This window comes from Ostrea edulis, chromosome 8 (assembly GCF_947568905.1).
Source record: "Ostrea edulis chromosome 8, xbOstEdul1.1, whole genome shotgun sequence".
NCBI classification, from domain to species: domain Eukaryota; kingdom Metazoa; phylum Mollusca; class Bivalvia; order Ostreida; family Ostreidae; genus Ostrea; species Ostrea edulis.
Genome location: NC_079171.1, coordinates 48,760,302 through 48,821,249, shown reverse-complemented (window position 1 = coordinate 48,821,249; position 60,948 = coordinate 48,760,302). Strand labels below are relative to the sequence as shown.

Genomic DNA, 60,948 nt, shown 5'->3' with positions numbered 1-60,948 from the left:
GTATTATAATAGCGACACCACAATTTACTAGATCGTTATAGTGACATCACAATACCACTAAATCGTTATAGTGACACCAGAATTTACTGTATTATAATAGCGACACAACAAAACTACTAAATAATTATAATGACACCACAATTTATTGTATTATAATAGTGACACCGCAATACTACTAAATCGATATAGGGACACTGCAATACTACTAAATCGTTATAGTGACACCACAAGTTACTAAATCCTTATAGCGACACCACAATTTACTAAATTCTTATAGTGACACCACAATTTACTAGATCGTTATAGTGACATCACAATACCACTAAATCGTTATAGTGACACCTCAATACTACTAAATCGTTATAGTGACACCACAATACTACTAAATCCTTATAGCAAAACCACAATTCACTGTATTATAATAGCAACACCACAATTTACTAAATCCTTATAGCGACACCACAATACTATTAAATCGTTATAATGACACCACAAGTTACTAAATCGTTATAGTGACATCACCATTTATTGAATTGTTATAGTGACACCACAATTTACTAAATCGTTATAGTGACACCACAATTTACTAAAACATTATAGTGACACCGCAATTTACTGTATTATAATAGTGACACCACAATTTACTAAATCGTTATAGTGACACAACCATGTATAACTTTTATACCAAAATAAATCTACGTTATTACATGCCTGGAAAATTACTATGAACGACACCAAAGATGATCACGTGTGCATTGCTCTCAAAAATGCAAAACATACTGAGATGCACCTTACTATGAACATCAAACATACTCAGAGGCACCTTACTATGAACATCAAACATACTCAGAGGCACCTTACTATGAACATCAAACATACTCAGAGGCACCTTACTATGAACATCAAACATACTCAGAGGCACTTTATTATGAACATCAAACATACTCAGAGGCACCTTACTATGAACATCAAACATACTCAGAGGCACCTTACTATGAACATCAAACATACTCAGAGGCACCTTACTATGAACATCAAACATACTCACGTGAACATCACTCTGTGAAACATCAGACATACTCACGTGAACATCACTCCAAGAAAAGTCAAAAATACTCTGAACAACACCAAATATACTCGCGTACCAATTACTCTGAACGATACCAAATATGCCCCTATGCATAATACTCTGAACAACATCAAACACACTGACGCTATTCTGATCTATATATTTTGGATACTTCTGATATTTTACAATTTCTCTACACTTAGTCAGGATCTATACAGGGGTTCAATATTTCAACTCTTCATTTGGTGTAGAAAACGTTCTGAATAATATAAAGATAAGTAGCGAATTTGTTATGGAAACGAACACTTTAATATACTCTTGCATGTATGCAAGTTTAAGTATATACAAACTATTTCTGCAGTGTGACTATTGTATATCAGAATACCTTCATATCATTGATTTTAACCATTCAGTCTTGCTTCCTTTGCATTCCTTTATAAAAACAAAATAACAACTACACCATCCCTAACAACATGAACAAAACAACCAAAAGGCAAATAAAACAATGTAAAATCAAAGAGTGTGTAATGTGTCATCATAGTTAATACATATATATCAAGAAATATAGTTACTGTTGGCTCATTTTTAATGATGAAGATTTATAGATGACCATGGGTTTTCGACATCATTGCTTCGTTATATCACCTCTCTCTATAGATTTATCTCCATTGCAGACCACCAATGACAATGATTGGTGTCTGGACTCTTCTGTTCCTTCTGGTTGTGCGTAACACAAAACAGGTAGCGAATGAAGACACTGAGTTCACGCAGCAGAGAAACGATTCAGATTTTGACAGTACACACGTATTATTCCAGAGCATTCTGTTTTGTGGAACAGATATAATCTGCAACAAGTCTTTGCTGACACTGTTCGACATCCCGGACCAAATGGAATCTGGTACAACAAAATGTGGGGTGTGCTCTTGCAGTGAACATTGTTTTAAATCGTCTATTAGGAACTGTTGCCCCGATATTTTTTTCCGATATGGTCTTTTAGAATGTAGAGATGTACACCTTTTGTCCAATGTAACACATGCGCAGGAGGTGGTAGCCTCCTGTCCAAAAGGAACAGGTCTGCACCTATCAATGGAATGTACAAAGGAACGATCTAAAGCAGGCATCCTACGTAATCCACCAGTGACTAGTTCAATGACAAATATATCATATATGAATAAATATTGTGCAAAATGCAATACGGCAAGTAATCTCAAGGAATGGAGTGTGATGTTTGGATGTCCAAAGCCAGTGGATTTGAATTACCTTTCATCCTACCAAGATATAATCGATCATGCAATTGTTCAATCATGCAACATATTGTTCAGTTCTCCCAATTCATCTCGAAATTGTTCGATTCTTTCATCTGAAATTGTTGCATCGTGCAATGTATCGGGATCATGGGTTAATTATGACAAACATATGGATCAAGCATGTCATAGCTCATACTATGCTCCAATGGGTATCTTCAAGAACATATTCTGTGCCATATGTAATCCGCCTGAATTTCAAGACAATTTGATGATTGAAAAATGTGAAAATTCTACAACCACATACAAGGAGGCGTGCTCTTTTCTACCGCTCCAAGAAGCCTCATTTCCATACAAAAATTACTTTTGTTCTGCCTGCAACAACCACTATAACCACACTCCATATTACACAGATGTCAAACTTGGGTCCGTCAATGAATTCTATGAAAAGGATGGACATCACCCCTTTCAGTTTACAATTGAATTTACTTATAATACTGGCAATGTAAACCAGTACATCAAAGAAGTCCTGAAAACGCCAAATGTAGAACACAATGATCCATCACCATCAGGAGATGAACACAGACACAGGAAACAAGATCAAGCACAACGTCTACTGGAAGCCCCAAATATGCCAACCTCAAAGGACTCGACTTCAACTGTACAAGTTCCTACTATCAACATTACCAATCTTATTCGAAAAAGTTTTGCGTTCTCGGGTCATGGTACTTGTGCACCCGGATTATTGCCAAACTACACCATACCCCTACAGAAACCCTGCTCATGTACCGTCGGATGTATATTCGATTGCTGTGACGATTTTGCTTTAAGACAACCATGGACTTGCATCGATGATCGTTACAACAGAGATGGGACAGACAAAGATTATCTCGCCATAGGCGGATGTACCGTGAATAGTAATATGGCGCATCTATGCACCGGTGGTAATATTTCGCAGATTTATCAGGCATTTCCGGTTACTTCTATAAATAAATACAAAGTAACGTATGCCAATATATTCTGTTATTTCTGCAACCAAATCGTTAGCGATGAATATGATGCCAACATTGCTGAAAACGCTCTACATGATCTATATATTTGGCCGTTGAATGTGAAATGCAGCACATACGTGAATTATAGAAACTTTGGATCATTGTTAAGTCTAATGAATTATATTAACCGGACTTCGTGCACAATAGGATTTGTACCAATCGTCAATGCTTCAAAATGCACTGATGCCGGTGTTACAGACGGTACTATCAATGCATGCGATCTGTTTACAGCTTGGTTGCCAATTGACGAAGACATTCGTGCTGCATGTGAATATTCAGAAATATTCAGATTCCCCCAGATAAAAATGGATGATATCATTTACAAAAATAAATTTTGTACCATTTGTAATGCCATAGGTATTACTGAAAATTCATGCAGTGATTTCCCAGAAAAGTCTAGTATTGTGAAAGCCTGCAAGGAATTTCCAGACATCAACGTTTGCAGTCCGTACAAGAACATGTTCTGTGAAATCTGCATAAATAATGGCACAGATTCCCCATGTTATGAAGTCTTAGAAATTGAATCATCTGACGGTGATGGCCGCACAATCCCCACCACTTCTCCAGATCCGCCCCCAGATTTTGGGACTTTTAGATCAACATTCACACTGGCAGACTATGACAGATATAGTACAGTTATCAAAAAGAACAAAAAAGTGAAGTGTCACCATAGTCAGATATTTGATGATTTTCAGGTAAGTGTTTTTGTTTACTTCTGCAAGATGTGCTAATCTTTATTACATATATAGGGCTCACGGCGGGCGTGACTGGTCGACAGAGGGTGTTTACTCCTCTTGGGCACCTGATCCCACTTCTGGTATATCCAGGGGTCCATGTTTGACCAACTATTTAATTTGTATTGCTTATAGGAGTTATGAGATTGATCACTGTTCATTATCTTCGCCTTTCACATAGTTTATTCGATCGCTACAACAACGAAATATAAACTAACTCCACAGCATTAGCGTTTAGAAATGGAATTTGATTAACAATTTCCGAGATAATTGTCCGACAGCTATTTCATTTTTGAACTCCTCCATATAATGAAACGCAAACATCACTACATATTGCCTTAAAGAAGAACAAAACATCAAAGCTAAATCGCGTGACAGTGCAATGATGAGGATAGTATCACACTGCTAAGTAAATAATTCGTCGTAAATCTAATATAATTGAAATTAAACGTCTATTCTTCAATGGACAGAACACCGCGGTTGAGCAGTCGAAAAGAGGTATGTAAATACAAATAGGTTACGGTTGTATCTTCATAAAGCACCCGGCATTTAAACAACTTTGGTTTTTTTGGGGGGGATGAAAAACGAATTGAGGTTCCGTACGATGGTAGGTGACGTCAATACAAAGACCCTTCATTGGTCTATTGTCCAGAGTGTCAATCCTTTGGTCCTCAAATAAAGATTGGGATGGCGTTGAATAAAGGAATGGAAAGTGATAGAGCATTTCTTCAAGAAATCAAGAAGTGTGGAATAGAAATGCATTTTCATAGTAGTAGGTGTTTCCCCTCAAGGTATGATGATGATAATGGTGGTAATGATGCGCCGATAATGATGACGATGGGGCAAAAATAAACTAATGTAAAGTTCGCTAGAATACATTTTTAAACAAAAAATAAAAAAAATGAAATCATCTAGGTTTATCAATGAAAATCACTGAATCATACTGATGCAAAGTGAAGATAACGAACAGTGATGAATCTCATAACTCCTATAAGCAATACAAAGTAGATAGTTGGGCAAACACGGACCCCTGGACACACCAGATATGTGATCAGGTGCCTAGGAGGAGTATGCATCCCCTGTCCACCGGTTACACCCGCCGTGAGCTCTAGATCTTGATAAGGTAAACGGAGTTATCCATAGTCAGAATCAATGTGTCAAGAACAGTCTAACAATCGGTATGAAACACGCCAGACAGCATTCGACCCAATGATAGGTTGTATTGGCAAATTAAATCGTTAAAACGACCATAGAATTCATGAAATGTTGACTTTAAACGAGACTGTTGAAACCCCTGTACCCCTGTACCATGAACTTGTAGCTTGCCTCAATTTACAAAAAATGATATTGATTATCTAATTGTGATTATATTTCTGATTTTGTTTTGTTATAGCATACCTGCATAAACATAACGTGTTTTCCTGGTAAGCTGCACAGAAACGAAATATGTGTCTCTTTATTGGTGGATACATCTAACTTGCGTTATACTATAGCTCTGAAGATTGAGTTTTCTGCGTCTCTTACAATAAATGCAACAGTTAAAGAATTCATAAAAAGTCTTGGGAAATGCGTCACACAAAAGGTTGTTACTCTGATAAACACTGCGGTTATAGTAGAAGAAGCTATATCAATGAGCCCAGGAAGTTGTGACGGGGACTTAACGGAGCTCAGCGAGGTGTTTCTGTACTTAAAGATGTTCGTTAATGAGACTGTCAATAGAGATAGGATAGAACAAAAATTGATTGATTTTATTGGATACTCTGCTGACTGGAGTCTTTTAAATGTGTCTGAAGAAGTTCAAGATCTATCCTTCATGAACATGATAGTTTCAAGAAGTCAACAATCCCTCCATTTGCCCTCGTTTATGGAAAACTTTGACATGAATTCCAACTGCCTCGTTCTGACAAGACATGAGAGTCAAGGGCCTGTGTTATATAGGAATGTATTGGTAAGTCCTTTGTTAACATGCCCACATGTTCTCCTGGAAGGCAATGAATTTGGGGTCGACTGGACAAAAGTTCGATCAGACGATTCTTTCCTGGGATTTTCTAATTTTTCAGACAGAAGTGCAGTTCGAGTATGCACTAAAGATATACCTTTCTACGTGGCGTCACTAAAAGAAAGGGAATCAGACAATAACTTGTCACTTCTCACAATTCTAAATCTAGTCTGCATTACCGCCTCTTTGCTTTGCTTGATTTTAACATTCATAACGTATTGTGTTTTTCCAAATCTTAGAACTCTTCCTGGAATTAACAATATGTTTCTTGTGGTGTCTTTGTTCTTATCACAGTTGCTCATGGTAGTAAGACCACTCTTTCGTTCCTCGGGCCTTCCTATAGTTTCTGCGCTGTCGCATTTCTCGTGGCTCTCAACCTTTTCCTGGCTCCAAGTATGTTCTTTTCACGTATTTCGCGTCTTCAATGCAAATGGCAAACCTAGGTTTGGGGGTAGCAAAATGAGAAAGACCATATACCAATATAATATATACGCTTATGGAAGTTCATTAATCATAGTCCTATCTAATATTGGCGTGTCCTTGATAGTCACTGGTGGATCTAATACGGGATATGATAAAACAAACACTTTAATGACGTACAAAACTGCCTTTGTTACTACGCTGATAGCACCCTTGGCCCTTATTTGTCTAACAAACGTCATATTTTATGTTTTCACTGCCTACAGAATATGCTCGACACCAAAGATTGAAAAACAATCGGGCAATAGGGTTCACTTTACTGTGTATGTTCGATTATTTTGTCTGACCGGATTGTCCTGGATCTTACAGATAATGGATACGTTTTTGGAGCTTTCCGTTTTAACGTACATCGTCACTTTTCTGAACGGTTCACAGGGAGTGTTTATCTTCGTGAGTTATGTTTGTAACGAACGAGGACGAAAGCTGTATCGGAAGGTATGTTGCAATATTTCTGTTTTTCAACGCTCTGTTACTACCAGTACCGAAGCAGATACAGCACTATAGGAGTATTTCCAAGGTATATTTTCAGCCGTCATGTTTGATTTTAATCATTATATTGACGTAAAGTAACTAGTTGTAATAAAAAGAAGGGAATGCACGGTGAAAGGAGTGCAAAGGAGAAGTAAATGGACCTAAATATGCGGAATTTGTGCAATATATATAGATGATCCTAATGCCCCTGGGCTAATCGTAGATTTCCTTAGATGTGTGTTTTAGTATCATTATCATTGTATTTGTGTTATATTGACATATAAATATTACTGTACACAATAAGTACTGAAACATATCACAGTCGATGTTGTTCTGTATGTTTCTTCGTACATTTTCCCTCATCATTTTTATACATGGTAATAAACAGGGACTCGTGCTTGCCTTACTGTAAGTTTTGTATTGTTTATAGGATTTATGAAGTTTAGCTTTTCATAGACATGGTTTGTTTATTCCACACATGAATTTATATGACAATTTAGAAGTAAATATGAAAAACAAAATACGAATGTTATTCTTGCGAAGAATACGTCTTTAAGTTTATTTATGTATCTAAAATCCATCTCGCACAAAAATGTCAAAAAGTAATACACTCAAAGTTCTCTATGTATTTTACAAGCCAAGTTACTGGATAAAAATCATACAGCTCAATAAATCAACTTCCCTATCACAAACAATAACATGTCATGATGTAGTGTAAGATGTTCGTGTATAATGCTGTTTGTAAACAAAGAGTGGGATCAGATGCACAGGACCTGTTATACAAACATGCAGAATTTCTAAATGGAAGAATAGCCCTTCGAGAATGAATACGGGATTGAAGAGCCCCCAACGGTTACGCGAGTATCATGCAACAAGTCATCACTATCGAGTAAGTGGAAAATTCTCATCCCAACACCAAAACTCCTGACCTACGACCATCAACTTCCTCCATTGCATCAGGTCCCTTGACCCAGGGACCATCAATTTCACATGCAGTTTTATTATTAATTACATGTAGTACTTCTTTTACTTTCTTGATGTCTTCACGCCATGCAGAGTATATTTGTAAAGGAATAACACTTTTACCTCCATAGAACCCAATTCTCAGAAATAAAGCCAGGGATCATGGATTCTAAAGCATTGGTAAAGACGCCTATTCTAAGTATTGCTAGGCATTCAGCTTTGTTGCACTCGAGAGTTAATAATTATTTTTTCAGATATAACGCATCAGAAAGTCCCTCTCTAGAATTAAATCCCGTGACCCGGGGTCATGACGTTTGCGATTTTAGTAAAATTTCTTGTGATTAATATGTACTCAGTTTCACAGCTTAATGTTAACGAGATAGGAAGTGGGGTTTTGTTATGGAAAATGACATATTTTGACCTTGTAATTAGTAAAATATCGACTACTTTAATATCACGTAACTGTCTTTAAAATTATATTTTGTGTGTGCTATCCACCAAAAAACGTGAATCTGTTCTGTAACGGGACTTCAAACTCTTCTTTCAGAAAATCCATTAAGTATTAAGAGGAGAATTTTAGGGGCATCTCTCAAAATTGTTTACACAGGCATGTGCTAATGGTATTCTTTTGTTTCATTGTTTATAATGATCATTGTGTATGTTATTTCCCGTTCCATTGTTTATAATGATCATTGTGTATGTTATTTCCTGTTCCATTGTTTATAATGATCATTGTGTATCTTATTTCCCGTCCCATTGTTTATAATGATCATTGTGTATGTTATTTCCCGTTCCACTCAGAAGTAACTAGCTGCAGAGAAGTCTCATAATTCTAATAGAAATAACAAACCTAGATTAAGTTTCTAATAATTCAAGTTTAATAGACTAGTATAAGTTACAGCGGAGATCATTTGTCTGGGGGACAAAACCCTTTTAAAACCCTTTTGATAAATGTTGCAATTTTTCAATTATCAACCTAAGATTTATTATTTGCGATGCTTTTCCGTAAGAAGTGCTTTCCCTATTTTAGCATCGATTATGACATGAAGTTTGGTTGTGAAGTCCTTCAGGGCAGATCTAATGATAAGTTGCAATGAAAAGGTGAAAATAACAGTGATCAATCGCATAACTCCTTCAAGGAAAACTAATTAAGATTTGCACAAACATGGACCCTGGATATACCACCGTAGGTACATAGGAGGAGTAAGCAATCCCTATCGACCGGTCACACCAACCCTGATCCCTAACTCCCGATCAATGTGTAAAGGATGACCAGTGATACACCTTTGTAAGATTTTGTGATGGGAGTCTAAATATCGTCAGTGTGTATGGCGGAGAAAAAATTGGGAAGATTAGCAATTTTGAGCTATCCCGGTTAATTTTGACGCCTTTAAAAACAGGCAGAAAAATCGTGGAGTACAACAAATGAAACAAAGAACCCCTACTGCTGACTCTGAAAGCCAGTCGTATGTTGTAGTATAGTGACAACGCTGTCAAAAATCTCCATTTAATGAACCAATCTACCATACCGCTAAATTATACCATTTCGGTCAGATATGCAGCTTTATTATATACCCATCAATGTATCGTTCTTTGATACTGTGGATTTCACAGCGTGTGATCCGGTTTTCCGGATCACCACACTGTGGTTTTCTGATTCCGTATCAGTATCCTCTGAAACTGATGCCGTCACAATGACGTCACAATGCAACAACGCAACGTTATTTGTGGAAAATGTTGACCGCGTCACAAACGAACCTGCGTATACAAAACATAATATCATGGTATGTCTGTGTTTTTGATCATTTGGATTACATTTATTATCTTATAAATGTGGATTTAAAATGCACAAGGGGGTATATAATAAATTTATCATTACTACAGTAACTTGATCCGAAGAGTTGGATCACGTCTCGTTGACAGGCGCGGATCATCAGATCAAACTCGACGCTTCGCGTCTCGTGTGATCTGATGATCCGCGCCTGTCAACTCGACGTGATCCGACTTTTCGGATCAAGTTACTGTAGTAATAAAATATATATGTATATTGAAACAATAATAGTCATCCGATCGTAGAAAATTCTGCTGTCAAAATTAAAAATGATCGGAGGTCAATATTGATAAATAATTTCTTAATGACTAAATGAATGAACCGAGTGAAATTACATGAAGATTTTCAATTTCGCTGGTTTAATATCTTACATCGTTACATTGGTCCGTCAATGCACATTGACTATAGTATTTATTTTTTAGATTAGAGATGTTTAGAAAATACTCTAAACTTAATATTTACAGAAAAAGAGTGGGAAATTCTTTCTATCTCATTACCCATGACCTGTTGAAAATATTTCCACACTTACTGAAAAATCCTCGCACACTCCAATATCTTAAATGAAATAATCGTCAATAAATATATGAAATATCAATAAATTATCGCTTGATCCATTGACTTACAAGGTCAAAATGATTATAAATGCATGTAACGGACATTTTAAGAAATATTAATTGCGATCGAAGCGACGCAATGGGCTTGCTCCAATGATTACGCAATTGAGTCACTTGATTTGCTCTTCATCAGCTGAAAAATGATGGGGACTACCCATACTGCTTCCGGAAAAAAGTCACCGTCACTGCGGTATACTTTATTGACAAACCCGTACATAAAACAAATAAATAGTACTGTTTGGAAAGTACCACAAGTGATTTTAAATTCCAGACAAATTTTTCCATACCTCCGTACGTTTTGTTGTGGATAATTGCTTGATTTGAATGAAAAACAATCTAATGATGACGTCACAATGCCCTATTTACCTCAACCGCGTCATATTTCCCGCGTTAAATAAATTGGCTCAAGTCTTGTTGTAACATGTTATGGGTCTTCGCTCGTCTCAATGGTCACACCGTAAACATATTAGGTAATATGCAAGGTGAAGATAACGAACAGTGATAAATCTCATAACTCCTACAAGCAATACAAAATAGATAGTTGGGCAAACACGGACCCCTGGACACACCAGAGGTGGGATCAGGTGCCTAGGGGGAGTAAGCATCCCCTGCTGACCGGTCACACCCGCCGTGAGCCCCATATCCTGATCAAATAAACGGAGTTATCCGCAGTCAAAATCAGTGTGCCAAGAACGGCTTAACAATCGGTATGAAACACGTCAGACAGCATTTGACCCAATACGAGGTTGTATTGACGAACTAGATCGTGATAACGACCATAGAATTTGAGAAATGCTGACTTCAATCGACACTGTTGAAATCCCTGTACCATCAACTTGATTGTCAGTAGCTTACTTCGATTTAAAATCTGACTATACCCAGAACAAGCTCTTGCATATCGAATCAGTTGAGATATATAAACACCATATGCAGGTGATAATGGAATATTGCTACATAAATGTGGGAAGTTGACGATGGAGAAGCTGAAATCATCCCGTTTGTCCTACAGTTGAGTTGTTAGTTTGCCGTTAATGTCTATTTTCAATAAAATATCTAAGTATGAAGCAGAAGTGGACGACTCTGTGGTGTCCTTTATTTCGAGCTCACAGGGATATATCAAATCGACATATGAATGGAAGCTATCATTGTTAATAGACAAAACGTCATCGATATATCTAAAAGTCGAATTGAAGGTTACAGCGAGAGATTTTTTCTTCTCACGTAGAAGTTTTTGAATAAATTCTGCTTCATATGAATATAAGACCTACTTCTTTATATGATATAATGAATACGTATCAAACGAGAAAGTAAAATATTCCAATCAATTATGATGAATTCAATAAATTTGCTTAGGACATGTGCACTTTCCAACAAATAAAAGGATGTGCTACGAGCGTGTCAAGGTTAGTATCACTTAATAATGAAAGAGAGATTTTGTGCATCATTAGCAATTAATTAATGACTTCTCGTGATCTCATGAATAAAAAACATTGGATGGTAATTCTAATGTCATGTTTTGTTGAAGTTTATTGTAATTTAATCTTTTATACTTTGAATATTTTTGAAGCGTGAAATAAGTTTACTCATTTTGCATGAATACTCCTTTTCAGTCATACGTCGATTCGATATATTCCAGTGAACTTGAAATAAAAAACATCACAGGGTCTTCTACATCTACTTCATATCTAAATAGCTCATTGAACATAAATGCCGTATAGCGGCTTCTTTCCGCGCGGTGATGGATTTGACTTAATTTAGCGGTTAGATAGCTTACCGCCAAAATTTCACTCGTCAAATATGTACCCAATGGTGACCTCAGTATTTGCAAGAGAGATAAATCTTCCTTGTCCGCCAAAATTTATTCCGCTAAAACTGTTAACATACCATTGAGCCAGCAAATCGTTAAGTTTTACACCCACGAAAAAAAACCCCGCATGTATGGTATTAACAGCAAACTAGCGATTCAACTTTTGTTGTTACGATCTAGTTTACCAATATAACCTGGCATTGGGTAAACTGCAGTCTGATGTGTTTCAAATAAATTGTTACCAATTGTTATGTCATAAAGTATAGTTAAAGCTTTGGGGTTAATATCTACGTCCAGTAAATGTTATTTTTTTCGGTTTCTATCATTTCAAATTTACAAGAATTTATGAATAAAAGTGAACATTGTTCATTAGTTGAAACTTTGTTGCTATTTTTAAATGTTCTGTTGAATTTTCCGTGTGAATAAAGCTTCTGGATGAATTCTGCTTCATAAGAATACAAAAAAAAACAAAACAGGTAAACTAATTAAAAAAGTACAATTGGTGCTGATGAGTACATTGTAAGAAGACCTGATCATCAAAGATTAGGAACTCCACCATGCTTATTATAGCGATTGTAGAGTACTTCCGCATGGAAACAGAATGACGTTAACATTTATACACTGATGGAAAACTAGATAATGAACAGTGATCAATCTCATAAAGAATGTAAAAATATTATAGAGGTACAATGACAGATTCTTGGTAATTCCAGAGATAGAATCAGTAATAATGCCCTGTTTACTACGCAAAACTACCGTGTGTCCTATATCTTAATTATGTAGAAATTAAAAGAACGGCACAGCCAATGGTTTGTATTCACCTAATGTCAGATTGCTTTTGCAAATTACATCACTACAACGATAACAGAATTTTGCGAACTGCTGATCCCTGGAACATCAGTAGCCTGCCCCGATCTAAAAATTAAAACCGAGTCAATTCGGTATGTCACAATCTGTAATATCGCCACCCCGCATGCCACAATCGAAATGTGCTTGACAGATTTCCATACAAGTTAAAACAATTTTACGGCAAAGTCACCTACCGTAATCCGCCACCCTCCAACTCGTAGCTTGAATATAATTCATTTTAAAATCATAAATCGTCTTTGAAATTATTCAGTAGAATAACTACGCCTTAAGAACAGCGAAGCTAGAATTTCGTCGTTCATGTATATGAAATCACTACCAGTTTCTGTTCAGTTGGATGCATTTATGTGCGACATCATATTTTTGAAAAGGGTACAGCCAATACATGTGTTTGTTAACCACTCAACATATTCAGTCCTCGTAAAACCTACCACGGCACAAATGAAACGGCTGTACAAACGGTTATGTGTTTTACTAAATAAATGAAAAAGCACAGAACATCGCACTTTTTAAACGAATGTCAAGAAAACAATATAATGTCATGTATTCACATATCTTTCCAGGGAGAATAAAACGACAATGATTTATCAATTTCAAAAGGATGAATTTTAATGGTCAAACCTGTAATATACAATCTTTAATTATATTACACATGTAAACAATGCCTTATGTTGGCACGCAATATCACTGGGATATATCAACACGATATATGAAGGAGACTGAGAATAGAATTGGACATACCGACATATTTACCAGGTCAGATTTACTTGAGAAAAATGTGACAAATTGAGAATGCATAGGTAGATAGTGTTTTACACACGCATTTTTTTAGAACGAAGTACACAAGCAAACAATTCATTTTCTATACTAACTGGGTCCGCTTAGGTTTACTTTCTAAGAATGAAGTTAAAACAAGTTAAATCGCAACAAAATGTACGATTTCTCTCGGCAGATGCCACTGGATAAATGATAACAAATATAATTTTAAAAAAGCCTCAACCGGGTAACTAAGATTCCATATATACGTAGATCGTTTTCCTCGGTCGATTCAAGAACTAATCAATGATGATCAACAAAATCCAATATGAGATCACTAACACAATATAGAGTATATCTTATAATAAACTACTGCTTCAATAAAAGCAGACTGAGTGGTCAGGTAACAATCCTGCTGTTCATCGACACAGACCGCAATTACTGAATCTTAGCCACCACGATTCCCTAATCATATGCAAAAGTCACCAAGACACCATTGTTTACAAAAGACACAAAATGTAAAACCTAGTCGCACAGACACAGAACCTAGCCCTATAACTGAGTGGATAGCTGAGTAATTTCGTTGCTTTCCACCACAGTCCCTAGACCTGTTTCGCCGTTATGTTCATTCTCAAAGAATAAAGTGAACAGAGTAAGTGAATGATGATGGGATAGATTGATAGTTCGGACTGCCCAGTAGGCACCCTGCTACACTAGGGTAACTGAATAAGGTAACGCGGCTATATTTATTCCCCTTACCCCAAGTTGTTTGTCTGATACAATTACACCTGATTCGTTATAATTACTGTTCTATGATTGGCTAATGATTGGGGGCATTTCAATTCACCTTCTCACATTACATTTTCTCGAAACATTCAAAATTTGGTAAATACAAATACATGGTCAATGTACAATATGATTATGTAGATACTAATAAAAAGGAAATAAAACACAACACATTTAAAATTAGACGAAAATAAAACTAACTAATTTAATTAAACATGAAAATAATTATATTTGACAGCTATATATTTGTTCTTAAAACTCTCGGAGTTGTGATGGTTTCTAAAGCACTCTATGAAGAAAAAACCCCACTGTGATAGCGATGATGCTGTAAACTGATCCATTGGCGCCACTTGCTTCTGCAACAAAGGAGAAAAACAACTGTACACTCCAGTAAACTCTATATATTTCTGAACACTTATTTTGTAGTACTTGTAAACATTACACTCAAGATGATGACTCAATATTTATTTTTCTAATTCAAATATCTGTGTAGCATAATACACATGTGATGAATTTCATCACGTATCTTTTTGTCTTCTTTCGGAGTGTTATTAAATTTCTACATCCTTATATTTTGAAGATACTTGGTGTACTACAGGCCCCGAAAAGTTCTACTTTCCCACTTGAACGGTAAACGCAAGGTGAGCGAACGGTGAACGTGCGGTAAGCGAACGGTGAACGCACGGTAAGCAAACGGTGAACATACGGTGAGCGAACGGTGAACGCACGGTGAGCAAGCAGCAAACGCACTGTAAGCAAACGGTGAACGCATGGTAAGCGAACGGTGAACGCACGGTGAGCAAACGGTAAACGCAAGGTGAGTGAACTGTGAACGCACGGTAAGCGAACGGTGAAAGCACGGTGAGCTAACGGTGGAGGCACGGTGAGCTAACGGTGAACGCACGCAACGCTCACGGTGAACGCACGCAACGCTCACGGTGAACGCAGTTTGGTAAACGGTGAGCGCACAGTGAACGCAAAATCGTCTACTCATTCGGTTAATGATAATCAGGTAAGGAGTACAAGCATATATATGAATACATGTTTGTTCATTTTTGTGTTAGTACTGGATGTATATTTCCCATGAAGTGATCGTAAATTTCACATCAATGTACATCATGCACAAACAAAAGAAAATTTCTTGTGTACATTGTTACAGAATTACATGTACAGATGCATGTATATATGGAAAGTAGAAAATAATATTCTATAGCATTTAGAATTCTTGACGTTTTGATCAATCATGAATATTGGTGTGCCATTTCGGTATACTGCATGTACATGTATTACATTTTGACTTAAGATACATAGTAATTGTTTTCTTAATATATGGATATATACAGTGTATGTGAGATAAAAATAGTGTAGTAATTAGCACTGTCGCGACATCAAGAAATTACAGGTGAACATGCATGACCTCAAAATTTAGGAGCGTGGCCGCTTGAGTTACCTGCAATAAAAAAATTCCCGAAAGGAGTCAATATAAATAGAGGATATCTATATTGCATATTTTAATATTTGGTTTATCCAACGAGTTGATATGGTGTATTTTTCTTTATATTACAAATGGCATTTTTATAAAAGAAACCATGGATGCAAATTGTTTTAGAAGGGATTATAGTTTATAAATAATAATAGATTTGCATTCCAACAAAATAACAAATGTTCACCGAGTATTTATTTTTTGACGTAGGCTTCACCTTCTGATAAAAGTTTTATGTCGCCGTCGTTTTGAAATAAACATGTGTAACAGTGATCAATGAAAGTAATATTTGAATGCAGCGTTATTAGAATTTTCAACAGTTTACAATGAAAAGTAGAAGCGTTTGTGTATTTAGATTTTATTCACGTGCTTTTTTCGATCTGAGGGCGAGAGGAAATCCTGAGGCACTTAAACAGGTAAAGATGTTGAGATTTATTACATTCAATATGGCTCCAAAGAAAAACCACAAAATTAAATTTTTAATATAATAAGAAACTTTACTTACACTCTCACGCACAACTTCCTTCTTTATTTTTGCATTGATATGAAGATCGATCCTTTCAAACTGGTGTTCCGAATGACAATGAACGGTGAACGATTTGTGAGTAAGTGAATGTTGTTTTGTGTCTCTCTTGAGAATATTTCACTCATATCGAGACGTCACCACTTCCGGTGAAGGGCTGCAAAATCTAGGCCTATGCTTCGCGCTTATAGCCATTTAGCAGAGATGGATCTGCATCGTGCCACACCTACTGTGACACTTGACCTCGCTTTTTACGCAAAACCGTAAACGGAGAGTGCATGGTGAACGAGCGATGAACGCAGAGTGAGCGAAGGGACAAATGGTACAGTGGTAATGTAGAACATTTTCGGGACTATATGTGTAGTACATGCTAACGATTCGGAAGGTTAAAAGTAACTTACCACATCCGGCTTTATTCAGTTGTTGTTTGGCAGCGGTGATTAAGTTGCTTACATAGGAGTTACTGCCGGGATAATGAATGCAATCAGCAACATATTTATCCAAACAATTCAGATAGGAATGGGCGGCACTATATGTAAGAATGACATAAACTATTTTAGTTTGATGAAAGTAGGATAAAATATCGATGTGGTTGTTTCTATACAATATGTTTTACAAAAGTCATCTACAGTATATCATGTCTCTGGTTATGGAGAACTATCTTTCCTGAAACGTGTTGAATGCATTGAGGTCCAGTATGCTCATCGTCAAATCTGATAGACAACGGAATTTAGGTAATACATATATTCCCATTATTCCTGAGAATTGTTTTCAGTAGGAATAATTAAAGTATCAATAATTTCTTATTGATTTATAAAATTAAATACACTGTACCCTTTATTTCCCTCGTATAAAGAAATATTTTGGACTATTTTATGCAGACAATGAAAGGAATAACTCAATATTTATTTTCATCAAGCTATTCTCTCTGGATATATGCCTTCTGAGATGAGATCACAATTGCAAAATAATTTCATAATTTTCATAACTTTCTTTAAAAAGACTGTTAACGCCCCATCGTGAATTTGCCACTCGTTTTGAGACGTCACGAACTGTAGGCGAAGCACAACTTTAGACATATGCTTAGCGCCCAGGGTCGTAGAGATGAGAGCTTTTCATCATATCAACGACATTAGACACCCGCTTTAAGATCGTATCAGAAAGGTCCATGCTTCTTACTTCCAAATTCCGAGTTTGGCAAAGAGCCAATCATTACAGACCCTGAACCATACTTCTACACAAGTTGAATGGTAATCAAATGCTGAACGGTTTGGGAACGACCGATTCTGTTTAGCGAACGAACGATGAACGGCTTCAATGGAACGCTCCTCAGAGAAAGAACGAAACGGTTCTTGTCGGTAACGGAACGCTTTGAGATTGGGAACGAACGGCTGTCATCGACAACGGAACGCTTTATGCCAAGATCAGAACGAATAGCGTGACCTCGATTTCAAATTCTGCATTTCGGATACGTTGGATACTTTTGATTCATACATAAACATCGCGGAAAGAGAGAAATTACTTGCCGAAATAAAATTCTGAATTTCATTAGCATTATGGATATTTTTAGATGGAAGGAAGGGTGAGAAAGTTACTTAATAATCCCAGTTATATTCACCTTAAATTGCACATGGGGATATTTCCATATATGTAATGTAATCAACAGAAAACAACTTTATTTAAAAATTGCCAACCTAAACAAAAAAATGTTATGACTTTTCTATGGATTACTTACAGCGGAGAAATACAATTAGCACATTTATTTTTTTGTAAACTTTAAACAAGGACTCATAACAGTACGAATGTATATTGCAATGTATATGTATGAAAGGTTAAGATAACGAACATTGATCAATCTCATAACTCCTATTTAAGCAATACAAAATAGAGAGCTGGGATAACACGGGTCCCTGAATATGCCAAATATGGAATCAGACGCCTATATGTGTAGGTGCCCAGTAGGAGTAAGCATCCCCTGTTGGCCGGTTACATATCGCGATAAACCCTTTCAATTTTTTTACCATGTGACTATTCATAAATGTAACCAAAATGAAGAGGTCAATACCTGTGCATGCAATTTAAATTAAAAAACTATTAAGAATTTTAATTTCAAAACCGTTAATAATAATTATTTTCAACACGTTTTGTGTTGAAATCTGATAGGAGAATGCTCTTATTGTTTCAATAGCATGGTGATTTATCATATTGATTGATGGCACACGTAATGATACATATTGGGTACTCAGACATTGATAGGGCTTTGGAGACGCCTGCCAAACTTTATAGAGGGATATCAAGGAAGCCAATGTCAGATGAGACTCCACGTGCACTCTCCCTTAGACTATCACATGTGCACCGTTACTCTAGCAAGTCTTAGTGTCTCGATCGCGTTATACATTAACACATCAGTAGAAATTCTACAATAACTAATTCATTTTCAGTATTGAACACTTTCACCAGAATATGTCAAATTTATATCAATCTTAAGGAAGTTAGCTCCTGTGGACAACTGCGCATGATGCTACTACTACTAGTAAATATCAACTTGTTCAATACATTCCATTGATGCTAACATAATATGTATTTAGTACTGAACCCTAAACAGTTGAAAAAAATGTGTTAATTCTTTTGAAAGGATTTGATTGCAACTATATTTTGGCAGAAGGATTGATTCATCAACAAGTTCTAAATCTTCACGATATCACTGTCTCTGTTTGGTCCAATATATAGGTTCTAATTTTATACTGCTATACGTGTTTTTCAGTTTTATAATTTATGATACAAGTAGTTGAGACTTGAAACTACTTCAAACGTTGATATATTTTTCCAAACATCACACTTATTCTTAAGAAATATTAAATCAATTTACGCGAACAATTTTTTTTAGCTTCATTTCAAATTTGTAAGAGAAGACCTTGAAATTTATCTGAAATTTTAGAAATTAACATTACTCCTGTTATATATCCTTTTAAACTCTCACATTTGATATCATGATGGCATTTTTTCGTATATCAAGTGCAAAAATGTCATTATCTATTTCCATTACTTGGATTAAACTTTTTTATCGGTACTGTTAGAAGATATGACTATGTATCTAGTTTATGTAATGATTGATTTGTGTTGCATATGTTATGTTGACACAAACAGACAGATCGAATTTAATTAATTAAATTCTTAAGTGCAAAAAGGTCATGTTTTGAACACTGTAGCATAATAACAAGCATTGTAACCCCAAATTGTCTTTTTAATTTCCTAATTCTCCATCAATGTAAAAATTAATGATACACTTCCCCAAAATGACATTACATTAAGATTACTTAAAGTAGATATCACAATTTGATATTTTGTTTGCTTCGAAATGCCCTATCGGCAAAATAAAATTTTAAAAAATCCCAATTTTTCCATAACAGTAACATAAGTGTTTATCAATATTTAATTATTGGGTTTAAAATAAATAATTCATTTTCACATATGTACTTCTGCAGAAACGAACGATTGGAGGGAACAAACGTTTTTGATGAGAACATAACGTTTCAAATTTGGAACAGAACGCTTTGAGCTGGGAACGGAACGCCGAAGAGTTTAAACGGAGCGGTTCTTATCGGGAGCGGAACGATTCATATTGTGTAGTACATTACAGGGTCTGTATCTTCATTTGTAAGTATCTGTCTTGGGTGCAAGGAGGTAAGGTTTCCGGATTAATGAGAAACACAGTGCTAACAACAAGATCGTTATGTGCAAGGTGAAGATAACGAACAGTGATCAATCTCATAACTCCTACAAGCAATACAAAATAGATAGTTGGGCAAACACGATCCCCTGGACACACCAGAGGTGGGATCAGGTGCCTAGGAGGAGTAAGCATCCCCTGTTGACCGGTCACACCCGCCGTTAGCCCCATATCCTGATCAAGTAAACGGAGTTATCCGCAGTCAAAATCAGTGTGCCTAGAACGGCTTAACAATCGATATGAAACACGTCAGACAGCATTTGACCCAATGCGAGGTTGTATTGACGAACTAGATCGTTATAACGACCATAGAATTTGCGAAATCCTGACTTCAATCGACACTGTTGAAATCCCTGTATCATCAACTTGTTTGTCAGTAGCTTACCTCGATTTAAAAACTGACTATACTGAGAACAAGCTCTTGCATATCGAATCAGTTGAGATATATAAACACCATATGCAGGTGATAATGGAATACTGCTACATAAATGTGGGAAGTTGACGATGGAGAAGCTGAAATCATCCCGTTTGTCATACAGTTGAGTTGTCAGTTTGCCGTTAATGTCTACTTTCAATAAAATATCTAAATATGAAGCAGAAGTGGACGACTCTGTTGTGTCCTTTATTTCGAGCTCACAGGGATATATCAAATCGACATATGAATGAACGCTATCATTGGTAATAGACAAAACGTCATCGATATATCTAAAAGTCGAATTGAAGGTCACAGCGAGAGATTTTTTCTTCTCACGTAGAAGTTTTTGAATAAATTCTGCTTCATATGAATATAAAAACAGGTCAGCTAACAAAGGAGCACAATTTGTGCCCATGGGAATTCCAACAGACTGTTGGAAGACCTGATCACCAAAGACCACGAAGATATTGTCAATGAGGAACTCTAACATATTTTTGATTTCAACTTCAGAGTACTTGTGCGTGGAATCAGAGTGGTGTTTAACAAAGTAAGTTTTTGAATGACTGATCACTACATATAAATGTTTCCGTTTTCCGTTTTTGTTGAAGAAGCAACTGTCTATGATGTCAAAAAGTCTAGTCTTTAATTTATCGTGAGGAATGGTCGTGTATAGTGTTGAAAAGTCATGGGTTTTAATGGTATTGATTTGGGAAAAATTCTGTGATTTCAAGTTTACTAAAGGTTCTTTAGAATTTTTTAGAATCCACATTTGATTAACACCACTTCTGGCATATGTAGTCGCACAGTAAGTTTGAAGTTTCTCCTTCACAGCTGTTAACATTTTCGTGAGGAGCAAAGATAGGGGCTTGGTAGAGCACTTACTGGATCCAGCAATGTATCTTTGTTTGGAAGGGTTTTTATGTAGTTTAGGAATCCAGTATAGGTACGGTAACTCATATTCATTCGACCCATTGACTGGAATATTAAATGTGTCTAAAACTGAAGCATGGTTTTGAAGAATTTCGTCTTTTGAAAGGGCAGTTGGAGTATAAGTATGATTACCAAAAGTGGAATTAATGCCAAGTTCGTTTAAAATACAGTTGTAATAATGAGCCTTACAAACAAAGACAATGTTGTTACTAGCTTTGTCAGCTGGAACCAAAACATATTCCTCATGTAACCTATCTAATTCTTTTATCACTTCTGGTTTACTAAACACAGAAGGATAGATGGTACGTACTTTTGTTTTCATGTGTCTAATGCGGGATTTTAATATCCCTCTTATACTTTTAACCCATTCTGACAATGTATCAAGTTCTTTTTCATATTCAGCCCATCGTCTGGCATAATCTTCGACAGAACTCATAATAGAGATGAAGTTCTGTCGCCAATTAAAAGACCGAGGTTCTCTGTATTTAGGACCTTTAAGAATAAGTGATTTGAGGTCCTCATTTTCAACTATATCAACATCACCAGTAATGACATGTCCAGCTGGACTGTAGTTGAAAGAAGATGAAGAACAAGAACATGTTGGTGGATTACGTATAAGATGGTCTATATCTAAGCACTGCAAAGTTTGTTTATAATTAAAACGTTTGGATGCAATAGTAGAAGTATAGCTGTAGGAAATACAGGGTGTAGACTTGAACTTGAAATAAGTTGAAATACACAACTGAACCCTTTTATGACGAAGAATGTTGCTTATGTTGAAGGCATCTATTCCTTTGTTTGTAAATTTGAGCTTAAGGAACTGACGGCATGATTTGGAAGGAATATCATCCATGGTCCGTGCTGGTTTATAGAGCCTGTGGTAGGCAACATCCACAATCATAGAGTTCAGTCTATATTCAGGTGTTGAAAAATCCAAGTATAGACTAGCCATAGCTTCTTCAAATAACGTATGTAAAACCCTCAATGGAATAGAGTAAAGTTTTGTACGAATATGATGTGGACCCAATTGTCTGTTGACGTGAGGCAAAAGTGAATCAAACGTGACATCATTTATACTTGGTCTCTTATATGAACGATGTCCGTGACTGCGTTTTCGTCTTTGGGTATTGGGAAAGAGTCCCATCACATTAACGTTATTTCCTTGTGGACTAGTCAAATTTCCCACATCAGATACATTATCATTGCATCCATATGGAAATGCAGTTCCTAGGGTCCTGATCCAGTGATCTTCTCGTTGTCTACGAAAATGGGTGCTTAATGTAGGATTGTTTGCGTGATGGTAAATTGTTTCTAAAATCCCTACCCTCATGGACAAAATGGAGTGGTCCGGTGCATTAAAATGCTTATAAAGAAGTTGGTTACCACCATTATTAATTTGAAATCTGTGCCCCGATATTCTTTTATTAAGTGAACACTTGGTTTCTCCCACATAAGTTAAGCACACAGGTTACATTCAATGGCGTAGAGAATATAAAGATAAAGAACAGTGCTCAATCTCCATTAAAGAATACAATATTAAGAGAAGAACAAACACGAAACTCTGGACATAATGGCATACCAGCGGTTGGATAAGGCGCCTACAACACCATTGAATATTTTGTATATCATATAATCTTATAAATATTTTATACATCATGTGTTACTTGTATGGAAATGGTGAAGATATGGAACAACGATCAATCTCGTAAATCCCATGATATACAGAAATCGAAAACAGGATTTAAAATATTTTTGTTACGCAATCCTTTGTCTTTTTAGGCTTTTATATAGAAGAAATTCCACTTGTAGTGAAAAGGGTACCTGTAGGTGTCCAATAAGTTGACAATTGCAATCCATTATTTTTAATAAAGGACAGATACTGGACAGTGCCAGGTAAACTTATTAGACGTCTACAGGTAGGCTGAAAATAAGAGAAAGACCTCACATTTGTTAAAGAAATACAAATTTGATTTTAAAAATTCCCTACAAGTAAGAATCAACACGAATATCGGAAAAATTACTGAAACACTGAAAACGATATTTCCCCTTAGCAAAATTCTCTGCTCCAACTTTAATATTCACATTTTTTAAAATTTCCACAGGCCATTATCATATCGCATCAAAACTTAAATTTTAAAGACATATTTACATGCTGTATATGAATTTCGCTGGATCCAGGGGCACATTCCGAAACTTTTTTCACAACGCTTTTTTATGTTTTCTTTATTTGCATATCCTAATTCTGAATTATTTTTTTCGTTTTCATCAATAATTTCATTTCATTTCACAAAATGGGTGGATGGTTCTTTTGGCCGGCGTTGATTATTTCCCCATCCAAATATTCGAAAACACAATGCTTATCAGATCAAAATTTGACTCCATAACTTTCTCACCCTCCATATCCAGAATATAACACTCATTAAGATAGTATTCGCAGTACTTTCATTGAAATCCTTAAATTTTGATTGTGCAATGATAATGCTCTCCCCATCAGAGGACGACATGTTGATATGGCTAAGTACTACAGAGTGAGTGACTATAAAACCTGCAGTACAATATTACTTACCTGACACTGTTCAATAAGTAAACAAAAGAAACGTATACGCAAGACTGGTCATATGTCAGATTATCCAAAATAGCGTTATTCATAATTATCATTGTCAATGGGTTTACCTTAGCCTGTCCATTCTTAAAACAAAAGATATAATGTTTTAAGTAGGATATAAGCCTTAAACTGTCCATTCTGTGAGAGAAAGAACTTATTTCGGCCCTACGGCTTATATCCTTTACTTACATGTACCCCATAAAAACAGATGAAGTGGGACAAGATTTTTTAAGCATTTCCGATCACAACTGTCAAGAGTCATTTGTCTTGTTAAGATACATAAAGTAACCAGTAAGAAAATAACAATCTAACTATTCAATCATCTGTCAGTCAACATTCCACGTATCTGCTTGACTTTCTACACGAAAGAAAGCAACACAGACAAATATAACGATAACTTCGTGTGATTGTGTATTATCTATACTATCTTTAATTATAAACCAACACTTCCAACAACTGTTCCTGATAAAATCCCAATCAAATACTCATAAATTCATATGTAAACGTAGTAAGCATTAAGTATTCTAACCTGCAAATCTTTGTTATATCCTGGCCTGCTGATATTACTGCAGCGGTATATCTTGAAGCGCAACTCTGTACTCTGGATACGTTGCAATTCGCTGTATTTACACCTATTTGATGAATTATTAGACTAACTTTAAATAAGTCATAAGATTTTGTTCACATTGTGTAATATATCTATCGTAGCTTTGATGCTGTACTTAATAATTCACAACGGATCATCGTGGCTGGCTTTTTTGGGACTTCCTTTGCAAAAGATTTAAACCATTCTAAAGTGAAGATAACAAACAGTGACCAATCTCATAGCTGATATAAATAATACAAAATTAAAAGTTGAGCGAAGACCATTGGATATACCAGAAGTGAGATCAGGTGTCTAGGATGAACAATCATCCCCTGTCGACTGGTCACGCCATCTTTGAGCCATTTATCTTGATCAGCTAAAGAGAATAATCCGTTGTAAAAATGAGTTTGCAAAGAACGGTTTACCAACCGGCAAGAAACACTTTAGACAACAGTTGACCCATTGACAGGCTGTATTGAAAAACTAGACCGTTACAACTACCATATAATTTGCAGAATGCTGACTTTATAAGACATTGTTGAAACTCCTGAAAAAGCAGCTTGTTTTCCAGTAGCCTGACTCGATTTAAAATCTGATAAAACATCATCTTACCTTGAAGGAATAGACAGAAAGGAAGTAGACATACTAGAAGGCAAGTGTTGGGCATTTTGTGCATTTCCTTTTACTTTGTTCCTATAAAAAGCAAATGGATTACACTGGATTAAATGTATGATCGAGTACATTTTTTGTATAAAAAAGACTCCTTTGAGTTTCATTTTTAACATGATGATTTTAATAATTAATTGAGGAATTCTAGACCTCATATTTCAGAATTTAAAGGTTTTTATTAAATATTTGTATAAATCAATGAACTATCTCATAGGCTATTGCCTTACATCTGAAAAAATAAAAGATCGTGCTTTATATAGATGGTGCTCTTTATACGTCGGTAGTACAGTACCCGCAACGTTATCCTTGACATTCATATCGTGTTCTGTCGTGCGTATATCCTATCATATCGTGCGTGTATCTATCGTATCGTGCGTGTATCTATCATATCGTGCGTGTATCCTATCGTATCGTGCGTGTATCCTATCGTATAGTGTTTTCCGTTGATCAGGTTTTCCGTTTTCTATCGTGTTTTGCGTTTATCAGGTCTATCGTGTATCGTGTTTTACGTGTATCAGGTTTTCCGTTTATCGTGAAAATCGTTCATCATGTAGCTTCGGAAACTATCGGGATTGTATATCAAATCTAATGAAAAAGTACGATACTTATCGAAAGCTTTATTCGTTTTGTTAAAGAAACTATTTTTAGGAATCAAGAAAAGATAGTATATTTGAAGGAGAACATAAAGCTGTCGATTTTAAGGCTAAAGAAGAGTTATTTGTCTGTCCAGAGAGAGGGAAATTTATCACAATTTCATTCTAAGGAGTCTGGAAAGTAGGCAGTGGTTTGCCGAGCAAACCGATTACAGTAAATTTGAAAGCCCCTTCATCTGAAGTTCATAAACATTTGCTTGTCTAGAAACAATTATTTGTAATTAACAATAACAGAGAAATAAGAAGTTCCGAATTGAAAGGGAAAATCAGTAAATTACATTGTTTATGACATGTATTCTAATAAAGGATTTTTTCTTCCGATTTTTTCCCACGTGTATTCTGTTTATATACCAACTACTGAACTTGTGCGCGTCTGTGTAGCACCAGTGTGTTGACAGCAAACATTCTCAGGGACATTGTATTTCACACAATTAGAAGATTAAGTTTTAAAAGGGTGCAAGGGTGTTGCATCTCCCAAAGGTCTGCTCAATTGGGTACGACTCCGCTGTCATCGTTGTTGTTTTTTTTAAATATACTTGTACATGTACACATGTACCAAGTACCAATAGTCGTACGGGTAGATACTTGAAATTTATGCCGGTCGTTGAATTCTTTACACACTAAACACAAAAGATTTTAAGCGTTTCAAAATTGCGAATTAAAAAAAAACGAGTTTTGTTTATTTTTTCCCCATAATTTATCTTTTTGTTATTAAGATGTCAATTCAAATAAATATGCTCCAATTACTTATGACTATCAATTATCACTCATAGTGTAGAAATATCTAACATATGGAGATAAGGTGTAGTGCAGTGAATTTCTTTTAAAGCGGTCATGATGAAAATAATTGTAATTGTTGGATGATCGATGAACTTAAAGCTTGATGCAACATAACCCCCTCCCCGCTACACACAAAATATTACTTGGTTTTATTTCACATTCAAAATAATAAGACATTAGAATAAGAGAGTTACTGACGCATGATATCACTACATTATATTACATTTAGTTAATTCCCTGTATGCTTTGTATATATATTAAACATTAGGTGATAATATAAATTTTGGAATCTTTGGCTGGGAAAATTCATATAGATATCAAATAATGAATGAAAAACCGTAAATACTTTAGTTTTCTGATTTTAGCTGTGATGGTGTAAAATTGAAGTAGAATTTTTTTTTAAAAGTACGACGGTGTATTAAAGAAATTACACGATTTAGGTATATAATGAATATTAAAATCCTGCAGTGTTATTATCAACATAATGTAATTATGTCGTAGGTAAAAAAAAAAAAAAAAGTCGTTGCTCGCACCAGTGAGTGAGAAGTTTCCCAGTTTGCTTTCGAAAGGTCGATGGTCTCTTCCCAGGTACATTGTATCTGGGTTCTCTCTTCCACCAATAAAAACTGGGCGCCACCAGATAACTGAAACATTGTTTAGTATGGCGGAAAACAGCAGCAACAAAAAAAAAGGTCAAAATTTCGTTCTGTCTAAATTTACAACATTTCTATAAGGTTTTCCGTTTATCGTGAAGATAGTTTATCAGGTTGTGCGTCCGTTTCATCCCCTTTAAATACGTAGAGTGCAGCATTCAGTAACGCGTTCACCTGTCTTAACAAATCTCAGATCACATACACTGATAAATGTATTTGTTAATTAGACCTCATGCATTATTTGCTGTTATTATGGAGATGGAGTTTTTTAAGATACAGCCCTGGGAACAGCGAATCAGAGGATTCATCATTATGAAAGTAACGCTGTAAGGTATTTCATTACACTGTGCAAAATTCGGGTAATCCCCAATGTTCCAAGTAACAGGAAGTATTTTTGTTTTGGTTTTCATGTGCATCTAATACCAGATATTTCTACCAGTAGAGATAGAGCCTGAAGTCAAAGATGAAACTTAATATGTAGCCCTTTTTTGAAATATAACGTTCATGAATAATTCTCTCTCTCTCTCTCTCTCTCTCTCTCTCTCTCTCTCTCTCTCTATATATATATATATATATATATATGATGAGCCACCAGAAAACCAGGCTTATTGAGTTTTTTCAACAAAATAAGATTTTAACATTTTTTGATAGGTTTTATATTAATAAATAAAAATATGAAATATTTCAGTGAAACTCCTTATATTTATTGAGTTATGACATTGCAAAGTTGACACCTTCCTCCTGAAAACTGCATTACGTTTTTGTAACGTTACGTGTGTAATTTTTTTATTTTATAGTGTTTACTGATCATTTAGGAACAGAAAACACGAAAAGAATAGAAAATGTTTACTCCTACAATAAAGTCATTGCATTCATGACAACAAATTAATAACAATGGCTGAGTACTATTTTCATATCTTACGTGCTCTAATTCATTTTGGGACAAAAGTGCAGAAAGGTCATTAATTAACAAATTTTACTTAAGTTTTGGCTACATATTATTTCGTCCGGTACTTTATTGATAATACCTGACTGACTCATTGTAATTTTAGCGTATTTTAACGACTCTTTTCATCAAATACAAGTGAACTTTTTTATTAAATCTTATTCCCACCGATTGTTTGAATTGGTAAAGGTATTGCTAAAACGTGGTATGGAAAGCGGAACGATAAAAAAAAATCAATATGTATTGGGGACAAATTAGATAGAACGATTTTTTTTACTATTATAACTACACATGGGTCTTGCTATATTGAATGATTGTTGCAATGAAATACAATTTTTAAAAAAATCACAACCAGCATTGATTTAAGAGAATGAGTTAATGTTAATTACAATTATTTCCTGTTTTTACAGGGATGCATAAATATAAACAAACGCAGCTGAGTCATGGGTATCATTGCCCTCTCTACTACATGTATCTTCTTTGATTTTTCAGGTTAAAATTATTGAGGAGAAATAGTTGATATGATATATTTTGAACATTTTCTAGTGTCTTATTGTGCAATCATGTATATATAGTTTTCATTCGCTGTAAACCCCTCCTCCTCATTTTGCAAGAAAGAAAGAAATAATAAAGGAAAGAAAAGATTTAACCAAGTTATGATTGGAAAGACATGTAATATCTATGAAAGTAATATCTATGAAAAGATAAAGAACTGATCAAATTGAATCAGCTTAAGCCATTGAAAATTCGGAATTTTTGCATTAAACTTTCTTAATATATTTGTCATTATTATAGTTATTAAAGGAGTTTCTTAGAGGACACATCACATGTTTCTAAACTTTTTAATTTTTACAACAAGATTAATTTAATTCTTTTCATGCCTAAAACTACTCTAAATGTTTTGTAAATGAAATATAGTTTGTGTAGTTTTTTAGTTTGAAATCGGGATTTAGATATAAATCCGTATTGTGGCTAATTATCGCAATATTTCTGCGAATGAACTATCAGAATTATTTACTATAAGCATAAGAAAGACAAAATGCATATAAAGCATACTTTGAAAACATGTGATGTGTCCTTTAATCGATTTAAATATAAATGAAGTTAATTTCATGTACAGTGCATGTTTATTGGACTAACATCTATACTTGTTGATCCGTTGAATTCAGGGATTTATAACTAGCTCAATTCAGTACTAGGTAAATCAGATTTAAACTCTTAATGCCACCCTCGTGATGATGTATTAAATGTACTGTTCATAATACATATTGTTAATCATAAATGAAATATAACAATTCCAACAGAAACTAAAAACATCCATGTCTTATTCTTCCATTGCTGTTGAAGGAGGGGGAGGGGCACATAGGGGTGTTCAATTCTTTTCTTTTTTTTAAATTTCAAATTCGAAATTGGTTCAAATGTTTAGGTCAAAAGTATCGCTCCCTTCTCTCCCCCCCCTCCTACTGCAGTAAAAAATACTGCTTTTCCTGTAGGCGAATTGAGTCAATAAAACATGGAGGCAGAAAATCCTTTTGCAGGGATCATCCTGCTGTCTATAGCATGGTTTTTCTACTTCAACGACGTCATCATTTGTGCGAAAGAATGATTAATGTTTGTGGTAAGAGCACTTACACCCTCCTAAACAAAACGCACAAGCATATGTATAAAAAAAATTGTAATTTTTTTTCAAAAGCGGATTCATTGTCAATTACCGTTGCGGAAGGCCGGGGTTCGAATCCCGGCCGCGACAAACCTTAGTCGTTAAAACGGGTAGTGACAGTTCCATCGCTAAACGTCCGGCATCAGGTTTGAATATCACGGGTCCTCGGATATTACCTTAAAAGCGGATGCCCCATGTCACAGTAGGAGTGGCACGCCAAAGAACCCTCACTGCTCAATGGCCGTAAGCGCCGGGCAAAGGTCTAAATTTGAAGTCCTTCACCGGTCTTGGTGACGTCTCCATATGAGTGAAAAATTTTCGAGAGAGACGTTATCAATCAACCAATCATTGTAAATTTTTCGAAAGAGTTGAAATATTTGTCATATGTATAGTTTATTTTCTGATATCAACTGTGTCATTCATGATTTATGTAACGACGTTTTCATTACGACAAAAACTATCCAACATATCTAAACCGTTTTGTTTTAGCCCAATCTCATGATTTAGTTCATAACCCAGTCCAAAAATTACATTAATATGTGGATACGAGTGTGATTTTATTGTTTTTAATTTCAACGACTTTGCATTTGTTTCCAGATATTTTGTTTTCGTAAATTGTAGTATTGATTAATTAGCAATTAAAAAGACAGCAAAATTTTAATTAAGATTATGGCACATACCCACTTTTTAAAAATTGCTTTCCCTGTTAAGCTTATTATACAGTACAAGGTTGTTTTTTTCCAATGACCGTTTTTAATGCAAATTTTTCAACCATCTTAACATTTTATTCTGTTGATTTATAATACTCTGTATAATGCTCTACATACCCCCCTCCTCCCCCCCAAAAAAACTTTAGCTAATTTGCTAGTTTCAATGCATATAACCTTGAACTCTTTTGTTACTTGCATATATGAAATATCATATCGCAAATGACAACAATAAAATGATGGATCACGGTAAAATGACGATCGATGTCCGCAACAGGTCGTGGGAGTTATACTTAAATTTTCTCAAAATGGTCAATTGATTTTTTTATATTTAAGTTATTAATCAGGTATGATTTAAATCAAAACGCATATTCTAAAGTGTAGCTGTAATGCGTTTCTAAATGCACGAAAATCATTACCATTGCTAAAATATATGGGGATCAATTCATTTTATTTTTTACTTACCATAATCACAATGTATACACTAGTTTTATCGATATCCTTGTATAAGTAATAAAATATTACAGCTCTATCCACTTGCATAGAAACACATGCAACAAAAACAATGATCTTATTAATATTGATAAACTATGTACATTAGTTTGTAGATTATGTCATGCTGATTAGAACAAATTATCACTATTTTAAAACATTGTTGTCGTATTTAAAAACAATTCCTTCCAAAGACATACAAAGACAGTTTTATTACAAAACTTTGCCAGATGATACATGTAGCGATGCATATCGGTTTCATATTGTTTAAATACTGGCTTCATACTTGGATATTTTATTGAACAAAGATAATAGCAAAATAACAACTGAACTTGATGTCGAACGGAATATATTCAACTTCTTCATTATATAGTCTTAACTGATACGCATGATCAGCTTTTAAATCTTCTTATTGTTACAGGGGTTTAAACACAATTGACTGTGAAACGTACACATGTATATTACACACCAAAATTTGTACAGGAATATTTCCAGCACATATGTCATTTAAGTAAATTCCTACAGAATTATTTCTAATTTCAATAAAGAGGTCGTGAAACACATTTTCGTGAAATGTTTTTTCTCATCCCAAATCATCTTCTTCCTTTTTAATATCACCAAAAATAAATAATGAATATATATCAAATTTCAAATGGTTGCGTGTACTTCAAATTTTATCGCCTGGGCCTATAGCAGATTGAAGTCTTGTGCAGGAAGCAAAATTCAGGGAATTTAATTTCAATATTACAATTGTTTTTTATTTGGAAAGAAATGCATATAAATGCATGTTTTTTTTTGTTATTTACAGAAAACAACTAGTTTTTTGTCAAATGAACTCATTTTATTTCTTTAGAATATTTTTAACAAACACGACAATTACTAGCCCTATAAACAACTACTCCAAATCTTATTTACGTAACCAAAATGGATGGAAAAAAAGAAAAACAAACTCGCGAGATTTCCTTTTATATATGGTTTTGTTAAAAGGAAGAATATTGCTTGAAAGACAACAAGGTACATGTAACAGAATTTTACGTAGATGCCAACAGAAGATATTTTGCTCCATCGACAGGATGCAATTGTTTGATTAAATTTCAAAGATAAAAAATCTACAATAAGACCCGGTTTTAGAAAAAGCCGAGGATTAATATTTGTCGATTATTTAAAATAGTACAATAAAATCACATTACCTACTTCTGGTCGAATTCAATTCACCTGTGATGCACTGAACAAGGATCGCGCAATTATCTACGAGTCATTAAAAAGGATTCGGGTATTGATATATTGGTTTAAATCCCCTTGTGTTTTAATGTGCAATACAATCTAACAAAAAATCAAAACAGTATAGACCTTGAAGTCTGTTAATTTGAATAATGTTTTAATGTGTGGTCATTGTCTCACCTGAGAATGGTCACCATAGATCACTTGCGCATTGTACACACACATGTAAACACACCTCGTGCCAATTTCTACTCCTCCTTGTATTTCATAATATTAATTTCAGAATCGGAAATATGACAATCAAGTTTGATCTCTGTGACAACGAAAGTCATCCTTTTAAGGAAATTTTGATTTGATCAAAATGAATGGGGTGAACAGAACAAATACAAGACAGGGCTCTAATGATTTTATTTATCCCATATTTACCCCTTTATCCCGTGAATATCACTCATTCAATAAAGTTTTTGCATCCCATAGTAGGTGTCCCTACGCCGCGTGTCATAATGTACATATAGAGCTGGATCAGGGAGACCAGGATTCTGAAAAGTTGTAAACAATTAATGGACGTGGTACGTGTTGTTGCATTCTTTAGAATTTGAAAATAATGAATTTGTATGTGAAGAAATTAGGTGCTATCGAGGGAACAGGCCTGTCATTTTCATTATCTAGCCTAGTTATCGTCTCGGGAAAAAAATCGCAATAGCCTGCATCTCAGCGTTGCATACACCTGATCATGTTTTGTATCGAAAATATTCTCAATGATAAAGGAAACAATTTACACTGAGAGAAAAAAATAACCACATTAGGTGACATCAACTGAAATCGTTTTTTTTTAAAATCAAAATGAAACTTGCTTTGTGGAACGCCCTCTTGTCATAACTGACCATGCATCACTGGGTAAAACTTTCTGCGTGTTAGAGAAAACCCAATTGTTCACATTAGGAAGTAAACACACTAGATCTTTTATAACATATTTACACCCCTTATCTAGAGGATATCAAATTTCCAACTCAATTCATTAAGTGAACCCGGGATACACCACGTTTCATTGCACACAAAACGATTTCATCACCTCTTTTTAAAATACGGATGTACATGTAAGAAACACAAGCACATCTGACAATGAAATTTCCCGACCCTTTATGTCACAGGAAAAAAATTTCTCTGAATAATGATACAAATGGTGAAAAAATTAGTCAACATCTATCCAAAATAAAATATTACGAGTCATCGGCGTGTGACTTAAGGTCATGTAAAAGAATTATTCAGAAAATGAAGGTTTATATCCTTTTGTTTTGGGTGTAGTTCATTTATTAATATTAAGAAACTAAAGACATTTTTCAACAACCACAACATATATACGCCTCCTGTACTTTCACTTCACATGTTTAATTAAGATGTCAAGGGTCGTGTGACGTCATGCCTTGATATAAATGTTTAAGTTTCACAGAATCTAATATTCACCGTCCAAATTGCATCACCCGCTTGGGAATAAGTTAAAATGGCCCGCAAGATGAAAACCTACCCCTGCACTTTGTTTATTTGTGTTCTTTCTCGAGTTCAGTGTATTGTTCAAGAATATTTCAAGATTTGGACCGTGATTTCTAGATAAAGCCTTGATCAAAGCTTTCAAATAATCCCATGGTATCACAATGTATATATTTTCCTCTTACCGCCGTCCAGTTTTATCTTCGATATGCATGTAAACACGCTATCTAATTAATATTCAAACGCAATACTGATGTAGAATATTGATCCAAAATTAAATACTGGAAAGGGAAGTAACACAGAGGGAAAATGACAATTTATTATGTAAATGTATACATGATACATATACGCAGGACAACCAATGTATTTTAACCAAGAAACATTTACTTCAGTTTTAATCTTTTAATTCTCTCTCTATATATTGTTTATTCGCCAATCAAGGTTCATTGGGAAAGGGGGGAGGGGCATTTACAGCAATGAAAATAAATAACAATCATTCAGAAGTACTAATTCTCTTAGAGTTCACACTTCTGCACTGCACATGTCTATAATTATATAAGAAATACCGATTGCAGACAATATTTAAATTAACAACATGATTTACAATAAAATAACCCAACTGCTTCACACATCAGTTTCTGAGACAGCGGATAAGTGTTGTGTGAATACATATAAAATTGTAATCAAATCAATATAATTATAGTTTAGTAAGTACAGTATGCAAGTATAAAACACAAGTACATGCAGGATCCAGTTGTTCTGAGTGTTTTATGCTAATGCAGGAAGGTTAGAATAGAATGATTTATATAAATGAAAACAATTAATTGCACGAAGTGTTCAGTAAAGAAGGTATGAATTGTTGACTTGAATACAGGGGCATTAAGGGACAGTGCCTATTAACAGTCTGGTAATAAATTTATTGTACCGGACTGTTGGTCCTGTACTCCCAGTAACCAAGACAGATATATTTAACAACTAATTTCAGAAACATTTTAAACCCTAGTTTGTATTCAAACATTGTACGTTTGTAACGATATAACAATAATGGAGCGGATCAAAGATCTGCTTACAATCAGATTGTTTGAATTCCAATCTTAAACCTCATGAATGAATGACAGTCTGATTACATCCCTTTATTTTCCCTATCGTCGTTAAGGACCATTAGGAGAAGGGAGCTGGTTTTAATCAGACTACACAGATGAATGTACATGCAATATATACTCTCGATCTAGGCCTAAAACAAAATAATTCCTTCAATGTGAATGTGTGAAACAAACAAGTGTGTAATTTATGTAACATATATTCAAAAAATATTTCTTCGCTTTGGTATGAATACAACCCACCAGTATCTACATGTATATATTTTTTAAAAATCTAATATTATGCAAAAAAGTATGTCTTTAATTTCACAGAGGTCGGCGCGGTGTTGAATTATCTGCATTACCTCGAACACATCAAACGTGATAGCCATTAGTACAACAAGTTCTTATATTTCTGAGCTTAATAACAGATCGAACTCAGTGCGTAATTTGTAACTGACGATTCGCGGTGCAAATCATGCGCTGATCCAGGAATATAGTCTCGGGTGTCAATCCCTGCATTGGGGGGGGGGGTGTCTAAACAAGATTAAAAGCATGCAGTACCTATTAAATAGATGTAGAATATATACAAAAATATGATACACTACATGCATATGTATGTTTTCATGAAACACTGTTGAGGGATGGTTGTCTATATCTGGACCCATGCTGCTCTTGCAATGAAACAAAGTTTTTGGAAGGGAATTACTTAATTTGACAGTTTTAAAAAGGATGAAAATGTCATGGAATTATTACTTTTCAAATTGAGTGGGTTTGGGTAGGAATCTGGACCCATACTGCGTCCGCTCTTGCAATGAAACATACATAATGATGGGGGGGGGGGTGTGTATATGTATCTTATTCTACAATGAATATTTGTATTACATCACTGTGTACGTAAAACAATCCGTGGGAATACTTAACGACACCAGTTGGATTTCTTTTAGAAATAGTTTTAGATCACAACTTGTAAATCAAAATAGCTTTCAACAAACTATGTATCTAAAATACAGTCATCATACAAGATACCGGAAAACCAGAAGTGACACATACTCCTCCACTACTTGGGGAGGGGTATATTTTTTCTATTTTTAAGAAATATTCTTAATTCATCATTGAAAATAAAGATAAGTGGCTGCAGTCTGTACAATATATAGTTCACCAAATGATTGTCATTTTTTTTTACTTCATATGACACTCCCTCCCTTCACTCCCAAAATACTTTTTATCACTTGACCATGAAAATGTAGAAAGATTAAAATTTGAAGTACTCAGTAAATGCAAAGTAATTCAAGGCGAATTTAAATTAAGTTTCAACAAAACTATTTCTCATTTTGGTTTGTGTTTAATTGAAAACATTCATAGGAACAGGGGATGCTTACTCCTCCTAGGCACCTGATCTCACCTCTGGTGTGTCCAGGGGTCCGCGTTTGCCCAACTGTCTATTTTGTATTGCTTATAGTAGTTATGAGATTGATCATTGTTCGTTATCTTCACCTTGCATTCTTTTCAACGGTCATTTTCTTTATATTAAAATTTGACAGCTTACTAAAGTTAATAAACACAAATGCAGATGACAATTCACACCACTGAATGCAATTAGTGGATATCCTGGTTTGACCACTATGTACAGTGTAGTAAGCAGCTGATGGAGGTAAATATTATCCACTGGAATCAATATGGCTGTCATCTGTGGGTATTTGATGGAAAAAAAGAAGAATGTTGCCAGTGAAAATATTTAAAACACATTAATGTAGGTCTAAGTGTTGAAGTTTATATTGCATTGTAACATAAAAACATTCAAATTTCATACCATACAGCAGTATCAAAACATGTTTCATATGTATTTTCTATAATTCTAAGATTTTACCACAGATACCTGATGTACTGATGCTAACCCCACCCCCTTTTGAAAATGTTTCTTTGCAGCAATAAATCTGAAATGTGTTGATTCCCTGTCAATCTCATTTCTTTTTCGATTTAAGTACTGTAATCGTTTTACGCTTTTTGTAAGCTTTAGGGATCGGCCTTATACGGGTATACAAAAATGAGCACAAATTTTGTAATAAATTACAGGCTGCTAATGTAATACATATATGCAATACTAAATTATATATATATATATATATATATATATATATATATATATATATATATATTTATTTATTTATTTATATATATAAGCACTAAAGTTCCAACAACACCCGATACGTCAAAGTCTCGGATCCACAACATTGATACAAGGTCAAATACAAAAAAAAAATATACAAAGCACTAAAATGACTAACGACACGAACAACCAGATTGTCAAATTTTCGGGACGACCCGTCCCTTCTTCAGGACAAACGTAAAGAATAAGATAATGTGGCCAATATCAACAGAGCATAATAACAAAAACTACATATAAATACATTTAGCACTACAACTACATGTACACTAATCTACAAACGTATTTACAACGCAGACTATACATGTTTTTGGTCTTTAGGCTTGTCAATCAAAGTTAAAGGTGGAGCGAATTAGGACATGCCTTATTGTCCAAAGAGCTGATCCAATATATATATATATATATATATATATATATATATATATATATATATATTGGGACAAATCTCCGATATAATCTTCTAGAGTGCTCGACGTGGCCTCACGGAGCTACATAAATTGACGATCAGATGGAGTTCAATCACATAACATTTATTTCTCTACAGGCTGTTTCGTAAGGGGATGGTTTCCCCTCACTCGTCCCGACGAGTCTGATCGTCAATTGATATATATATATATATATATATATATATATATATATATATATATATACATGTATGTATGTATATATATATATATATTAAAAGAAATAGAATAAACAGTACACAAAGTTAAAAATTTAACGCAAGCGCTTTCATTTCTATTTCTTTTAATATTTTATACCGGACACTGTGATTTTTTTTAAAAACACAATTTGGATATATATATATATATATATATATATATATATATATATAGAGAGAGAGAGAGAGAGAGAGAGAGAGAGAGAGAGAGATAGATCGATCGATCTATGTATATATCTATCTATCCATCTATATATATATATATACAGTTTGGCGTCATATGTACATGCCATATATATATATATATATATATATATATATATATATATATATATACACGTTTTTACATATATGCATATGAACTGTTAGTATTTAGTTTGTCATCATTATACATATCTCATATTGTGTAACATGATTGTATGCCAACATGCTTGGTGAATCAATAAATAAATTAAATTATACCGGTAGAAGCTTACAAAAAGCGTGAAACGATTACATAAATCTAAAAAAGGATGAGATAGACAGGGAATCTACTTATTTCAGAGAAATTATCGCAAGAAAAAAATCAAAAGAAAGAGTGGGGGTGGGGTGGTATTAGAGTAAGTACATATAATATCCATATTTAAGGTGCCTGTGGATTTTACTGCCTAGTTTCCCTTCTGTATTCCTGTTTATATAAATAATAAACAACTGGTACCATTTGAGCATCAGTTCTCTAACATATAGGCCTATCTTGCATGTGTGCACCTAATGCTACACATCGGCTACGTGCGACATATGAAGTATGTAAACAAAGAACATCAAACTATGTATATACTACCTCTACAGTATTGAGTCAATGTATAAAACCCAGTAAATGTTGTCTACTTTCATTGTTGATAACTTTGGTTTCAGGTATTCATACATCATTATTTCAATTACAAGAATTTACCTTGATTTTTCCGATTTCAAAGTTGTACAGCTGACATCTTCTGAACGTCGTCTTTGCCATGTACGTAGTAAGCGTATTTAAGACGCTGATTCCAACCATACGACAAACTTCACCAGGATATTTCTGATCACAATGCCTTGTGATGTGTTGTCAAATCAGGGAAATTTTACTTATTTTAAGCGTAGAATAAAGAGAATATTCCGATAATTTTTTATACGATCCTAATATTAGAGTTTGTACATGTATATCCAAATATGGATTGATCAAGGCGGAGCAACTGTCATGACTTATCAACTCATTATGATCTCATTATCATACCGAGTTCATTCGTCACCTTAAGTGTCCGGCGTCTATAACATAGATTCCGATGACTGACATATTCATGAATAATCACACAATTTTAACGTTAAAGGTTCTAAAATGTAAATTCTTTGATGAATCAAACATTGTGACAGTCAATATTCATTTTTGTTTATATTTGCTAACGAATTATTTATAGCGGCGAAATATTAACGTTACGAATGTACTTCAGGTTGCTGTAATCAAAACATAATATTTTGGAAATGTGCGTTCAAAGGTCTGTTAAGATAAAAGTATCTCCCATGATTTATGGTTGGTATGATTATTATTTCTATCCCCTTGCCAAGGCTCGGGGATAGAAAACACACATCTCGTTGGATAATAAGTGTTAAACATAATATTTTTAAGAGCTATTCTATTATTCTAGCAGCAGTTTTATGGAACTCATCACCAGATTTGTTAGAAATGGCATATTCAAGTCATCTTTTAAATCAGCCTCAAATATCATTTTGATCTTCAATAATATTTATGTGTTTATTGTCTCTTTTCATTTAATTCTTATCTATATGTATGTAAACTGTGATGTTTCTATGTTTTGTGATAAATGTTCTCAATATGCATATATGTTAAAGATTTGGTGAATATTAAACATTGGTGTATATTCAGTAAGTGTACAATCCTTTTCCCCATAAATATTGGAAGATAAAGGTAACGAAATAAGTTTTAAATGGTTACACTTAGCTTGAAAGCTATATAATTACTACCCGAATTGATAAGGCTATCCTTTATTCACAGCTGGCCGGATATATTTAAATCCTACAACTATGTGCTATTTTTACAACTTGAACTTGTTAAAGTAGTATGGTCTGAATTTCGACAATTTGCATGTTCCAATTTGTAAAAATTCTGTCATTATATCACCTGTTTTAACTAAAATAATTTTAGTTAAAATTAAGGGCGTCCGTGGCGGAGTGGTTAGAGCATTGCGATCAAAATCACATGACCTCTCACCTCTAGTTAGCGCTGCTCCGAATCCCGCTCGCGCCGGTATGACCCCTGACGTATTAGTGAACTTCCTTATGTTCATTATAATTTTGATATATCTGTATATAAACATACAGCAACAACAGGTTGTCCATGTTTACATTACGCTCAATTGTGTATTCCTTTTAGGATTGATGAACTTATCGTTACCTTTTCGTATACATTGGTTGTCAGGGGATTTTTAGAAGATATATGTCTAGCAATTCAAAAATAAAAAAAAATATGAAAAGCAAATTAAATATTGTATTTTTAAGAAGAATACACATTTAAGTTTGACAATTTTTAATACAAGTTTTATTTTAAATTGCCAGCGCAATTGAAATTCGATGTACCGTTTTGATTCATTTAGTCATTTCCAATTCAGTCATTTATCATTGACCTATAATTTGTATCTAATAACAGACATTTCTAGGAATTGATGAAATGCATTGCTTGATTATATATATTACCGATATATTATAATGTGGCGTAGTGTTACATTATAATTCACCATATGCCTGGTGCTCAGGGTCAGCAAGGGGGGGGGGGGGGGGTCTTTTACATTATTTGATGCACTTTATCTTGGTAAGCTTTTTAATACATTTTCTTCGTATTCAGATAACTATTTTGTTTATATAAACTACAAAGTCATATATTTGATTATTAAAAAGGGGTTTCCAAGAAACTATTCAATTGCGCGTTTACTAACTTTTACAATTATCCTATTAGCAATACAAGATAGATAGTTCGACAAACACGGATTGCTGGACACACCAGAGGTGGGATCAGGTGCCTAGGAGGAATAAGCATCCCCTGTCGACCGGACAAAACCCGCCGTCAGCCCTATATCCTGATCAGGTAAACGGGTTGTGGTCAAAATCAGTGTGTCAAGAACGACTTAACAATGGGTATGTGATGTAATGAGTTGGACTAGAGTAGTCGTGCTTTGTGTTAGGTTGTTGGCGTCAACCGGCGAATCAGGTCGACACAGTGCAGTTGAAATATGGCTGATAAATGATTCCAAAGACTGACGATCTGCTTTAGCTTCTGCAGCTTGCTTTTCCAGATGTAACATTTATCAGACCTGACTTTCGCTTTATTCACTTCAGCCCTCTTCCTTGCAAGGATGTCTGATGTCGACACACAAGAATCAGTAGTATGTGAATAAGTACTTTGATGTTCATATTCCAGTTCTTACTCTTGCTCTTGAATAACATCCCCCCTTTCACTGTCATATGGTGCTAATTTTCTTTCATTACACTGGGATGAATGATTCCACGGACTGGTCTGTTGTTGTAGAAATGGCATTAATAAACATTCCGCCTCAATAAGTACGCTCAGATTTGAAAGTTTATATCGACAGAGAGATAACCATCAATGTGACATATGTACACAATTACATGTGGTGATATTTTACCGTTGTGTGGGGTCAAACACTGTATATCAGCGTAAATATGGTAAAGAACAATTGATAAGAAAAAGAAATTAAGTTTATGACAAGTACTGCTTTTCATACAAAATTTCCTCAAAACTGAATCCATATACTACAATACTTGACATACAATAAACTCCACTTCCATATAAATAATCAAATGGCCCATGAACTTATATTACCAATTCAAATGAATGAATTCATAATTTCAAACAATTACAGTTAATAATCATCGACTACAGAAAATGATATGAATAGCGCACCATAATTTAAGCACATGACAAAAGTATAAACTCCCTCACAGCGGGTGTGACCAGTCGACAGGGGATGCTTGCTCCTCCTGGACACCTGATTCCATCTCTGCCGTGTCCAGTAGTCAGTGTTTGCCCAGCTGTCTATTTTCTATTCCTTATAGGAGTTGTGAGATTGGTCACTGTTCGTTATCTTCACCTTGCATTATGCACAATTATATTCATGAGCATTGTTAATAGTATATATATACATGTAATTGACAATGAATGTAATTAATAGAATAAACAAGTGTAAAATTATCACAACTACTTACACCGTGGATTACAAACGTACAGACCGGATTAGTTTCCGAGAACACTCGCCTGAGAGGCGGCACAAACATACAAAGGTAATTCGCACATATAAACATTCATATTCAATCCAAGTCTAATTGACGTAAATGTAAAACATAATATTCTTGACATGGAAAATAGCAAACAACAGACAGAATATACGGGACCGCGTGCAACTACAGTTAATACGGAAAACTATACACTAGCAGTCCCTATGAAAATATGTAAAATCGGAGATACAGAATATAATTGAAGTAAATGATTCATTTGAATAAGAATACAAAAAGTGAAGATAACAATTTCATCAATTCAAAGAAGAAAATAATACAAAATAGAGTAGGGCAGATATGGACCCATGGATACATTGGAGGTGGAATCAGGCGCCCAAGAAAAGTAAGCACCCCTGTTGATCATACATATCCGCCGCGAGATGAAGGTGTATGAAGTTAGATGGTGTAGCTTCCCTCAAAATACCATGTCATTAGTCTATCCATTTTCGACAGTCTGATTAAAACCACCCCCTTCCCCTCACGAGTGTCATTAAAAATATTCTGAATCCTTATTAGTAAAATTATTTACATTGTATTAAAACACAACGTGTGGATATCTTAAGAACACGTTATTCGCTGTCAGTAGAGGGAGAAGTTGTTCTCTTTTTTTCAAAAGTAGATTTTTAAATGTTATATAGAAAAAGAAACGTTTCTACGTGGCAGATATAAAATGCAGATTTTAGTTTAGAGAATAAACTATCTATGTCATAATGCTAGAATTACATCCCCACCGTCATTCACCACCCTCCCAATTCGTCACCGTTCTAGGCGAAGTACTACTAATTTAGACCTATGCTTAGCCTTTATGACTGTAGCAGTGAGGGCCCTTTAAAGCACAATCGCCAACCGCGACACATGGCCTTCATTTTTGGGTTATATCTGAAAGACCCGTGGTTCACATCTTTAAATGCTGGGCGTTTGGCGAAGGAGCAATAATCACCTATGTTAACATCGTATCTTTTACGCGGCCATGCCATTAGCGGGGCTCAATCTCACGAGTTCCGGGTACCACTGAGCTACCGCGACCGGTTTACTGATATTAATGCTACATTGATTAGAAGGAACAGGTAGCCGTTTGCCACGATTGTAATTTTTCATCTGTAAATGTTTATTACAGTCACTTGTCCATTATAGACGCTAATACATATCCGACATGCTGATTACGATCCATCCTTATGACAGTTTATCCCTTGATTTGAATTTCAGAATCGAAAATATCACAATAAAGTTGGGTCGGTGTGACAACAAGAACAACAACAAACGAACATTAACTATGTCATCGGAGGGAGAAAATAAAACGGGTCATACCGGAATTCGAACCCCGGCTCCCTGAATTTCTAGCCATCGGCGATCGAACCCAGCTGACTGCTACACAATTTTGATTTAATCAAGCTGATTGAGTATGCTACGTAAGTTAATAAGATCAAATTTGCCACCTTAAGGTAGGTCATATGTAGGTAAAATGTTGTCTAATGCCTCGTTATTACACCTCCTACTGATTATACCAGTCATACTCTTCGTGAGTCCTATATTTTTATCAGATAATGGGAGTTGTCTGAATTATCTGTAGTCAAATGAAAGTAAGAAATGTAGATTTGATGTTATCGACCTTGAATTGTGACTCGATACATTGGTACCAAGTCAGCATGTTTGCCATTGTCAAATAACTCTGTTTACCTGATCAAAATACAGAGTTTGACCTGTCGACAGGGGATGCTTACTCCTCGTAGGGACCTGGTCCCACCTCTGGTTTTTTAAGGGTCTGTGTTTACCCAAACTCTCTTATTTGTATTGATTAAAGGAGTTATGACATTTGTTGTTATCTACACCTTTCATGTAACACTTGTTTTTGATTTTTCTTAATGGTTGGTTGGTTGAATATTGTTCGAGATTTTTTTCCCTCATATGGAGACGTCACCATTGCATGACCCGTTTTTTATAAATTACAGGCGACCCGAAACAAACATTTTTGGCCTCATGACGCCACCCAGCATACCACAATCGAAATGTGTATAATAAATTTCCATACACTCTAAAACTATATTACGTCAGTCCCCTATCGAAATTTCCCACCCCTTTTTCAGGAACAAAAGGTCAAGTTACTTTTATATATCCATGGCGTGCAAACAAGGATCAGAATCCATACTTTTATATAATTGATCTGTGCAGTGAATTGCAGCGAGCGAGTAGTCAGAGTGTTTTGAAAACAGGTAAGTATACGAGTAATAATAGCTTGTATACATTCATCTCAAAATTAGAAATCGTATCTGAAATTCTCCAGAAGAATAAACACGCCTAAAGAACAATAAAAATAGGATGACATTGTTAATGTATATAAATTATTGTAAGCTAATGTAAATGTTAAGTACATTTATGTGTGATAGCATACATGTATTTCTAGAAAAAGTTGCAGCCATTGCCTTGTTAACCGCTTAATATATTCAGCCATCCTGAAACCTACTATGACACAAATGAACAGCTGTACAAATATTTATGCGTTTCATAAATGAAAAGGCACAAAGCATCCCACTATCTAAAGGAGTTATAAGAGAAGAATACAATTACATGTATTCACATATCTTCCGAAGGACAATAAAACGACAATGATTGTATGAGCGTTAATGATAACAATCTTTAGAATACAAGCCTTTTTATTACGCTGTCACTAAAACTGGCGATGTGACGAAATGACAGTGCACACATAATATGAAGAGTATTGCGGGTAAAATGGAATGGTGCTACATAAATATGGGAATTTGACGAGAAGAATCTTGTGAAGGTACATATGGTGTTTGACACAAATTGTCGTCGGTGGCGATATGGGCATATCCTCAGGGTACAGGTTGACGACGAAAAAATAGGCCGAATCCACCCCTTTTTCAAATTTAAATCGGTAAATATTATTGTCTCCGACAATGTGTACACAGCGATAAAATGTACCGAAAGACAACGTTACAATTATTAGATGTACATGTATCATTAAGTATTGACCCATATATTTCGAGCGTAAATGAGGCAATGAAATAAGTTTTGTATTTTCACAGATGTAAATCATCATAATATGTACATATGGATACACTATTTTTCTTTTTACTTGATGCAGGGAATCATTCATCTTTAATGATGTAATCATTTCGTGCTAGATACTAAGTATATTCCAATGAAACACGCACATTAAATCTCCTTTTGAATACTTCGTAGATCTATTTAATTAGTTTATTGCTTTGAAGAATTGTTTTAAAAAGTGATACTATACCAAAAGGCCTGTGTATCGTAATTCGACAGAGAGGGTGAGAGAGAGAGTGAAATAGAGAGAGTGATATGATACATATATTGTTCAAAGAAAGTAAACACGAAATATCTTGATGATGTAAGTTTATTAAAATAATAAAATTATCAAATCAATTAATGAAATTGACAAAAAGGCAACCACGGACTCCATTAAAAAATAGTATTTAGAATCACAAAAGAATGTCTAATATCTAAATAAATCATCATGTAACTAAATATTCTCTTCAAAGTTACATGCACATATAATTATCTGGTTTCCTTACTTTCGTATGTCGCTCGGTCCGCAGCGGCAACAACTTCTTTCAATGGAGGATAATATATATGCAGTAAGGAAAGACACACATCCTCGCCAACTACTATACATGTATACACCGTGATGCAAAAATTTGCCTTGCCTTGGCACATAATGTCAGTGGGATATGTCAACTCGATATATGAATAAAAACGAGCATAGGACTGGACCTACCGACATTTTTCCCAGTTCCGATTTTAAAAAACTACTTGAGGAAATAAGTTCATACAAAAATATGATAAACTAAAAATGCATAGATTTATTTCCTAAGAATCAAGTTAAATCCTAAATTAAATCCAAACAAAACTTGCGATTTCTCTCAGCAGACGACACCGGATCAAATACATTAAATATAATGGAAATACTTCAACCGGGTAACTGATTATATAAGGAATATATGTAGATCGTTTTCCTCGGTCCTATCTGAAAAATGATTCAAGAACTAAACAGTGATGGTCAACAAAATCCACTATGAGATTACTAACACAATATAGAGCCTATCTTATAATAAACTACTGCTTCAGTAAAAGCAGACTGAGTGGTCAGGTAACAATCCTGTTGTTCACCGATACAGACCGCAATTACCGAATCCTAGCCACCACGATTCACTAATCCTATGCACAAGTCACCAATACACTATATGTAAAGCCTAGTTACAAATACACAGAACCCTGCCCAGGAACTGATTGAATAACTGAAACATTATGTTGCTTTACAACACAGTCATTAGACCTGTCCCGACTTTACGTTCACTATCAGAGAATCAAGGGGATCAATGGAACATAGTACAACTGAGTAAGGTATATTTATAACTTTCACTCTAAGTTGATTGTCTGATACAAATACACCTGATTAGTTATGATTATTGTTCTCTGATTGGCTATTGATTGGGAGCATTTCAATCCACCTTTTCATATCACTTATTTCTTCGAATTATTCAAAATCGGGTAAATACAAATACATGATAAATATACGGTATAATTATGTAGATATTAATAAAAAAAAAGTTAAATCACGACAAACGTATAATGGGACAAAAACAACCAATCTGAATAAACATAAAATGATTATATTTGAAAGATATATATTAGTTCATAAAACACTCAAAGTTGTGATGATCCTTAAAAGAGTCTTTGGAGACAAACTCCAACAGCAATAGCAATGATACTGTAAACTGGTCCATTGGCGCCATTTCCTATTACCAAAAAAAAAACATACATTGAAAAACAGAAAGATATGTACATACTAGTAAAATTTAATTAATCGATTTCATTACTAAACATATTTCCGAACACTTATTTAGTAGTACGTGTAAAAAATTACACCCAAGATGAATATGTCTCCGATTATCTGTATTTATTTTTCTAATTCAAATATCTTTGTTGCATAATACACCTGTGATGAATTTCATGATGTATCGTTCTTTCTTCTTTTGGAGTGTAACTAAATTTCTATCTCCTTATATTTGGAAGATATCTACTGTAATATATGTAGAAGATACTAACAACTCAGAAGTTTAAAAGTAACTTACCACATCCGGCTTTATTCAGTTCTTGTTTGGCAGCAGTGATAAAGGTGCTTACATAGGAGTTACTACTCAGGTCCTGAACGCAATCAGCAACATATTTTTCCAAACAATTCAGATAGGAATGGGCGGCACTATATGTAAGAATGACATAAACTATTTTTAGTTAGATGAAAGTAGGATTAGATATCGATGTGGTTGTTTCTATACATATGTTTTACCGAAGTCATATCTAACGTGTCTCTGGTTTTACAGATTTGAATGGGCAAATCTCTTTACTGAAACGTTTTGAATACATTGATATTCAGTATTTTCATCGTCAATTCTGATAGACAACGGAATTTAGGTAATACATATATTCCAATTATTTTAGAGAATTGTTTTCAGTAGGAATATTGAAAGTATGAATAAATTCTTATTAATTTATGAAATGAAACACACTGTATCCTTTCTTCTTCTCTTATAAAAAGCATTGTGGGCAAATCTATGCAGACAATGAAAGGACTATGTCAATATTTCTTTTCATGAAGCTATTTTTTCTGGATATATGCCATCTTAGATGATATTACAATTGCAAAATAATCTTATAATTTTCATAATTTTCTTTTAAAAGACAAAACCAGTGCTAACAATAAGATCGTTATGTATTAGTAAATAAGATAGCGAACAGTGGTCAATCTTCTATAAAGAATACAATATCAAGAGAAGAACAAACACGAAACTCTGGATATACGGACACATGAGCAGTCAGATAAGGTGTCTACAAAACCATTGGGTATTTTGTAAATCATACTATCATATATTTTATGCTTCATGTTTTACTTGTATGAAAATGACGAAGATAAGGAACAACGATCAATATCATGAATCATATAAAGTATGGAGATCGAAAACAGGGAATACATGTACCACTAAAACATTAGAAGTGGGATAAAATTTCTTTAGGATATCCGATCACATCTGCCATGAGTCATTTGTCTTGTAAAGATAAACAAAATAATCCGTTGTCAAAGCCACTAAGAAAATAACGGCTTAACTATTGAATACTCTTTCAGTCAACATTCCACTTCTCTGTTTTACTTTTCACACAAAAGAAACCAACACAGAAAAAAAAACGATAACTTGTCATCATTAATTATAAACCCACACTTCCAACAACCGTTCCTGATAAAATCCCAATGAAAAACTAAAAAGAAATTATATGCAGTCTTAGTAAGAATTAAGTTACCTTACCTGCAGAGCTTTGTTATATCCTGGCCTGCTGATATCCCTGCAGTGGCAAAGTTTGTAACGCAACCCTGAACCCTGGATACGGCACAATCCGCCGTGTTAACACCTATTTTATGAATTATTAGACAAACTTTAGATAAATCATAAGATAAGATTTAGTTACCATTGTGTAATATATGTATCGTAGTTTTGATACTGTGAGTGATAATTTCCACCAGATGAACGCAAATGGATTGTCTGGGACTTCCAGAATCATCCAATAAAAATGACGATTACGAATAGTGATCAATCTCATAGCTCATATAAATAATACAAAATTAAGAGTTAGACAAACACGGACCCTTGTATATTCCAAAGGTTGGATATTGTGCCTAAGTGGAAAGGTGAAGATAACGAAAAGCGATGAACCTCATAACTCCTATAAACAATACGTAATAGAAAGTCGGGCAAACACGGATCCCTGGATATACCAGGTGTGGAATCAGGTGCCTAGGAGGAGTAAGAATTTCCTGTCGACCAGTCACACCTGCCGTGATCCCTATATCATGATCAAGTAAACGGAGTTGTTCGTAGTTACCATCAGTGTGCCGGGAACGCCTAACAATCTGTATGAAACACGTCAGACAACATTTGACCCAAATGATAGGTTGCATTGACAAGATAAGTGAGCATCCCCTCTCGACTGATCACGCCCGCCTTGTGCCATCTATCTTGATTTGGTAAATATAATAATCCTTAGTATAAATGAGTTTAAAAAGAACAGCTTTTGAAACATCCAGTATGAAACACGTCAGACAGCACTTGCCCCAATGATAGGTTGTATTGGCAAATTTGACCGTTACAACTACCATTGCGAAATGCTGCCTTTAAACGAGATTGTTGAAACCCCTGAAAAATCAACTTGTTTGTCAGTAGCCTGACTCGATTTAAAATATGACCAAACATCATCTTACCTTGAAGGAATATACAGAAAAGAACTAGACATACTAGTAGACAAGTGTTGGACATGTTGGACATTTCCCTTTGTTTTCTTCCTATAAAGAGTAAATGGATTAGATTAGATGGAATGTATGACCGATTACATATCAATGCATTTTCTGTAAAAGTATGAAAAATACTTTCTTTCTTTTTTTTACATGATGATTTTGATGATAAATTTATGGATTGTAGACATCATATTTCAGATTTTAAAGATATATGGCAAAAACGTCTGACAGGATATATTCTTACCTCTGAAAGAGTAAAATGTTGTTTTGAGTTTTGATGCTCTTTACACGTCGGTAATATCTGAAGCTCAGTGATCTAATAAGATATCATTTACCCCTCCTTTAAATACCCAGCAACCAATTTTCATATTCTAATATGTCGCAAGTCACGTACACCGATACATGTTGTTGTTAACTCATGCATTACTTGTTGTTGTTATGGAGATGCACTATTTTAAGATATAGCCCTGGTAACAGCGAATCGGAGGATTCATTATTATGCAAGGAGCGCTGTAAGGTATTTCATTGCGCTGTGCAAAATTCGGGTAATCCCCAATGTACCAAATAGGAGGAAGTTTTTTGGTTATGGTTTTCATGTGCATCTAAATACCAAATATGTTTAGCACATTACACAAGTTGTCAAAATTCATGTTAAAAAAAAACGTCTGCAGTCAAAGATCAAACTGAGGTAAATCTATATTTTATGGTTTATAGATAGTTACCGCACCTATACTGGATTCATAAACTTCATAAAAACCCTTACAAAGATACATTACTGGATCCCGTAAATGTTCTACCAAGTCCCTATCTTTGCTCCTCACGAAAATATTAACAGCTGTGAAGGAGAAACTCTAAACTTACTGTGTGACTGCATATGTCAGAAGTGGTGTTAATCAAATGTGGATTCTAACAAAAATCCAAGGAACTGTTAGTAAACTTGAAATCGAAAACTTGTTCGCAAACCAACAACATCAAAATGTATGACTTTTCAACACTATACACGATCATTCTCACGATAAATTGAAGACTAGACTTTTTGATATCATAGACATTTTCTTCTTCAACAAAAAACGGAAACCGCAAATATTCCTATGTAGTGATCAACTATTTAAATTATTTTGTTATACGCCACTCTGATTCCACGCACACGTACTCTGAAGTTGAAATAAAAAAATATGCTGGAGTTCCTCATTGACAATATCTTCGTGGTCTTTGGTGATCAGATCTTCCAACAGTCTGTTGGAACCATGAGCACGGATTGTGCTCCTTTGATAGCTGACCTGTTTTTTTATATTCCTTTGAAGCAGAATTCACTCGAAAACTTCTACATGAGAAGAAAAAAATCTCTTGCTGCAGCCTTTAATTCAACATTTAGATATATCGACGACGCATTTTCTATTAACAATAATAATTTTTATTCATATGTCGATTCGATACATCCCAGTGAACTCGAAATGAAAGACACAGAGTCGTTCATTTCTGCTTCATACATATTTTATTGAAAGTAGATACAAACGACAAACTAAAAACCGGTCGAAACGGGATGCGTACTCCTCCTCGGCACTTGATCCAACCTCTGGTATATCCATGGGTCCGTGTTTGCCCATCTATTTTTCATTAATTATAGGAGTTATGTTATCATGATGTTTATAACTGTTCGTTATCTTCACCTTTCATTGTGACATTTTGATATGGTTTTCTTTAAATGTATATTACTCTACCGAAAATCACAAATAAGTAATACCATTCCAGACTCAATGATTAGATACATTCATCTATATATATCACGCATAACATTGAGTGTAATGTAAAACCAACCATATTTTTAAATCTCTGTGTTAACTTCCATGTTGACCTCTCCGGGAAATGCAAAAACAATACAAGTCATCGGCCATAGAGCCTCTCAATGATAATTGTACTCATTTGTCAATAACGCATTCATGGAAATTCTAATTCTATTTTAATAAATTCATTGTCAGCACCATTTATCTGTTAAATGAGATGATACAAATAAAACAGCATACAATGAATATACCATCAGTCTTACAATCACCATTATTGAACCTAAGTGGCCAGAAAACATTTAAACATTTAACGTTAAATTGATGTAATAGCTTAATTGACACATTATGTTTGAAGTGGACTTAATTCATAAGCTTAGGTAATGTTTTATGAATGTGACGAGTGAACTGTATATTTTTATTGATAGTAAATCTTGGTTAGTTATCGTTTACAAATATTTCAGTGCGGTGCATTTAGTATAATCTAGTTTGACAATACAACCTATCTTTGGGTCAAATATGCTGTTTCAAATATACTATATAAATAATATGTGTATAATGATATATCAGTGAATCAGTGTATAATAATACATACAATAATAATATGTGTTTCGTACCGATTGTTCGGACGATCTTGTGGTACTGGTTTTAAATACGGTATACTCCGTTTACGTGATCAAGATATGGGGCGCACGGTGGGTGTGACCTGTCGACAGGAAATGGTTACTCCCTGGCACCTGATCACACCTTTGGTATATCCATTGGTCCGAGGTGAGCTAAATCTCTATTTTGTCATCGTTTAAGGACTTACGAGATTGATCAAGATCGTTATCTTAACCTTTCATACACACATCAAACTCCTGATCGTGGAATATAGTTACTGATGTATCACGATTTCCCCCAAATTTTATTTTCACATTTGATGATCAAATTATATTGGTTAATGTCTTTAAAAGGTTTTACAAATATAAGATTATACATTATGATAGAAGCTCATTTTATAGAGCTTATTTGTTCTGTAAACAAAGATTGGGGTATGTCATTATTTTCGAAGTTTTCGAAAGAAATTGATATAAATCAAACTTCGTGTTTTCCCTAAAATAGCTCTTAGGGCCTACAAGTTTACCATTATTTCGGATTTCAAAAATTTCGGTTGAGCATCACTAAAAAGACATTATTTGTCGAAATGCGCATCTGGTGCATCAAAATTGGTACCGTATAAGTTTTACATCATATCTATCACATGTTTAGTATTTTCAGGTAAAATGGGTCATTTAGACGTTAAATTCGTGACTGTGTGGATTTAAGATGCTTTAATTAACATTTTACTGGTGTGTTTGTAAACATAAAAAGACTCGATTTTTTTTTACACAACACAGAGATATGGCTAGAATATTCATCGTATCCTTGTATTCCGCAGGTCAAACTTTTGGCTCTCAACATAAAATGAACTTTAATTTTAATGTTTAAAATTCAAGAATAAAATGTTTCTTTAAGAAAAGTGACTCAGTCCGTTTAAAGAAACCTGATTTAGTCCCTTTAAAAACACGTGAATCAGTCCCTTTAAAGACACGTGATTCAGTTCCTTTAAATACATGTGAATCAATCCCTTTAAACACACGTGAATCAGTCCCTTTCAAGACACGTGAATCCGTCCCTTTAAAGACACGTGAATCAGTCCCTTTAAAGACACGTGGTTCAGTTCCTTTAAATACATGTGAATCAGTCCCGTTAAACACACTTGAATCAGTCCCTTTAAGGACACGTGAATCAGTCCCTTTAAAGACACGTGATTCATTTCCTTTAAATACATGTGAATCAGTCCCTTTAAACACACGTAGATCAGTCCCTTTAAAGACACGCGAATCAGTCCCTTTAAAGACACATGAATCAGTCCCTTTAAATACACGTAATTCAGTTCCTTTAAATACATGTGAATGCAAGGTGAAGATAACGAACAGTGATCAATCTCATAACTCCTACAAGCAATACAAAATAGATAGTTGGGCAAACACGGACCCCTGGACATACCAGAGGTCAGTCCCTTTAAACACACGTGAATCAGTCCCTTTAAGGACACGTGAATCAGTCCCTTTAAAGACACGTGATTCAGTTCCTTGAAATACATGTGAATCAGTCCCTTTAAAGACTTCCGACCTAGTCCCTTTAAGGATATTGTATGTTCACACCTTGTTTACAATGTAATTCACTGCATCTTTGTTAAAATGCATTTCATATCTATCAACAAACAAAAATAAAAAGAGAAATAAATTAGTATGATTTATATACTTACATACATAGTTAGCGTAAGTGCATGGTGCGAAGCATGACCATACATTTCAGAAATCGTATTTGGATTATCATCAGACGTTTGAGAAGATTTTATTAACTTTCGGAAAACTACATAACATTCCAGACATTAGATATCTCGGAAATTCCCAAACGTCGAAAAAGCACAAAGGACAATAATTCAGAGGATGTCTACAACTCTTAGGCACGTTATTTCACCTCTGGAATATCCAGGGGTCCATGTTTGCATTAAAAAAGAACTGCAAAGTGGTTTATGAAATAGTGTGAAAGGTGAAGACAAGGAACATTGACCAATCTCATAACTCCTGCAAGCAATACAAAATAGATAGTTGGACAAGCACGGACCCCTGAACATAACAGAGGTGGGATCAGGCACCTAGGAGACGTAAGCATCCCCTGTCGACCGGTCACACACGACGTGATCCCTATATCTTGATCAGGTAAACGGAGTCATCCGTAGTCAAAATCAGTGTGCCAAGAACAGTCCAACAATCGGTATGAAACACGTCATATAGCATTTGACCCAATGATAGGTTGTAATGGATAACTAGATCGTTAAAACGACCATATAATTTGCGAAATGCTGACTAAACGAGACTGTAAATAGTCCCGCCGTACTTTATATCGTATGAAAGTAGCAAAAATGTCATTCATTATTTTGTTAATTGCTTTAATTTTTATTTTATGAATAACAGAACACATTATTTTTTTATGACACGGACGAATATATCCTTCGCAATAAAATGGATTCAGTACAGACAACCGTATTGTGACATCATTCCTTACTTACACATCTGCGGGAAGACACTGCAATTTTGTTTAGGCGATATAAATATCCATGTACATGTACTTGCAGTTCATTCAAACCGAAATGACTTCGATTTGTAAGCGTTTTTTTTTTAAATTATTATATTCAATTAAAACCTGGGAAGTCATATTGAGTTGCTTTTATTTTACACACTGTCAGCCTGGGGAGTTCTTAATGCAAATATTGTGTATCAAAATTTCAATGAATAGTGTTTGGTGAATAAGGAATAAAAATGAAATATATTAAGAACAGCCGTGAATACTTGTGTTTGCGTTATCATTTTTATTCAGAACTTTTCTTCATGTTTTAGATGAAGAATAAGTTCTTATTTCCGCCTTAGCATTTTTTGAAACACCCACAAATAGATAGGCCAATAAGAAAGATTATATTTTAGAAAAGGAATAAATTGTTATCCGGAAGGTAAAGTGAAAGTAGACGGATGAAATACCCAGAAACTGTTAAGTACATACACTATACATTCAGTGCACTAACACAATTTCAGAAAATATATTACAAAAGGATTCGGATGCCTGTAAAATGATATGTATAATGTAGTGCTGTTTTGTTTTATGTTAGTTGACATTTTTATGTGTAGAGGTTATATTGGGTCAACTTCCTCTCTTAAAGCATGTATGCAAACTGGCGCCAAAGGGTCATATAGTAGAATAATGAGTTTTAACAAAGACTTAAATGTATTCGATACATTTGTCAAAGTTTAAAAAAGATGTAAATACAAGATTATGTAGATATATCAGTGCCACAATTAAATTTAAACACTTGGTTTAATATTCTTGTTTTAGTTTTATAATTTTAATTCTGTATTTTCGTTTTAACAAATTCATTATAGAAACATTTTTGTTTTATAATCAATTTCAGGTTTTGCTATAGCAATTTCATCCTCACAATTTTGTTTCTGCTTTAAAAAGAAATAATTCTATATATTTTGTTTTAACGTGTTTGCTCTTGTTTATAATTCTGACTGTGTATTTTTGTTTTAACAATTTCATTGTAACATTTTTTGCTCATGTCTATTCTAGGGGGGGGGGGTGTTTCATTTCGAATTTTGAGAGCCATGTCTAGAAAGTTTTATTGTGGATAATCTGGATGAAAAATAACACCACTGTTATTCAAACGCGACCAAATGGTTTTGGGTGTATGTTTTTAGCCTTATCGCACTGGATTTTTTATTCATCTAGAATACTATGTCTCTATCCAGTTTATTATTTTATCTATTTTCAGTTGAATAAAGAGATCTGCTTTCATTTTCAGTTTACGACTATCAACCGTAAATCGTACATCCAAATGCGCGTCGTGACAAGAAACTTCGGATGTAATTATATTGACATTGTAAAGGTCTAGCTAAGTTTGACAATGTAATTGCACAGCGGTTTGACATCACCTTTATACGGCTTTTTAATAGCTGAAAACAATTCCTGAAAAGGAAGTCCAACCCCAAAAAACCCGTAAAAAGATGCGTGTATGAAACACGATGCTCCTGGTGACAACAAAGAAATACACCAAGGTCGAGATTATAAGGTCAAAACACTATTCAAAAATAAATGTCTTGTGACAAGGAAGACACATATGAAAGCCACAGTCGGACAAACAAGTAGCTATCCCCACATTTTGACAACGGTCATTATCTGTTAATTTTATCTGCAAAGACAGCTATATTGAGTGATTAACACCCCCTCCGTTTTTTTTAGAAATAGTGAATGAATCGAAACATTGTGACGTTGGATGAGGTTGTAAGTGATGTAGAAATTAAATCCCCCTCTCAACAATTTAGCCTTTTTAAGCTAAGTCAAACTTGTCAATTATTTAAACAAATCAACTTCAAAATCCCCTTCCAGCTTTCCCTTCCTGTGTGTCTGATATTGAATATGTGCATGACAGTTAATATCACTTACCGAATGGTAACATGAAAAATGAAGATAAAGAACAGCGATCAATCTCTTAACTCCTATCTGGATTAGAAATTAAGATTTGGACAAACACGGACCCCTGGACATACCAGAGGCCTGACCAGGTGTCTAGTAGGGGTCAGCATCCCCTCTTAAAAATGTGACAAATGGTAAAATATGTTTACTTTACTTGATGTGTAGTATGGAAGGTGAAGATAATGAACAATGATCAATCTCATAAATCCTATTAGAGAGTTGGGCAAACACGGATCACTGGATTTACAAGATGTGGGATCAGGGACCTGGGAAAAGTAAGGATCCCCTGTCGACCGGTCACATCCGCCGTGAGCCCTATAACATGATCAGGTAAACTGGGATATCCGTAGTCAAATTCAGTGTTCCAAGAGTGTCTAACAATCGATATGAAAGAAGTCAGACAGCAGTTTACCTAATGATAGGTTGTATACGCAAACTAGATTGCTATAACGACCTTGGGAGTTGCGAAATTCTGCCTTTAAACGGGACGTTGAAACTCCTGTACCATCAAGCTATTTATCAGTGGCCTGCCTCGAATTAAAAAAAAACGCAGAATAAGCTCTTACGTATCGAATCAGTTGAGATATAAACACCATAGTTAGGTAGTAATGGAATATTTCTACATAAATATGGCATATTTCATGACATGATGCCGACACCTACATGATGCATTTTTCATTACCCACTCTGCTACATTCGCAATGTATGATGAAATAGTTCATTCATTTGAAACACATGTATTCAATCCCTTACCAAATGTCACTTCAAACATGGAACATCTCTATCTTTAAATGAATTTGACCAGTACTTTCGTGCGAAACTGTCCCTTGCTACCATGAAACTTATATTTTGCTAGAAAACATAAACCAATAATTCTTAGGAGGCAACACACGGAAAACTATTATTCTGTTATTTTCTAATTATAAGGTTTGTCAAGTGTTCTAAATGTTAACAAGTAAGGCATGATAGCCAATATGAATTTTATTTGCAATTTCCTTTCAGAAATGGGACCAGGTTATTCGGAGAACTGAAGATTTTATGAAGCTTTTTTGACATAACATTTTGTTTTCTCCGTCTGTGTTGCCACTAACGATTATGCTGAGATGGTCATATTTAGAGGGGAAAATTGCCATATGCTTCCCAAGGAAGTTCTCAGCCTCTCACTGACGAGGAACTGTACAGGCATTACTAGTACCGATATTGTGCCAGTGATTCCCAGTTTAATACGAATAATAAATTGTATCATAATAATATTACCTTTACCAAAATTAATTTGGCTGTGCATCTAGCATATTTATTAAATGTGTACTACAATTATCTCTGAAAAATTTCATAAGTAATTAAGTGCATAATTTTCAAAGGGCCTTGATTTTACAGAACTAATTGAGTATTCAATAGCTCTGACAATACATAAGTATTTGGGGCTAAGAATTAAGAAATAGTTTTGGTTAAGATTTTGGGACATTATCTTATACACGTCAACTGTGAAGTCCCAGACGATAGACATATATTGGTCAACGCATGTCCCTATCGGAACAACCGAGTATCAAGAATGATGTCTAGAAAAAGGTTTTAAGAAGTTTAATATAAGAATAACATTTTTGTGTGATGCATGTACATTTAGATTTCATAGTAATTGAACGTAAGTACTTTGAACATTCGTATGCATTGAACTTGGGGAGGAAAAACGGTAGTGCTTTTTGATAACATTTGATATGGTGTTATTGCCTAGCAACCAAATATAATTGAATACAAAAATAAATTATTTTTAGATTAATAGTGAAGATCTTTGTTTTAATGCTGCAATATATATTCTATTTAGTGGAACATCATGGCAAAACGGCATGTTATTAGATACATGTATTGGTGGATATGTATACAAGTGTATAAAGTACGAAGTTTTCATTTTATGACCTTTGACCTTAATTTTCTTCATCATATTTTTGTTAAAAACCTTTTAAAGTGATTAAGATCTCTCTAAAGATTATATTTTTAAAATAGGGTTGTATTTACTAATTAGCATGCAATGTAATTATGTCTCAATTGTGTCGATTTGATGCAGATAGGCAAATTATGGTCAAAATTGCATTTATGAATGTTGTTACTTATCAGCCAAAAATATTTGTTTGTGAATAAAATTTATTAATTTAAATGTTATGTTTTGTAATATTTGAGAGGACACATAAGCTCATGCATTTAGAGTTTCCTAGTTTTTAGTTTAATCTAGTGAAAGGGGTCATAAGATATATATATATATATATATATATATATATATATATATATATATATATATATATATATTTAAAACTTGCCCAAGAAACGTTATGAACTTCGAACTTGTTCTATACTTTGTCACTCTGAACACTCTGAAACTACGAGTTTCAAATGAATACATACAAGCATAATTGAAACACGTCTGTAAAACCAATATAGGACGGGCTGACAGTCAGACAAAGGGACAACCTATCATTGGGTGAAATACTGTCTGACGTGTTCTATAGTGATTGTTAGGCCGTACTGGGCACACTGATTTTGACTACGGATAACCCCGTTTACCTGATCAAGATATAGGGCTCACGGTGGGTTTGACCGGTCGACAGGGGATACTTACACCTCCTCGGCACATATTCCCCCCTTTGGTTTATCCAGGGGTCCGTGTTTGCCCAACTCTCTATTTTTTATTGATTAATGGACTTTTCTTTATCTCCACCTTCATATGTAACACTTAATTTGGATTTTTCTTAAAGTTTGGTTGGTTGAATACTGTAGATAATTTTTCACTCATATGAAAACTTCACCATCGCCGGTGAAGGGTACCATAATTTAGGCCTATGTGCAGGAAGATATTTTTATCGTGCCACACCTACTGTAACACGGGACTTCGTTTTTTTTCAGTTTCATTTGAAGGACCGCCTTATTTAATACTTTCCTACAACAAGCAAGTGGTACTCAAGATAAAGTCTAACACAGATCCCTACGAAAATTTTCTTAATATCCCAAAGCCCAAAAAAGAAGGTTTGTGTAAAGGAATCGTATTTACCTATGTGAACAACACGGTATTATACTTTAAAATAGTTCCCAGTAGACTACCTCGACCTAAAAACTGATCATATATAGAACAAGCTCTTGTGTATCGATTCAGTTGAGATAACTAAACGTCTTATGCAGGTGATAAGGGACTATTGCTATATGGTTAAGTCGGCGATGAAAATATCATAACTTCCTCCATTTGATTTTAAGAGAGAAAGGGGTGGGGGAGATGGAGAGATAGAGATGTTAGATAATTAAATCGTTAGTGAAATATGAATGTTAGAGGTGTTTTAATGTAAAATGCAAACAGTAAGAAAATACAAAGCTAGAAAAGATTCCCTCTATTTCTGTTTGAGCGTTCCCTTTATTCATTGGAGTTTGCTTACAAGAACATGCCGATGATATTCATTTTACATGTAAACACGTTAGCCAGATTTTAACCTCGTCTTTATCTTTTTAGACTTTTCTAGACTTGCAATAAAAATTACAATTTATATATACATAAAATAAATAAATGAATGCATAAATAGATAACAAACAAATCCCCCGAAACTTTAAAGATGACATTACATGTTTATTTTGAAATTATATGAAGAATTTCACACTGTTCATAAGGTTACATTAAAATGGAATATTCTTTAAATGCGATGCTTTCCTTCACCATCAGTATTACTTAAAAACATGTCGTCTTGATGAGTGGTATTGTTATCATTATTATTATTAATGCATAATTCACTTAAGCGTTTGAAATCCATGACTCAGTCCTTTAGTTGAGACGACGCACGACGAGTTTTGGCTCCATGTGTAAACATATATAGCCAAGAAACACCATGATTTGTCCGAAGAATCTCAGGAGACTATCACAAGTGTAGCTACTACACCCCATGAACTATCTAGGCCAAAATCGGTTCCATGTTAGACAGAACAAAAGCCTCCACTCAGCTTAGTGAAATAATTGAAAAAATAGTAGCTCATTGAACGATATTAACCCGGGTCAGTGGAGAACCTTGTGGCAGTCACAAAGTGATTTTACAGTTAATGTTTCACTTCAGCTGCATAGAGGTGATCTTGATGGCCCCTGACCTATTCTCGGATACCCATAAATGTGTATTATTATCTTTATCATAATTTAGATACATCCGTATGTACATGTAAATACACATGTAAGTTACATGATTAATTGCAAACGTTCATTGAAATATGTGTGTATTTTGTACAGTTTTCTTGATATAAATTTTGACACTTGGTGATGAACAGTACAAATTATTATTTCTTTAACTGTAGAGGATCAAATGTTATTTGAATTCTGATATT

The 60,948-nt window shown here is 34.6% G+C and overlaps 3 protein-coding genes across 5 annotated transcripts; 1 reads left to right on the top strand and 2 right to left on the bottom strand.

Moving 5' to 3' along the window:
• Window positions 1–1,756: 1,756 nt before the first annotated feature.
• LOC130049727 (uncharacterized) lies at window positions 1,757–8,272 on the top strand. The gene is made up of 3 exons (XM_056147675.1): window positions 1,757–4,060; window positions 6,888–7,013; window positions 8,267–8,272. The coding sequence occupies exons 1-3, from the start codon at window positions 1,757–1,759 to the stop codon at window positions 8,270–8,272; spliced, it is 2,436 nt and encodes an 811-aa protein (XP_056003650.1).
• A 5,442-nt stretch (window positions 8,273–13,714) lies between these two features.
• LOC125662792 (uncharacterized) lies at window positions 13,715–34,493 on the bottom strand. 3 transcript variants are annotated; one of them, XM_056146345.1, is made up of 5 exons: window positions 34,252–34,493; window positions 25,558–25,638; window positions 24,889–24,991; window positions 17,081–17,208; window positions 13,715–15,029 (listed from the first exon to the last, which is right to left on the bottom strand). In XM_056146345.1, the coding sequence occupies exons 2-5, from the start codon at window positions 25,619–25,621 to the stop codon at window positions 14,953–14,955; spliced, it is 372 nt and encodes a 123-aa protein (XP_056002320.1). In that variant the 5' UTR covers window positions 25,622–25,638; window positions 34,252–34,493; the 3' UTR covers window positions 13,715–14,952. The 3 variants fall into 3 exon arrangements, with proteins under 3 accessions (XP_056002320.1, XP_056002319.1, XP_056002321.1); XM_056146344.1 differs by lacking the exon at window positions 34,252–34,493 and adding an exon at window positions 32,696–32,789; XM_056146346.1 differs by lacking the exon at window positions 34,252–34,493 and adding an exon at window positions 32,700–32,738.
• An 11,306-nt stretch (window positions 34,494–45,799) lies between these two features.
• Window positions 45,800–50,176, bottom strand: LOC125662633 (uncharacterized). Its single transcript, XM_048894915.2, has 5 exons — window positions 50,010–50,176; window positions 49,733–49,813; window positions 48,783–48,885; window positions 47,556–47,683; window positions 45,800–47,219 (listed from the first exon to the last, which is right to left on the bottom strand). The coding sequence occupies exons 2-5, from the start codon at window positions 49,794–49,796 to the stop codon at window positions 47,146–47,148; spliced, it is 369 nt and encodes a 122-aa protein (XP_048750872.1). The 5' UTR covers window positions 49,797–49,813; window positions 50,010–50,176; the 3' UTR covers window positions 45,800–47,145.
• Between the last annotated feature and the right edge of the window lie 10,772 nt (window positions 50,177–60,948).

Excerpts from the sequence above, each read along its gene's own strand:
- LOC125662633 (XM_048894915.2), bottom strand. The coding sequence starts at position 49,796 with ATGTCCAACATGTCCAACACTTGTCTACTAGTATGTCTAGTTCTTTTC. Across the intron at positions 48,886-49,732 it reads TTTCTGTATATTCCTTCAAG|GTGTTAACACGGCGGATTGT; the intron begins GTAAGATGATGT and ends TTCATAAAATAG. Across the intron at positions 47,220-47,555 it reads ACTGAATAAAGCCGGATGTG|GAAATGGCGCCAATGGACCA; the intron begins GTAAGTTACTTT and ends TTTTGGTAATAG.
- LOC125662792 (XM_056146345.1), bottom strand. The coding sequence starts at position 25,621 with ATGCACAAAATGCCCAACACTTGCCTTCTAGTATGTCTACTTCCTTTC. Across the intron at positions 24,992-25,557 it reads TTTCTGTCTATTCCTTCAAG|GTGTAAATACAGCGAATTGC; the intron begins GTAAGATGATGT and ends TTCATCAAATAG. Across the intron at positions 15,030-17,080 it reads ACTGAATAAAGCCGGATGTG|AAGCAAGTGGCGCCAATGGA; the intron begins GTAAGTTACTTT and ends CCTTTGTTGCAG.
- LOC130049727 (XM_056147675.1), top strand. The coding sequence starts at position 1,757 with ATGATTGGTGTCTGGACTCTTCTGTTCCTTCTGGTTGTGCGTAACACA. Across the intron at positions 4,061-6,887 it reads AGATATTTGATGATTTTCAG|ATAATGGATACGTTTTTGGA; the intron begins GTAAGTGTTTTT and ends TGGATCTTACAG.